Here is a 72,089-nt window from a genome sequence, read left to right as displayed (position 1 = left end):
GCAAAACACAAAGGGTTGATGTGATCTCCATCAGTGGCCTACAGGCAACGGCTGCCATTCTGGTACCACTGCGTGTGAAGCTTCCATCGGAGTACAGTACACTGCTCCACTGTACTGTAGAATCAATATGCACATTCACAGACAGAAGCACACACACACACACATGCCATTTGCTTTCACTGAATAGCCTCATTGAGACATTCAGATGTTGACAATGTGAACTTTGAGGTTGGCTGGGTATTCTGATTTCATATTTTAAATGAAAGCTCTTGAGCTTGATGACATAATAGTATGTGTTTCTCTATTTCCGTCCATGCCTGCAAATCTGTTCTTTTTACACTGGTATCAAGTTTTGTTCCTCTTCCCTTCGGAATGTGGAAAAATTCAAGAGGAATCGTAATCCGCACTTGCTCGGTTTATATCCGCAAATTATTATCTTCAATAGCGTTCTTTATTGTCATGGACTGCTGGTGTTTGAATAATCTTGCTTGTTTTTAAATTATTCGCTAGAACACAATTCATTATTAAGGAAGAACTCGCCAGTTTCATTAGCTGGTGAATTTCATTTCCTGGAAGTGCTTGTACCTACTGCGCGTTAGTGATTTTATAAAAAATTGATGGAGTTTGTTTATGAAATGTGCTCATAATGACACACAGCAGACTGCCTGGGGAAAAATAGAGAACTGCTTATGTCATGTTCCCAAGACACCAGGTGGGGGATGAATAAGCTCACAGATACATTTCTTTCTATTTCCACCCCTGTCTGACTCATTTGTTCAAATTGAGCAGTGTTTGTCACAAACTATTGGACATAGATATTTCTGTAATAGAGATTTAATGCAGTGCTGAAGAAAACACTGTGGAGATTATCAAACCAGTTTGCCTTGGTGATACCGAAAATATTTGCAGCATGCTGGTGGTTGAGATCTCCTATCTGCAAAGTTGACATCTGACAAAATATTTCAGTTCTTTCATTACAAACAGTTTTGTTAAAGATGTTTTGAACAGCTGGAGTATTTCCAGAGACTGGTGTGACAACACCTTAAAGAGGTCAACGTGTTTACACACTTGACAGTCCATATATCTATCTTACATCTTTGAAGCCCTTTCTCTTTTTTTTGCCATGAGGAAAAGGTTTTGAATTATTATTTTGAGATAAAGTGCTACGGAAAGATCTGAAGGAATCAAAAAAAATTCTTTTCACTGTGCATGTCAACTTGATTTTTCACCCTCTCGGCTATTTCACGCCATCGTGTTTGTGTTTATTCTCCAGCAATGGCCTTACTCCTCTACAGTTTGTTCCTTTATCCGTCGACAGTACCTGAGATTACAGACCTCGGCACTCCCTCCTAAGTCCCTCACGAGAACCAGTGAGCACAGCAACTTAATGCATTTAATTAATGTCACTGCATTAATACAAGTAGGTCACTCGCCTCGACTCACAATAAATTCATCAAGCAGACAGAAGAAGTGAGCTTCACTACTGGAGCAAAAGGCGCTCTATTTTTTTTTTTTTTTAAAGTACATGTCCCTGTTTTTTACCCTCTACCTCTCCTAAGGCTGCCCATGTGACACTGAGGATTCTTACCGTGTATTGACAGTAGAGGTGTGAAAAAAAAAAAGCTATCGCTGCATTTATTTGAGACTTTGATTTGTGTTATTGCATTCATAAGTGTTTGCTTCTTATTCAGTTACACGTGGTATATTCTTAACATGAACAACCATTAAAGCCTAAAGATCTAGACCATAGAACTCACTGATTGCTAACTGAAGAGTGTCACTGAATTATTTATGAAATAAGTATTACATTCAGTGACCACATCATATTCAGGTTTGAATGATGCTGGTGATGCGCAACATTGCATGCACTGGCCTTCAATAGTCGTATCTACTAACACTGTACCTGCCTCAGGATATGTCTGTATCACAGGGCCTCGTGAGTAAAGTTAGATTTGCTGATACCACGTGTTACCATGACAGTGTTTTGGCAAAGGCACATTTGTCATTTGCAAATACCAAAATGCACATTTTTAACTGCAGGACTCCTCAGGTGTTTTTTTTCTCCTGTAGAAATCAAAGGTTGACCTGTTCACCACACACAGGGAACTGATGCTATATTGTACTCAGTCAGAGACGTTGGCCGCTGTCTATAAATCCTTGTGCTAACATCATCTGCCCTCATAATATCCAGTGTGTACTCAGAGGCTCACTGATAGATTTCTGAAGTGATTTGGCTCCTTTTTATAATGTAAGGTGGTGTATGGTAGACTCCACTGGGCTTTTCATGTTTCCACTAGCCCTCGCATTCACCCTTATAGCCCAGCTAACGAACACTAGAGCCTTTGTCCGGTCTCATACACACTCTGTCTGAGAGAGGAACATACACTTGAGGCCTATGCTGGTACTGTAAACAGACCTAAATTAAATGCACGTTCACATACACACGCGTGCGTGCGTACACACAAACACACACACATACACACACACACACACACACACACGTGCATGCACCCAAACACACACGTAAACATGTGCACACAGACACATACACACTCAAACACACACACACACACACACACACACACACACACACACAAATTCAAAGAGATAAAAGGTGGAGAGAAAAACAAATGCGGCAGCGCAATAAACCTGTGCTGTTTATGACCGAGCAGTATCTCATGATATCCGTAATACTGTTTGTATAACAGATAACCTATCTAATTAGCCTTTTCTGTGTTAATTTATTGCATGGCTTAGGCTTCATAACCTCCGGTTTCTATAGTGTCCTGTGCCGATGCCACGGAAAGAGGCCATAATGGTGCAGCAAACATATGACGTGTTGACAGATGTCTTCTAGAAATGGTCTAGCAATAATAGATTTCTTTTCATTTTCTCATGAATTCGCATATTGCATGTATTTGGCAACAAGAAAACATATTTATTACTGTCGGAACAAATGTTTGTTTGGAAAATGTATATTTCTGCCTACTTTTCTTTAAGGTATGTTCACTGAAGTGGCTGAAAGCTGACCTAGCATCTAGCTTGCATATACATTTGTGGTTTCCATGGACTGGAATTCATAGTTTCTGCAGGTATTTTGGCTTGAGCCTGGACTCTTTCTTAGAGTCAAACCACACCCTGGCTCTATTTCACTTTGTGGAAATTCCATGTAATAGGAGAAAGGGTGAGAGACAGAATGAAGATCAGAAAGTGCTGTGTTTTTAATTCTCCTGAGGCCTGCTCTCATTCTAAATGTGAGGTTCAACAGTATAGAACACTGACAGCTCATGACTATTCCACAGAGTTTTCTCAAACTTTTACCCAATCAAGGTGTCTGCCTTCGATATTAAGCATATAAATGTATGCTGTATTAAGATTGTGGTGTCATACCAAAATGTACACAAAGGGCTGTATATATTCATTAAGATGAAATGGTGTCTCATTTTCAGATGAACAGAGGTGAACTGAGGCCCTGATATTCTCACTGGTACGACGCCATGCTAGAGGAGTCAGGGCTTTGCTGTTTATTCATTAAAACACAAAAGCAAAACCAGTTAAACCTCTGAGACTGCTCTGTGACTGTTTTTACTATTAAACTGCCCTGAACATTTATTCTGTCACAAATAACTAAGAGAGCAATCACTGCCTGTCATCTACATAAAGAAACGCAGTTTTGTCTTGCCAAATGAATATGCAAGTTTTTGTTGATTATGTGAATTGACTCATTCAAATGACATTCATTTCTGCTACAAGGCTCTATTGCATCACCCAGTGCTTACAGATAATACTGGTTATAGAGTCAGTGGTGCTCATTATTAAAAATGTTGAATAGTAAAACCTTCAATGCTATCTTTGTTAGAAAAGAAACAAAACAATTCTATTATCCGTAAACCTTCGACCTTATTCTTTGATAATGGTTAATTACTGTGTCTTATGGTACGATGAGGTCAGCTCTATTCAGTTCTGTTGATCTAGCATAAGTGTGTCAGAGCAATGTACTAACCATTATTGGTGTTTCTTGTGTTTCTTGATTTTCTGATAAACCATCTGAGTCCTGTTTCTGTCATTCATCGCCCATTCTGATGTGCACTAAGTGTTTTCTGTGCTGCCTTGGTTGGCTCTTACATTAGCCAACAGCCTCAGTGAGTATGAAAAAAAAAGAAAGCCATGCAAACAGACAGCATGAACATATACAGTGAATGAATAAAAACTGAGCCTTATGTCCATTGTCTATGTGAAAGCCCTCTGCAGTACTACAGAGCTACACTGGTGAAAGGTTCTCTTTGTCTCAGTGGCTTCACATCACAGGAGCAACTGCATTGTTTGTTGAAATTATCAAAGACTAAAGGTTAACAAATGCACACACAAAAAAAAGTGCTACGACTGTTTATGCACTCTTAAAAGGTTCTCTCTTTTTTTCAGTTGCTATTTATGCAAAACACTTGTGTCCTTCCTGCCTATAGAGAGAGGCTGAAAGAATAGCAACCTCCTCGGCATTGTGGTTCTGACCCTATAGAGTGTTGACAATTACAGTGACATCAAGTATGACCAGGCTGGAAGAGGAGATGAAATGTGTATCCTTAATGGAATAACAACATATTCTTGGAACTGTACCTTTATTAAAACTAAAAATATCCCACTTGAATCTGAGTGGACAAGTGGTTCAGTGTTGTGCAGATGATGCGTGTTTTGTGCATGTCATAAATGAAACATGAGTTTGGGAAGGGAAGCTTAACATCTGCAGCATCTCTTTTCTCTTCTTTAGCCTTTATTTCTTTATTTGTTTCTTGAAGCAGAGATAGGAGATGCTGAGTGTATCGGAGAATGGCATACAGAAATTCTGCTGTTCCACAGACGCCGTGAGGAGCTCTACAGAGGTTGGCTGATTAGCAGTGACAGGCACTTGTGTGCAGTCTGCAGTTTTAAAACAAATTACATTTACACCTCCACAGGATGTGTAATATGTAAGGAAGATAGTGCTGGAACAGAGAGACAGAGAGAGGGAGAAAGGGAGAGAGAGAGAGAGAGAGAGAGAGAGAGGGGAGTCCCCAAATGAAGCCATAGTGAAATTGAGTATGATAGCTAGTGTTACATACTGACATTGTGATTTCTGAGAAAAGGGAAGTGTAATTCAGAACTTGAGATTATTTCTGTAAGGGAACCAGTGATTGATCTATGACTTGTATCACTTTCAGATTTTATCATGCATGTTAACTTATAGACCACAGTGTTGGTCACTGTCTCTTAGGGTGCTGTGGCTGGGGAAATCCCTCTAAATATTCAGGAAGAAAAAGGATTCCTTTCCTTCTGAAAACTGACACGTATAAAATGAATGGTCACATAACTATGCCCAACTCTATACATAACTCTGCATATCTGCAGAAAATCTGTGAGTATTGTATCAAGAAAAATATGGACTCCACAAGTGATGAACTCCACAGAGAGGATGTGAGTCTTAAGTGGATTCTGTTCTACCTCAGTGTCTGGAGATGAGTTTTTTATTTTTTTGGGAGGGGACGGGGGGACGGGGGGGGTCCTCATTCACAGACCAGAGTCTCTTGGGGGGAAAAGTATCCCACTCTATTTTCAGCTGTGGAGCAAGAACAGTAGGGATGTCATGTGTCATATGAATCCCTAGAATATGCAGGCTAATCCAGGTCCGACATGTTCCTGGAAAGACGAGTAAAGGCCATAGCTTCTCCCAGTGGATTCCCATGGGTCTGGTCAAAAGCAGTAGACTCCAGAGCCTGCCTGACTGGCCGTGGGCCCCTGGACACTGGGACACTGGAAATTTGAGAGTACCTTAACTGCAGGAGAGAAATGCATAGTGAACAAATGGTGTCGTTCTGTAGACACCTTCTCTTGGCTTGGTGGAGGGGGGTCATACACTGTACAGACCTGTGGTTAGACCAAGGCTGGGCTCACTGCGTGTCCTGCCCTTTACACTGGTAAAATATGAATCTCTAATAATTATGAACATTCTCTCTCCACATGCAAAGTGTGCCGACAGCAAGTACTTCCACACAGGCACGGTCCCTGAATTACTTAAACGGTTAACATCCTGTTAAGTTTGGGACCGTGTATAAAATTGCTCCAGTTGAATAGTCTTGTTGCATGGACCAAGACTGATCTGTTATTACTGCTTCACAGCACCATCTACTGGTGGGAGAGTACTGGTGTCATGCAAGTTCTGTCTGGCTGATATTACGAGAAATACTGTGGGAAAATGATTTATTAAAGTGTTGAAATAAATTTAAATGAAATGAAACCTCTGGCTTCCCATGACATAACGCAATAAAGTGATTAGATTTTTGTCTGTAACAAAATATTTATGCTAGGGAAATTTGTTTCCTTGTGATGGAAAAAAAACACAAAGTTGAAATCAAATTCATGTGTAAACGAAAGATCATATGAATGCTAACTTAATCAGTGTCCGCACTAAGTCTGTGGTGTTTTATGTATTATTTGAGAAGATGACACATATTCTCTGTGACTTAACAAGATTATAGAAACCTCAGGATCATAAATCCCACCAGATGGACTTTCTTTATGCACGGAGTGAGAAAGCACAGCACAGCCTCTTCCCTCATAATCACCCAGAATCACTTTTAATTCCTGCCTCCACACGCCTCTTCACTGAGGGAAGGGATCTGTTACCATTAGCCATCGACAGCACTCAGAAGAGATCACTAATCATGCCCAGCAAACATCTCCCCTTGTTATCTATAATGACAGCCCTCCTCAGTATGAAGCACACGGTCAGGCAGTTACGAAGGACTTGGTTTAGAGAAGATATTTTGGGGTTAACCGGTAAGACCTACAGTATATACAATCTAAATCTGTGCAGTTGGCTCCTGTTGAATCTCGGTGAACATCTCAGTGGTCAGAGAGTCAGGCTGAGAGTGGGCAGAGCTGGTTGGTGTGTGTGTGTGTATGCGTGTTTTCACACAGGCCGTGGTTTGCACTCAGACTTCACACTCCAGCAGGAGCACATGCACTTGCAGTTGGGTTCGCTAATTACAAGGCACAGCAGTTGGTCACCTGTTTATTGACCTGAAAACTGACACCTGTGATAGCGTCCGGAGCACATTGTGTTCTGCGTCTGACTGTAACAGAGCTTAATTTTCGTCAGTCTCTTCACTCCACACTGTTAGGTGCTCTTCAGCTCTTCAGCTCCATGAAGAGAGATTCAACAGCGCTGGGTGGAGAGCTGAATGATCTGAGTCTTGACTGAGCTGTTTTCAGCTGGATAAGCCAGAATGCAGCTGTTAGAGGGATCGGTGTAACAGTAGAGTTAAATGTTATGATTTATTAGGTTCAGTACAGTGTTGTATGAGAACATCATATACAGTGAAAAACTTGATCAGACACATGACTCTGTGAGAAGTAAGAAACAGTGTTTAACTGAACTATTGTTTGTCATTTCAGGATCGACAAGACTTTCTCCAGAACTAGAAGCATATGGTAAGTACTTTTTTCTCAAGCTATTCTATAAGGTGCTAAACTGTGTGTGGAGGCAATATGATGTCTCACACTTTGTTTCTTTCCAGCAGTAACACTTTTTACTGAGTAAGTTATATACTGACTAGCAGCTCTCAGTGTAACAAGTATAATACTTTTATCGGACATGTAAAGTGCATACATGTATTCATATGGACCATATGGAGGGAGAGAGAGAGAGAGAGAGAGAGAGAGAGAGAGAGAATTGAAGAGAGAGATGTCCAGAGCAGAAAGAACACATCGCAGCCACCAGTGGGTGCCACTTGGTTGCCACAGTAACGGCAGACAGTTCTGCAGTGTTGGCAAGATTGAGTAGCGAGAGTGGTAGCGGGTAAAGCTATCTGCTGTACACGGGCATGCGGCGGCCTTCTCGCCTCCAGGGTGCGACATGACACTAACAGATGGACAGAGGCTGCTCTTAACCGTTAAAGTTAGCCTGTCGGACCCCTCCAGATAATCCAGCATTCAGCACCAGTGTTGATTTTACCGGCCCCCCCCCCCCCCCCCCCGGAGCAAGGTAGGACCAGCCTGCAGCAGACTCCACCAGCTGAGCCTGCGTGTCCTGGGTGAAGGACTCCGCTTTATCCACTCTGGCTTCTCTTTATCTGTCTATCTGAGATATGTTTCTGGAAAAAAAGAAGAGAAAGATGCCAAATAAATTAACGGAACTTACTTTCAAGAGAGGTGCTAGAGTGTGTGTGACACACTGATTCTGGCTGATTTATTGCTGCTGTGGTGTTTTGTCAATATTTTTTACCACCTGAATGCGTTGCTTAGCAGTTTTGTGCTGCATGACGACTGTGTGCTGGTGTTCAATGTATAACTCCAGGGAAAGAACCTAGTTACTGGACTGGAGCAAACACAGGGTGAGACTGCAGAAACACTGCAGAAACCGTGCAGCCGAACCCGATTTGAACAATTGAGACCAAGTAAGGATGCAGTGGCAAACTGATGAAATTGAGGACAACACGTGGGCTTATTTGTGAGACACAAATATGGGAGTTAATAACATCAGTCAAGCTTAATTTTCCAGACATACAGTAATTGCTCACGTCTGGTACTGCTTGTAGAGGGAAAAGGTAGTTACTGACTCTTGCCATTCCAAATCAACCCACAACACTGTTCTGCTCCGTGGTTTAGTGGAAGGCCACAGCTAAAGTCTTTCCCACTGAGTGTAGTTCATAGGGCCTGCTTACCTTTAACTGTAGTAAAAGTGAACTTTTTATCAACCTGGACATAGCAACAACAACAGCAGAGCTTTGGCAACTTGGGAACAAAGAATCCAAAATGCCTTGTTCGCCTTTTCGAATCGGGAAACCGAGGAGATTCTGGTGAGTTTGCATACTGACCTGCCTGTGTGTAAATGAAGCTTCATTTGAATTTGAATGAAATGTAAATTTTTTGCTCACCTGTGAATATTTTTCATGTGGCGCGTTTGTTTGCCGTTCAGTACATATGAATTGTACTCACGGACTCAGCACACATTAACATGATACGAATCGGTCCGTGCGGCTGCTGCGAGGAAGGGACTGTGCTGAACATTACAATGCAGGTGGGGTGGGGCGGGGTGGGGGGCAGTGACACAATGGTGAAGTTTTACAGTTTGAGATAAAGAATGCTGCTAGGTTTGCTCTTAATGCGAGGGAGTCAGGAGTGTTTTGTTGGTTGATATGTCTCCTTTACTTTTCTCTTCCTCTTTGTGACCATCCTCCTCATTTTTTTCTCTCCTCCCTTTAAGTAATATAGGTCACTGCCATCACCTGCATATATTAGCATTTTAGTCAGGCGAGGCAGTGTGTGCACTGCATTAAATATACCCACATTACCATGTACTACATAATGAGGAAAGACTCGATTTCACAGTTACTATGTCTGTTATCTGTTTCTAGTCTCAATCAGTTTTTCCGTGCTAGTTTTCATTATAGAATCTTTTTTTCCTTATGCTCTGCAAAGGTGTGGATGCTGATCTAATATTTTGTTTGAACTTTATAGTTATGACCTATGTGTGTGTTTAATAAACTCTTCTAATTTATGGAGTCGGTATGCAACACTGAGATAATGTACTCCGTTAATCTCAGCCCACACACTTCATGAAACTTCCGCACTGATTCAGTTTAGATTTAAGCGTGACTCTCAGAGCTGTCCTCTAATATCAGCTATGATGAACAAACAAAGAATATAATTACCCACCATACAGAGAATCGTTATTCATAATACCATAAGCAAAATTGCAAATAAGTAATTATTAATGTTAATTATTATTAATAAGTAATCTTAGAGTACTTGAACGTTATTATATGAGAGATAGTGCTTTTCATAAAATGCTCAGGAATTGTTTGGGTGTTTTTTTTTTTTTTACTGTTTTATATTTTACTGATGTTAATGATTTCATTAGTTCTGTTAATTTGAACACCTGTGCCTGTGTGTTAGTTCCCTGGTGGAAAATGCTGGTCTCTTAAGCAGTATATCTCCTTGGGCCCAGTGGAGTGAAAGACGGTCCTGTGCCTCATAGATGGTCATTAGGTCAAAGTCATTAGTGTCTGTACAACAGGGGTTGACCTTGGTAGAATCCATCATCACCTCTCTCTCTCTCCCCCCTCTCTGTCTCCCTCTCTCTCCTGCCCCTTTACTCTCAGTCCTTCCCTGGAGCATCTGGACGTATGTGCCATCCTCCAGTTGTGTAACGCCCCTTCTATTAAGATGAATACTTATCCTTGCCACAGCCCATGGCATCTTGGACTAATGCCGTGCTATCACTAAATCCAGAAGCACTTAGTGGTCGGAGCAGCAGGCAGATTACAGGCTGCCGGCACCATGCTCTGTCTAACTTCATTTCATCCAGGGTCCACCACTCTTAAGGAGTAATGCACATGATATTCTTCCGGAGAGCATGTACAGTCTCTTTCTCTCTCTCTCTTTCTGTCTTTCTGTCTGTCTCCCTCTCCCTGTCACACACACAGGCACAGTACAGCACAGATATACATAGCATTTTTCCATTTGCTTCATAGACTTTTGTGTGCTTGCTTTAATCTTTGAACTAACCTTTGGCAATGGGAAGATGGCCATGACATTCTGAAGTGGTATTTTAAAGCAATCAGACCTCTCCCACTACTTTATTACCATCCCAACATCAAAGAAACATTTTCTGCTTTGATACTGTGTCTTTGTCTGTCACCCATGCTCTGCTTTGACTTTTGGGACACTGGTAGTTCATTACTGTTTTAAGAAGTACACTGTGCATCAGAAAAAAGCAAATTCCATGTTTATGTTAGAGAAGCACGGTTCCTTATCAAGTAGAAGACACATACAAGAACACTTTGGGATAATGAATAAAAAAAACCATTTTGTGTGGCTTTGGGAATGGAGCTTTTTGAGGTGAATGATTAATTACAGCTGCAATTCTCTGCTGAGTTGAAAGGGTAAAGAGGATCACATTCCATATCCATATTTTTCTCCAGCAGATAGAAATAAGATCTGACACAGAGCATTTGCATAAATGTAATTATGATATGGCATATCATTGTACGCTTATCATCACATCATTTCTAGCAGGAAATGGAGAACCCCAAGTTTTAATTTTAGATTTTTGATTTGGCCTTCTTTTTTAGTCACGCTTTTTAATGCATGTTTATACTCTTTTGTATCACGTCATGAAGTTCATTAATTTTAAGTTTTGGAAACACCCGAATTAGGTCAGAATTATATACATAATCTTTGTAACCTGAACACTAACAGAGAATATTTCAATCCCCATCCTCACCTCCACACCGACACACACCAACACACACACAAACACACACACACACACACACACACACAGAAGAACAAGCTGAAGTTGCAGAGTGAACATTCTGTGCCATTAAACAAGGCGGGGCTCAGTAGAGACTTCTGTAAATGACACAAAGTGAAGCATTAAGCAGAATGTGTGTATTGTCTCAGGTGACTGGTTGTCAGTTTGACAGGCCTGTCTACATTCAGATGTGCACATGCAAAAACAAGCTCTTCTGTGGTCAGAGTGCGACAGGGCCTTCTGCAGTTCAAACCTGACCCACATACAGTCCAGTTATAAGACCATATGGGTTTGGTATTTGGAGACTGCTTTTGGAAATGTAAAGATATATGCAAGCTGCATGGAACAGATGGGTTGAATGAATTTTTAAAACGTGTATCGAGCTGAAATAGTCATCGCTGGAGGTTCCATGCCCTCTAGTGGTTTTAGTGCTTTTTCTATCTGTAGATACGTGTCCCCAAAAAGCTTATTATATCACATTTGCATCCAAGATCTGAGGGAAAAACAGTGGCTAGTATCAGTGGATTTCCCTGAAATCAGTACTATCTGCATGCTTTTGATATTTTTTTATGAAATGTCTGCCTTTTACTTTGGAGCTGTTGGAGAGCTCATTAGTGGTCCGGTATGAGATTTTGGACTGGCTGAGCAGAACACTCACCCCTGAGTCTTGTCAGGTGGTGCTGCTGTGTGACCTGACTGAAGCATGCTGATCCTCAGAGATTACAGCCGCACACAGCCGTGAGAATTGTGCTACTGAGGAGGAATTATTAGAGCCTTGATACAGTGTGTGTGTGTGTGTGTGTGTGTGTGTGTGTGTGTGTGTGTGTGTGTGTGTGTGCATGTGTGTGCGTGTGTGCGCATGTGTGTGTGTGTGCGCATGTGTGTGTGTGTGCGCATGTGTGTGTGTGTGTGTGTGTGTGTATGTGTGTGTGTGTGTGTATCTTCTTGTTGCTTACTGAGCAGTCATAAACAGAAAGTGTCTCCTTGATCCTTCTTGATGTTTTTGAGCAAACACTGCTACGTCTTTTTTGTGTTTCTGGGTGACTGGATATATATGTATTTGCGTGCATTAGAGAAGTCACGTGAATCGCTTGTCTCACAAGGTGATGGATATCTAAAAAAGTTGACCTAGTTTCAAATTTCAAGTTTATGCTTTGTCATGCCTTGCAGCATAACAAAAAGCCTTGTGTAAACATTGTGAATGTTCCTGAACATTTAAAAACTTTTTAAACAAAGATATGCCTGATTTTGAATCTGAAGAAAAATGTTTCATTATTAAAATGGACAAAATGTTTCTTGGTTATGGTTTGAGTTAGAGTTAGATATGAAACCTCCAGTTGCAATAATTTGGACATCAGTGGAAAGCCCCTTTTAATACAGAAGGACAAGATTGTGTGTGTGTGTGTGTGCGTGCGCCTGCGCTTGCGCGCGCGTGTGTGTGTGCGTGTGTGCGTGTGCATGTGTGCGCTCGTGTACACTTAGAGGAATACATTCAGTGGAGGGAGGAGAAACCTGTCATAGTTAATCAGCCAAGACTGTCTGTGTGCGTCTCCTACATGCCACTGTCTGTCTAAATATAGCCCTCTAGTGACGAACAAACCTCTGATTCTTTAAGACCACATATCCAAATACGGATTCCTCTAAATCACACACTGCCATAAGCACATGTTCACAACAACAGAGCAATGATTTACCATCATCACTCACACTCAAACCAGGGGTTTCAAAGTTTCACACCTAAACCCTTCAAGTATCAGATAGTATCTATCTGTTAGCTTTGAGTCTACTAAAACAGAGAAAGGAACCAGTTTTCATTCATAAAAAAAATCATAATCTATTTTTAATGGTCACATTTCCATGGGGTGCGAAAATCCGCTTGTGACGGGATTACATTGAGTGCGTACTAAATGTCCCTGAATTATGAGGGCTGAGGGATTTTATCTGAGTTGTTGAGATTGCTATCTGATCCATAGAAAAGGATAAAGTGGTGGAGACAGAAAGAGAATAAAAGTCAGCAGCAGATATCAGAAAAGTCATCAGACAGTGTCTGACCTGACTCATTCAACCTCTCTTCCCTCCCGTTACTAAACAGGTATGACAGCCTGCATTGGCATGAGATCTCCCCAGGGGACACAGTCACACAGGAACATTGAATATGTTATACAAAAAAAAAATCAAGTCTAGAGAGCAGCGGTAGACAGTCGAAACTAGCAACAGAATGATAGAAACAAGAGACGGAACTAGAGACAGAAAGTGATTTATTTAGGAACATTTGCATTTTTTTAAAAATGAATACCAGCTATCATAGTTGGTGTGGTGAACAACAGCAGCAGTGGTCAGAGGAGATAACTGCAGTCACTGAGGGATTTAACACACTGTTTAGAGTGCTGTCACAAGCCATCAAAATGCAAGGGTGAAATAAGAGGATCCTCACTGTTATTGAATTGAAAGTTTACGGCAATGTTATTGTTTCACTGATATGACAATTTTACTTTATGAGGACAATAAAAGATGTTGTGGAGGAATATAAAAGAAGACAATGAAGGTTTATGATGGAGTAAAATTTGGCAGAAAGTTTTTAATATGAGTTAATGAGTCTTCCTAAGGAGTAGAAGGGAACGTCTGTGGTTTCACATAGATGTGTCTGAGGAACTAAAGTAAGACTGGAAAAGTTCTTCAAACTATTTTATTTCTGTCAGCATTTCTGGCTCTTTTTTGTTGTTGAGAAATCTCAAGGTACATTTTGTTGTGAAGGATAGTTTGTAGAGAGCCTGTTTGTTTTTTTTTGTCAGTGAAAAAATGCTGCAAATGATTCCCTATGGGCCTGATTTGGAGCATTCATCTTTTCTGCCCTTGGGGTGATACATGTCACAAAGACTCACAATGACTTAATGTGTGTGTGTGTGTGTGTGTGTGTGTGTGTGTGTGTGTGTGTGTGTGTGTGTGTGTGTGTGTGCGTGTGTGTGTGTGTGTGTGTGTGTGTGTTGTTCCTCCATATTTAAAACTCATGCAGAACAGTGCAGAACAAACCAACTCATGCTGTGAAGTCTTCGAACATGAGCGTTAACACTACATGGGATCAGGAAACTAATGATTGAAAAACAAATGATCTTTCATGATAGCCTATAGGGGCAAAAAAACAGCAAGAGATTTAACATAGACATCACACACACATACAGAACAATGAATCTGCCTTCATCGCTCTGGCCTCTAATCATTTGGACTATCAGTCTTTCCTAACTGAAAAAAACTCAGTTAGCTCTGTTCCAACACAGCGCCTCCAGGCTAATAGTCATTTTGGGGTTGCATTGGGGCTGAGGAGATTTGGTTGGTTTTAGACTGTTTTTAGACTTATGGAGTACTGCATTGTGTCTGCATCACACATCACACATATTTGAGCACGTCTGTTCTGATCAGAGTTGAAATTGCTTCTTCTTCTTCTTCTTCTTCTTCTTCTTCTTCTTCTTCTTTTTTTTTAATTTGAGAACTTTTGCACCCCTGTATCTTTATTTCATCCACACATTACCTCTCTCACTCTTCTCTGTATCAATCTCTCTTTTTTTTATCACTCACAGATGCTGAGTTAAGCTCGTTATATCTTAAAGAGGCACTGCTTAGTGATCTTATAGAGATCAAGTGTTTTGTTGGAATGAGCAGTCCAGCCGACATCCATTGTCGCTGTGTCTCTGTTGCCGCGGGTGATACACCTCGAGTGGATTGACACGTTTTTGGCCTGCTGCTGAGGGAAAATCAATTGTTGGAAGTAATTAACTGTTTGAGCAGACTGAGTCTACCTGGTCTGCTGGCAAGGGGAGCTGAATGCAGGTAGACGGCCCATTTTGCCGTAGAGTCAAACGCAACGGAAAGGTCATTAAGATGCAGCTAGAGGTCAAACCCAGGTCATCCACGCTCAAATGCCATTTGATTATGGGTAGTGCTTTTCACATAAAACACAACATGAGTGATGGCATGTTAAATGGAACACTTTTCACTCTCTTTTGTTATGGGATCAATGTTGTTTACAGAGGAAATCATTCAGAATTGATGTTTACGATGTGGTTATTTGTCAAGCTAATCCCTACAGGAGATTATGTCAGTGTCGAGCGGACAATATAGGGTTGTGATCCTGTTGTATAAAAGTTTTAAATATGACTAAGTCTGGCTGTGAAGAGGCTCGTGCTAATCTGAGAGATGCCATGTCTGCAGAGTGTGAGGGACTGTAGGAGGCAAAGCAGCTCATGACAAGGCAAAAAACAGAGAGCAGCAGGGGGCTGCTGGCTGGGAGGCAGATGACTCTGACCTGGGATGTAGGAATATGAACATGTTTTGCCACTGTGTCAGGATTTAATATTAAACGCTTAAAGGAGGACAGGGAACAGAGAGAGAGAGAGAGAGAAAGAAAGAGACGAGAGAGATTAAGGATCAGTCAATCAGCTACTATAAAACTAACTGTTTTCTCCACCAAAGTTGTTACTCAACTTTTAGCTTGTCGCATTTTTATTCATATATTCTAAGCTAGTCAGGGATATAATTAGAATACTTAAATCTGAACTAGGACTCACATGGGGGATCAAGCATTCATTTCATCTTCATTTTTTTTTTTAGCACTGTGAAAAAAATAGCCAAGTTCAGTGGCCATGTAAACAGTCTACCATGGACGAGTGGTTTGTTAATCAAAGCTGTACCATCAAGACAAGATTTTCCTGTTTCCGACCAAAGCCCTAACCACCTTCCGTATTATTGTACGACCAGAGGCTTCAATTCAAACAACTGACTTCCCAGAGAAAACACATCTGAGCATCTCAGCAACTCTTGACCTGAAACAAACAAGAGGTAATTGGTAAGAAGAAGCTACTCTAAACCTCTTAGATCCATTCAACAGGAAAATCTAGATGAATTAAATAAGACACCAGAGAAAGCAATCAAGAGATCCGAGTGTCTTTTTGCATTCTTGCATGAAGCTCTTTGAATCTGTTGCTGGTGTTTGGTCATCCTGTCTAAAACAGGTAGGCAATGAGCCTATTTTATGTCTGCTCAGAGAAGAGGGGAAAAAAAGCAGTGTCTTTCCAAGGAGCTGTCCTGCATAACATTCTGCCATTCTGAGCTTCTCTGCTCACCTTGAGCATTACATGGTCTCCATCTCTGGCTGTCTGGAGAGTGTTGACAGGGATACCAGAGACCTGCAAGGTAGAGCAGCCATCATCAGAGCAGAACTGTGTTATAACAAAGGGCAGGGGGGGATTAAGTACACCAGCAATATGCTGCCTTTTAGCTTCAGGTTGTTTTTGTGAGAGGACAGTAAGCTGTGGGTTTACTGTAGTTAATGGATACAGACTGAGGTGAAGCGTCATACTCTAGGCGATGAGAGGGTTTGGGCTCAGGCGCTGTACTTTGTTTAGGCTGGTGCATTGTTTGCTAAAGATTGTAATGAGGAATGCTTTTACTCCAGTGTCACCAGACAGTACAATACAGTGTACAAAGAGCAATTCCTGTTTTGCAAGGCCTGTTGTTTGAAGCTTTGTCTTCTCTGTTAAATAATGAATAGTATTGTGGATTAACACTCACTGTTGACGTGAAGCTTTTGTCACAAATAGTAAACACATTAAGTAAATCTCCTGTGTACTGCCACATCTTATAAGCCTTTCAGAGAAAGACAGCTGGTCAAGAAAAAATGCCATGATTTCATGTTAGAAGTTTATTTTTATTTTTTTTTTAAGCTACCAGTTGGACCTATTGAGAAGACGTCTTGTTGGTTTGCTGTTCTGATATTGTTTCTTACTATAAATGTACAATTCACTAACTACCTACACTTCCCAACATTAGCCATTCAACATTCGTATATATTTTTTTTCTCAATGAAGGCACAACTGGTTGTGGGACTTAGTTCTCAGGCTTTTGGTCAACTGAGGATTATACTGAGTGATTACCACAGTGCATGTCTCTCAGAGGGCTCCAAGGATTGCTTTGTAATCCTATGTTCTCGCTCAGAGAACAGCGCAAACAGCACTATCTTAGTCCTAGAGGTGTGTTTAATGCAGCCAGGCTAATGTTCTAATGAAAAAGCCCAAGAAGGTAGGGCTCTTCCACCTGTGGCATTGTTCACAGTGTTGTTTTGCTCTATTTCGAAAGCTGCAGGTGCCCAATGTGGGAGAAGGATCATCATTTGCAAGACAAAAAAACACTTTGCCTTGCATCCCGGACTCATAAGGACATCTGTAATTTCTTTACGGTGCTATTGAATTTAAAGGGGAGGTGTTTTGCAATATTAAGATGTTCTGTTCTGTGTGGGAAGGATTTAGATATACCATAGTTATATGACCCACTTTATGTTACAGCTTTGATTTCTGACAGCGCACTCAGTCATTTACATATAACCTCCATTTTGTTATAAAGGCCTTTTATTTCATATGGGTTAATGTATTCTAAATATAGGAAATGACTGTTCCCATGGTTTCCCAGACATTTGGTCCATGTTAATCACTTGCATTTATGTGTTCATCTTGTTACTGCAACTCTCCTACTGATGAGGGCCAACCTGTGGGCAAGAGTAGCTCTTACTCAACAGATGGTCACTTTTGTTTGTGTGTGTGTGTGTGTGTGTGTGTGTTACAAGTTAGAGAGAAGGGGAGCGAGAGAGAGAGGGGGAGGTAGAGAGAGAGAGAGAGAGAGAGAGAGAGAGAGAGAGAGAGAGAGAGGAAGTGCAGGGGTGGGTTTGTTTATGGATTTTAGGAGGAGGGTGCGGTAGGGTGTCACTTTCATTTGTTAGTGATTTGGTTGCCTAAGCAACATCCCTGGATAGAAAAGCATGTTGTTTAATTAAGGCAAGGCATAATGAATGCAAAACGCAGCTCCATCAAACAGCTCAGATGGGCAGCTTTCAGTCTCTCACTGGCTGACTAGATGGGGGAGGGGCAGCCTGTCAGAAAGAGAGAGAGAAAGACAGAGGGAGAGCGTCAGAGAGAGAGAGAGAGCAAGACTGAGTGAGTGAGCCAGAGAAATCCAGAGAGCAAGAGAGGCTGAAAGAAGGAGGATTGTGAACAGAGGATCAGCACAGCTCACAGGTGTATGACACGAGTTCAGACCTACAGTGTTGAGACAGAAGTAAGAGGAAAGCTGAGCCGTCTTCATCTGATTTCCTCTTCCTCGCTAAGCTTAAGGCATACACAGCTGCTCTGTGACAACTGAGTGAGTAACTTTGAGACATCTGTTTATTTGTAGGATCTCTTGTGTTTGAGTGAATTTGCCAGCGCATTGCTGGGTGTTATTATTCAGTCCTGTGCATAGCGCAGTGTGGGTAAACTGTGTCGGGTAAACTGTGACATGTGGTGTGACTTGGGGAAGAGGATCAGTCAGGTGCACAGCACATGAAGTGTGTCATGTAGAATATGCTGTTGAGTGTTGAACAGATTGGCTGAAAGGCTGTTGTTATGTTGTGGGCTCAGTTTTCTTGTCATGCTCCAGACAGCTTCAGTGGGCTTATACAGATGATGTTCAGATCAGCACTGGCACACATATACACACCCATGTAAACACACACTCACACTCACACACACACACACACATACACACACACGCGTGCGCGCGCACACACACACACACACACACACACACACACACACACACACACACACACACACACACAGACAGATACACGCGCGCACACACAAACATACACATGCAGATAAACACACACACGCACGCATACACACACACACACACACACACACAGAGGCATATATATATAGCCTGTGTTTCCATTTAAGGAGGTTGGTAGATTTTCACCAGTCTCCACCGGCAGTACCGAATAGGGATGGACTGTGAAGGTTCTCTTCACGGTTCAGTGTGTGTAATTAAGTGCAGGAATAATGACTTGAAATTCCTTTCGGCATCTCTCCGAGCTGCAGTGCTATTGGGCTTCAGTGCTCTGGGGCATGGGGAAATGTCTCACTAAATTCCTTATTATTAATATTCTTCATTTTTATTTTAGTTCTCAGTTTATCACATTTGCTAAGCCTGTGCTACCTTGGCCAATTTCACTGATATCAATTTCTGTTCATTTCTCTCTCATATCGTCACTCGTTCATCTTTTCCATACCGGCTGCACTAGGCGCTAAAATTCTCAGGACGGAGGGAGATGCAGTATTTTTAACAGAGTAATAAAAAAAGCTTTTAGGGAAGAAACATCCGCTGGGCTGCCAGGTGTATGTCATTCCAAATATGACTCACTGCTTCATTCTTATTCTGGTGTAGTGGGCTTTCATCGTGTGCTTTACTCTGTAGTACTCTGCTCAGTAAACCCACTGACATTTCTGTGCCAAGAGAGTGCGAATTTTCATTAGAGTCCTCAGACACGCCAGAGCAGAGAATAACACTCTCACCAACTCTTTAATCTAAGTAAGTAGCTCATTGGTATGCGTTCACTCAGTGTTTAACTGGAAATTGATTAGAGATTAAGAGCAAAGTGATTTGGATTCATTAGTCTTGCTATCATATTAGAGGACTTTTGGACGATATCTGAATGTTTAGCGGTTCCCTCGGCAAGTTGGTTATTGTCTGTGAGGGGAGGTGCACACTATGATTGACAGCTGTGTCAATTTTTGGCTTGTCATGGGAAAATTTGGTCAGTCGTCTGTCTCTTATCTTACACCTCTTTATATACTTCATGTATATTTACAGAATGTGATATTTTTAGTCTCTCTAATAACCATGTCTTCTGTGTCATAAATATTGTCGGGCTGTCAAACTGTACTCTTCTCGTATTCTCACAGATTAACACACTGACATTTTGTGTACATATTGTAAACATGTCAGTACAATAAAATGTTAGCTCTTTCATAAGATCTCATGACATTGTATAACATGTAATCAAAAATGAGATCAAGTAGATAAGAGGAACGATGAGCTGATGCAAAATTTATGAAATGCGCTCTTAGGGAACAGGTGATCATGTACCTGTGTCTTGTCTAATTCTTGTCTATGTCAGAGGTAGATCTAAAATGAAAGCCATCTTAGAGCTCCGTATTTCGCCCTACCATCCCCATACACTACAATTAGAATTGCTCATTTATACATGTCGTGTTTTAGGTAAATGATGCTTAACTAATGGGAATGGCTATGTATTTAACTCTAATTAATTCAGAGTGCTTTATACCATTAGATTTGCTTTGAGATGGGTCGTTTTATTCCACTGATTATACAGTTATGCACTGTGGGTGGCCCTCACTGTCTGTTATACCTTTCATGGTGATTTTTCATTAACAAACTTCTCACAGATCTGTTGGATGCTAATTGTGTATGTGCTGGGTGACTTTACCACAGCCCATTCTACATTAGCCTGCACTTACTTCATATACTTGTAACAATTACACAAGAGCTTTTATTTTTTATTTTTTTTGAGTGAACGGAGCATATGCATGTTTTACAGTGCTTGCCAGAGCTGTCTGAGAATACCATTCTGCTATCTGTGACATATACCAGAGAGGCTATCAGGTAGCCTTCACACAACATGAAAAAAAGTATATTGTAATTCAAAGTACTGGGAGGCGAGGATATTTGGGCAATAGACCCTGAATGAGAAGTGTTCCAATGATGTGTTGTTCTTACATAGCCTGGGGGTTCTGTACTACACTTGTGACACTTTCCTGGTACTTGTCGACGTGTTTACCAGATCTTTAAGGTTCTGCTGTCTGAGTTCAGCTTGCATTGCAGAAAGGTTGCTGCAGAGTCCAGAAGAAAAAATCACTGATGTTTTTTTTGCCTATGTGTAGGAGGACGGATGAATTAAGAGGTTCTATAATCTTTCAGGGCTTATAGACCCTTGTGTTGGCAGAACGTTTGGGAAAAGTGTTCTCAGATAGAGCTCATTTTTGTTGCATTTAGATCCCTAGCCGCCCACATACACACACACACACACACACACAAATATTGTTTGCAATCAAGATTGCTGCTGTTAGATATTTAATGTTCACTGTCCAGGCAATTTCTCGAGGTTATTAAATTATCCCTGAGCCGTTAAATCATATGGACTCTATATGGCAAAGTTCTTTTTGCCTTGATTAGAAACTGCACACCATAAGTAAATGTAAATGAAGATGGTACATTTGGCAGGCACCACTGTTTGTTTAAAAATATCGGCTTACTTTAGAGGAGTGCTGAGATCCAGACCTTATTGTCAGTGATACAGAAGATGTAGCGAGCTTTTGTCTCAGAGTTTGTTTTGGCTCTTAAGTGAGGTTCACTCAAAGTACACCTCTTTTCATCGTTGCTTCGACTCTTTCCCAGAACTTATCCCAATCTACCTCCATTGCGACCTCTGGACCATCTTACCGGTTCACAACACGTCTCTATAAGGTTTTTACAAACAATATCAGAGGACAACTTGAGGCACAGTAGACATTCTCAGACCTGTCTCTCAGTAGATTATGGGGGTAGTGAAGGTTAATGAAACAAGAGTGTATGCTGCTTGGCATTTCAAACAAGTCATACGAGATTGCAATTTAATATAATGCATTCACGAGGCTAAAAGCCAAATGGGCATATCTGGGGAACAATCACATTGTGCTTTAAAGTGGCTGTCCGTGTTGATGGATAATGTTTGTGGGAAAGTGCTTAGCAGAGGGAGTCTAATGAAGCAGGTGAAACCAGGGGGACCTTCTGCAGTGGGGCTTTTTCTTGCAGGATGATGCAGAGACATTAACACAGTAATGAGAAGCCCAGTCAGGCACGGGGCCCATATTGAACAATGTGAGCTCCACACTAACGTGTCTGTCTGTGGGGTTGTGCCTGCTCCCCTTCCAAGACGAGACAAACGAGGAGAGCGGAAGAGTGACATGTTCAGTGGATTATGATGTCACCCTTCTGTTTTTAGCTTATGCCTTTTATACCCCCCCCCCCCCCCCCCCGTTTCTTTCTCAGTGGGAATATAAAGCACTACTTCATACTTGAGTAGATATCTTCTCGCTGGAGTTTGCTACAGTTCATGGTCACAGGCTTAAACCTCTTGTTGATCCACACTGGTTGAGATTTCCCGTCGCTTGAGCCGATGTATTGTGGATTTATTACTCTTGGTTTGTCTTTTTCTGGATGACCGAGGCCAAGTTTTTTTCCTCCATTGTGATGGGTTTGCGCAGTGCTTCATAATTTTTGTCCTGTGGCTGTTTTATTTTAGTTGAATACTTGCCAGAATGTTCTTTGTAATGCACTTTTATAATTATAAACTGCAGCTGTACAGATTCACAAATTGTTTTATCATGGAAAATTGAAGGTCGTTCTTTAGCTTACCCACATAGCCCCAAACTCTATTTAGCCTGTAATTTAATACTGTCTGTTTTTCCTCTGCCATACAACAATGGGAAATCTAATAATACCCTCTTGTCAAAATAAGAGGAATTTGAAATTGGAGAATAGAACTGAACCATTCACTCTATCTACATGCTGCACATCACCTCTTTGTTCTTATAGAATCATGCAAAGCTATCTATATGCTTAGAGCTAATCAAAGCTCATAGCCTGTTGTGAGGCCATCTCTTTACAGCTGTGTGGAGTGATAGAAATATCAGCCCCCTAAGTCGCTCTATTGATAGTGTCTCCTCTCCTTTGTCCTCAGTGTGTGCGCGTCTATGTGTGTGTGTGTGTGTGTGTGTGTGTGTGTGTGTGTGTATGTGTGCGTGTGCATGCGTGTGTGTGTGTGTGTGTGTGTGTGTGTGTGTGTGTGCACCAGTACTCATCCAGCACTGTATTTTGCCTCTCCCCCAACAGGAAACAGGATGGAGCAGATCCTCGCATCTCTAACACACTAGAACCGTCACTGTTCCAGCCATCTACTCCGTACACCACACCCCCGTTCCTCAAGGTACTGTTTATGGGGTTAACCTCCAAGTCCCTGCTGAACTCTTCCTACTTACCGGCATCCTTAGCCTCCAGCAGCCCCGGCCACTCACAATGCTCTGCCGTCTGCCGCGTCTGGATGACTGAGCTGATGCCGCGTAACTAACCCCTGAGGTAGCAAAGAGTCAAGAGAGGATTATAATTTCAGTGACAAGATGAATCTCGGAATGATAATCACCGTTTTTGTTCATTTGTTTGGTAGAATCGGTCTGTATGATTGACACCTCATATAATTAGGACAGAGTGACTTATTTAAATACTAACTGTTTTTAATTAACATTGGCCAACCCTGGTCCCTTATCGTTAATACTCTTTCTCAATCACTCTTTCCATTCCTGTAATAAAATTACATTTTATCAGAGGAATGATCTTTGTAAAGGTTATGCATCTAGTGCCTGCTAGCCAGTTACTCATTTCTTAAGGAGTGACAATGCCTTCTCTTGAACCACTCTTAAAAGGGCCATGACAGTCAGTGAAGATGATCATCACTTAATTTAACGCATGATACTGACTGGATACAAGCTCTTGGCCCACTGTGATACAGCAACAAACCAAGTCTCTTTGGTGTATGTGAAAATGGAGAGACCGATTTATCAATTATTTGTCTGTTCATCTTTGCATTGGCTTATGTTAACACTCATATTGCTGAATACCGATCACAAACCCCTGGTAGCATACCAACAAGGCTTGAGTTTGCACTGGTACATGAACTTAATTGGTATGTTTTTACACAAAAGAGATGTGTTTGGACAAATATTTCAGTGTCAACTCTTTGCCTGGACCCAAGCGGGCCAGCTCATAAAGAGCATAACCCTCAAACAGAGCTTGATTTCTTCTCAACCTGCAGTCCATTTCTTTCCCTCTCTTGAGCAGGAATGCTTTCCTTAAAATACGTGACAAAAAACACAGAGGCACATTTTGAATGACTCATTTGAAACCCATTTGAAAAGGGAGTTCAGCTACATCATCTGAAAGTGTTCAGTATCCTGATGTTTTATTCTCAGATGGCACTGAAAATGATGGCTAACTGAAAGGGATTTAGAGGTACAATATTGAGACCATAAGGTTGTGACTGAATTACATGGCGGGGAGATATTAAATTGAGGGAATTTAGACTGAAGATGAACAAGATATAATCTAGGTGATATCATCGGGTTTTAATGGACTCTACAGCACAACAGCAGTATATGTGAAATAATCTGGCTTCCATGACAGTTGAATGGAGTAAAAGATAGGAGTGGATAAAGACTGGACAACATGTCTGCTGCACATGGTTGATTAACAGTGTTTTACCATCTGGACATTACTCTGAAAATAGCACCATCTTTGTTTTTTACCACTTGAGCAAACACCCATCTGTTTTTGTTACATACAAATCAGTTCCACGTCATTCTCGTATGGAAAGCTGCCAGAGCTCCAGAGTCGACAATGTTTAAAATGCCAGCGATTTTAGAGGGCTTTACAGTCTCGTACCTGATGTAAGATGTAAGCATGTTTTCCCCTTTGCTGAGGGGTAACCTGTTTATATCTTAAATGCCTCTCTCTCTCTCTCTCTCTCTCTCTCTCTCTCTCTCTCTCTCTCTCTCTCTCTTTCTCTCTCTCTATCTATCTATCTAGCTATCTCTCATTTTGTGCTGGTATTGTTAGAAGCAAGACTGAAACAACTGTCTTTCTGTGTCATTGCTGCTGTCAGAGGCCTGAAGAAAATATCTTACTTTTCCTTCTGATTTGCTCTTGAAGAATGACAGAAAATGTCTGAAGAGCAGAAACCGGAGTAGTCTGCCCTGGGCGTGTATAGTCTTTATGAGACAGACTATAGACAGGGACCAGCTGAGGCTTACTGAATCAAGATTGGTCAGACAAAGCAGCTGTCCTGGTATCAGACACTTGACAGTTATACTTACCAAATGATACAGGGAGTTAATAAATGCCCTGATCATAGACAAATGTTGCTAGATTGTGCTCAGCTGTTCACAGATGCTTGCTTCTCAGGACCGATCCTCATTTTGAACCCTGACTCAGCTGTATGGTGGGCGGGGCCTGAAACTCTGGCAAGATACTCAGATTCTGCCGTGGAGAGGGGATCTTCGAAACATGCACACACACTACTGTCAGTCCATCCAGAGAGCAGGCTCTTCTAAAGTTAGATTTGATTTAATTAGCGCAGGGTTAAGCTTGAACATGGACAGCGTCAGCAATGGGCAGAGAGAGAGAGAGAGAGAGAGTGAGGAAGGGAGGGAGTAGGGGAAGAGAGAGAAAGGAGTGATTGAGCAATGAGAGAGAAACTGATGAGCTTATTGAAGTGATGTACAAGGGATGATAGAACCATAATCTCCTCTGTGAAATCAGGTCAATCCTTAATTAATGACCCTGTGTATCTGACTTGGGACTGTCTCTCTCTCACTCTCTCTCTCTCTCTCTCTCTCTCTCACTCTCTCTCTCTCTCTCTCTCTCTCTCTCTCTTCCTCTGTGTGTTTCCACAGAATTCTGTTTGTCTTTTAAATATAAGGAAATGAACAGAGACTAGAATGTTTCTTTGAATGGAATGAGATTTTTTTCCATACTAAGATTTTTTTGGATTAGCACATATGCTACCTGCTTCTTCTTCCTAATGGTCTCTCATGCTGGAAACAGAGGGGATTTATAGCCACGAAACATTTTTTTTCTTGACACTGGAGAATTATGAATATGGAAGAGCTAGGAGCACTGTTTTGTGCATGTACCAGTGCTAGAAAGTTAGAGTGTCTTTTTTAAAAGAGTTAAACTGATTTTTCTCTTTTACGCAGTGCCAAGAGGACATGGTGTTTTTCACTACATGTGGAGATTTTCAGCTCTATGTAGCTGGCTGCTCTAACTCTGTCTCCACTGATTCAAATGAATCACAGAGGGATGAATTTTTTGTTAATAGGTTCATAAGATAAAAAGAAAACGAACTTTGATAACTTTAGCTTGATATACTATGTAACTTCTTCCCTCAAACTTGTCTAGCTCAATTATAAAACACATCATTAAAAACATGTTCAAAAAAATAGCGCCAATCTCATTCATTATTCTTAGGAACATGAAACTGTTGTACCATTCAATGTGTATTGCCTGTTGTGAATCAAGGTTATTTATTTTCCCCAAACTGTAAACAATAACAATCCATCATTCATTGTAACATTTGTGCAGTACTGCCGTTAATCACGTGACAATTTCTTTTTTCTTGTTTTCCTTGCCACGTTTTTGATTTCAAACATTGATTGTTGTTTCACTTATTGTGACTAAGGTCTTATTTGGCTAGTTCAAAGACATTTTTGCTCTTTACTTCATTTATAGAGCCATTTTCTGATTATGTGTGTGTTATCTATCAGCTCTGACAGATATACTGCACAGTTCTGTTTGATGATTCCACAACAGTCAGTGCAAAGGATCTAAATGAGTGTTTTAAAGTCCTGAGGTGTTCTTTTAATTCGACTCAAAGCAGAGCTGTCCTGAGGTGACAACATGAGGTTTGTCCATGTAGACTACTTGACCTCATCTACAGGACAGGACAGTCTCTCCCTCCCTCTGCCAACCTTTAACAACTCAATTATAGTTCCCAGTTTTCTCAGTTTGGACTGTGTAATCCTTCTACATTATGTTTATCCTAATTATATCAGCAAAAACTGCATAATCAAACATTTCAAGCATGTTGAAAAACACTTATTTCTCTGATCCATTGTAGAGGATCAGTTAAGAAAAAGATAAATATTAATGCAGAAGAGAGAGAGAGGGAGGGAGGGAGAGAGGGAGGGAGGGAGGGAGGGAGGGAGAGAGAGAGAGAAAGACAGAGAGAGAGGGAGAGACATCCCTCTGTATATACACATTGTCTTCAGTTTTCACATACCAAAATGAGCTCAAACTAATTAAAGAGCCAAACACATTGTGTGCTGGACCCAGCTGTGATGAAAAGAAAGAATTACAATGTTAATCTTTTGTTACAGCTGACACATCTGCTCCAGTCTGAAGCTATTAGTCTAATAACACCCACCTCTCATTCTAATGACAGGCCTATTAACTGGCATAATGAGCAGTCTGTGGACTTTACCTACTGCAACAATCTCTATCTCAGACTCCTTAACAATACCTCTTTCATCTCTCTCTTGCTCTCTCTCTCTCTCTCTCTCTCTCTCTCTCTCACTGTCCCACACATCTACCCTCCATCTCTCTCTTTGCTCATTTTGGTTTTAGTTGAGTTTATTGGAAAAAGCTGGCACTATGAAGTGGTCCTGTGGCATAGCAGTGAGAGCTGTTGCAGTCAGCCTGTGGAGCTGATGTAAAACCATTGTCTCTGTGTTGTCAGTGTGGTACGGTGACGGTGTATTTTAGTGTGCAAGCCTTCAGAGGGTGGCTGCTGCCCAGACTTGTTTGACAGAGGAAGAGCATTGGCCGAGGAGTCAACCACAGCTCCACCTCCGCGGCCTCTGCCAGGGAGAGAGAGGTGGAGGAAAAGGAGGGGACACAGGAGAGCGCTCACTGCTTGACTGGAATGTAGAACCTCCCTCTCTCCTTCCCTCATTATCAACTCAGAGAGAGGGAAACACAATGATACAGTTGGGAGTTTGGAGTCGGAGGATATTAATGCTTAGACACACATATAAGTGCCAGTTGAAAGATTCTTTTCTGGAACATTCTCACTGTGCTGTAATGGGAAGAACAACAGGACATTTCTGCCCCCTTTCGTGGAGAGATACAGGTGTCCCTGTAGGTCTGTGCAGTGACGTGCAGTCTCAGGGCTGTTCTGTCTATTAACCAGGACTTTTTAACCCCCTCGTGTTGCATTATTTTTTTTTCTCCAAGGCTTTTTAAAATTATTCTTAATCATGGCTAAATGTCAAAATGCTTATCAGAGTCCATCTCATGTGACAGTGCGACATTGGAGAAAGCCTGGGAAAGTAAGTAGTCCGTTATACAGATGCAGTTGGTTGACTGGTCAAATGTCATAAATGAACTTAATGTTAAAGTGTGGCAGGGCCTCACTTGAGCCTCTTAGATTCCTAGGCATCTGTTGGTAGTTTTTACTGTGTTTGCAAGCTTCTCTAATCTGAGCAAAATGATTTCAAAGATTGGAAGATTCTGTTATGGTTTGTTTCGCAGCTGATGGGCACAGTCAGCATACATCAATCAGTGTTTTGTCATTGCTTATCAGTGTTTTATCAGTTCAAAGTCATTTCAGTTGAGTGGAATGTTTTCTTTAGACTTAGTTATTTGGTATTTATTTGATGTCTGCAATTTATTATCAAAGGAATGAGATGGACATTCAGCCCCTTTAACAGAGGTCATTCATATATTTAGAGATGCACCTCACTGGAACATTTATGCCAAAACTGGTATTTGGTTTATCTTTCATCATTTTTTTTGATAAAAACTGGGAGAAGAAAGGTCAGGAGAGCAAAAGAAGAGTCGTCTCAAAAACTGTCAACTGTACTGAATGCTCTCCACACCAGCTGAAATTCTCGTGTGGAACAGATGTTGCAAATCGTCGTTAAAGGTTTTTTCACAGTGACTTCTGAACTTTTGAAAGTCTTAAATAGCGTGTGCAAAAAAAAAACAACTGTGCAAGCTGACATATCCCATATTTTACTGATAAAAATCCTCACAGGCTCAACGTGATATTTAAATTAATCGGTACATGCGTCTCCCATTCAAGCCACAATCTCAAAATGTGCATCACCAGGTTTAACTCTCTCATAACCGGCTGTATTTGCAGCACTTCAGTTAAGTTACAATGAAGTTACAAAAAAAAGAGGGGCAGGTTTTTTTTTCCTCTCCAGACTGAAATAGTAAACTGAAGGCATGAGATGAATTCAACATATGTTTGTCATGTTGTAATGAGTGAGTTTTCCTATTTGCTTTCCACATGCACAGGATTAAGCGTAAAGATTACACAGGCTCATGCAGAGGGTTTGTCATAGATGTACTGTTTGTTTAGGGAGGTAACCTTTTGTGTGCCACAGGGATAAGAGTCCATTGTAAAGCAGCTGTATTGTACTGTAGTATTGTAGACAGTCTGACAGTCAGCAATTGTCCATAAGTTCTATGAGAATGGGTATCATATGATGGCATTTGCCTCGCACTTAAGTTTCTTAACTTATGTTTTTACATTGGCATTTTGGGCAGCATAGTTGAATTTCTGTGAAATGTGTTCTCAGGGCAGCAGTATGTGTGTTTGCACATGGCGGAGGTCTCAGAATGTTCTTGAACAATGTGGGGCAGTACACAAAATATTTGTTCGTGGATGCCATGTGGGAGAAATTTATTTTACATTGTTAAACAATTACATGTAGTGTTTCCGTTTTCATGCTGTTTTTGTACTTCTTGCAAAAGCTGTATGGAAAAGTTGTAGGGATATTTTAATTACCACAGGGAGTTGATCCTGCTAAAAGTGAGTTTTACAGAAAAGTTGTAGAGATATTTCAATTACTAGACTAAAATGATGATGTTAAGAGTTGTGTGAAAAAGAATTACCTTGCACTCTATATGAAGATATGCTCTTTTTGGTCCCATTAAGAATGACAACACAGTACATGTCACGTCTACATAGAACCTATATTAGCAGCTGCACTGCAGGAAGCATTTACAAATGTTGACTGTTGCCTGTTGTAAATCATGTATGTTTGAACATGTGTCACATAGATAAAGATACATTTTTAATTATGGGTTATTTCATGGTTTATATTCCCAATAAAGATACATTTACTGGGAACACTGTACAGTATCTTTGAAGTTAGTGTATTGTAATTGACACACTGAAGTGTCTTAACCGGGTGACCATGCCCATGAAGAAAATGATCCTTTGCAACCAGCCTCTGTTTGGTGTGGTTATCAGCAAAGACTGCTTGCTGCCACTAATATAAGAAATGTGTGCTTGCCACTATTAATATTGTACTCAGACTGACTAAATGCACTCACTGGCACCAGGTTTTCATTCAAAATGTCAGTTGTTCACCTACCTTGCAATAGTTGCGTGTTCACATGATATTTATCAATGAAGAAACTCATGGGGTTTTTTTCTTCCTCTTCATATAAGTAGATGATGTTGTATTGCCAGGTTGTAAGTATTTTTTTTTTTTTTGACAGACTTGTGTACTGATGAATTTCAGAGCAGTGAGGATGAATAAGGTTTTTTTTTTTCAGTAATCCCATGTTTGTGCTCTGTGATTAAGTGTACCAAATTAACATTCTGGTGGCATTCTCTGGCATGCCCCACTTAGATCATGGGAACATAAATCCACCGTTCAACACGAAATTTCATTTATTCATCCCCTCATCTCATCTCCCCTTTTTCCAGACCACTGATTTATTTGAAATGATTGAGAGAATGCAGGTAATGTATTTCTTTTTACGTTTACTTTTATTTTTCCTCCTGCTCGTTTCTGAGTCTAGGAGCTCACACTAACTGAACTAGCTCTCAGCATTAGCTTTCCTTCCTCGTCAGTCTTTGTTTGTTGCATTTGCTTGTCATTTGCTTTCTACTGAAGGTCAACTTTGCAGATAAGGGGATAACATTGTGTCATGAATCCAGTTTTATGATTTCAGAATGTACACTATGCTTGTTCAGAATGTACTATAGGTCACCCTAGACTTCATATGATTACTTCAGAGAACTTCGAGTTATAAAGGATCTCTACCATCCTTGTCCTGCTTGCCGTGCGAGATGTGATCAATAAATAGGGTTAGAACATGTCGAATCGATCACATTCTCTACTGTCATCCATAATATCCAAAATGAACACTTCAAAATGTCCCCAAATATTATCGATATCTTGTACCCAGATATTATTGATATTGCCTCACATTTCACAGCATACTTCATCTAAGAACAAAATGAAAACGATCTTCTGCTTGATTATGTTACCGAGTGTTACGTGACTCTTGGTTAGATTTTCGTGAAAGAAAAGTAAATGCCAGAAGGTATGTTTCACTTATCCCAGCAGTGGAAAGATTTACTTAGTCACTTCTTTAAGAAGAGGCGTTGTTTGAGTCTGTCATCAAATAGCCAAGCAATTCCACTGACCTGATATCACATCCCATCATTTCTAACATTAAGTGACAGCTGTGAGAGGCACCAAAAGACATGATCTCACATGGCCTCTGTCGCGGTCAGTTACAGCCTGTGGGCTGTTCTGACTAAACTTAACCTGAATAACACTCAAAGTCTCCATCAGACGAACTGGCAAAAAGAGTTCTGTTTTCTCAAACACTTCAAGACCCTTTAGGAAGATGAAATTAGATTTGGTGATTCTGCCATTTGAACCAAATTTGGTACTTAAATCTCGTAATAGTCATGGCATTTCCAAGCCATTTTAGGAGACAACCATGATGAGTTGTCTTACTTATTTCCAGCGGTCTTAAATGTATTTGGTCAGCTTCATGAACCTTCCTTTCTCTAGATCACATGGTGAGTGGGTATGTTTTCATAAAGGACGCTATGTTTTGTTTACTTTTTCCAAAGCCAAACAATACATGTACAGCTCTAACTTGATGTGAAATTCTTTTAAGTAGCACCCTCATAACCATCCCCTTTGTGGCATGTTGATGACTTTATCTACTACTCTGTACATACTCTTTCATTTCATCTTTTCTCTTTTTTCCACTTTTCTTTCACTGTGTCAGTGTCGAATAATTTCCTTATTTTTTTTAACAATAAGTGCTGGATCTTTTTCATCTTTTTGTTACTGCACTCTCTTTATTCTCTAATTCCACTGAATAATGTTTTTGAATATTATTAGATGAAGAGTCTGGTTTCTCTAATTTGTCAGTGGATTCATATGTTTATATTAATATGCTACATCACTTTGTGTCATCTCTAGTAATAAAGCATATATCATTTTTCATTGTTTTGCAGGAAAAGTATGGGTGTACTAGCTTATTTTATCTTAAGAGTATTGCCGATATATCACCTTTTATTTATTTAGGCCATCAGAACTAAGGGCTCTGATGACAAGCGTGTGACTCTATTCTGTTTGTCTTTCAGAGCAACAGAATGGATGAGCAGCGGTGCCCTCTTCCTCCTCCTCTCAAAGTATGTTCATCCCTACATCTCTCCTCCACACAAAGCCCTTATTGTCTCTTCTACAGGAGAGCCTGTCCTTTTCAGCACACAGACTGCTTCGCATAGAGCGGGCAGTTATCATCTTCTCTGCCGAGTTCAGAGATCAAAGCTACCAGTAACACTCCCCAACACCAACCCCCACACACATACACGCGCACACACACACACACACACACACACACACACAATTAACAGAGGTGGAAAAACATGAAGCTTAATTGTTATAGAGCAATAATCTCTTGCCCTGAGCCATGTGTTTTTAATGAACAGAACTGATATGCACAGCAGCCTAGTTTCTTTGCAATGGTAAGTGTAGCAAAATTGTTATCTTTCCTGCTCAATTAAACAAGGAGGTTTTCCAGCAGTTTGCCTGTTCCCTTGGTTCCTCAACCTCTCTAACCTTCACATTTTGGTTTTTAGAGTTTTTCTAACAAATTTAACTCACCATATACAGATGCCTCAGTTTTAAAACCCAGAGATATACACATATATGTACTGTGCTTAGCATAGACCTCCAAACTATTTGAAATAGTTGCACATAAATAGATTCAGGCTCTTCCTGTGCTTTATTAGGAGATCAGACTCTCACATATAAGTGACATATTCTTCTTTCTCCTCCCAGACTGAGGAGGACTACATCCCGTACCCCAGTGTCCATGAGGTAAATGTCTTTTCAGAATGTCTTTTCAGCCAGTACAGTTATTTACAGTGATTGCTCTCTAAGGTAGTTGGTTGTCTCTAATATTTCTACCTGGATATTTCTCAGGTTCTTGGCAGAAAAAGCCCATTTCCCCTGATTCTGCTACCCCAGTTTGGAGGTTACTGGATTGAAGGGACCAATCACGAGCTGAGCAATGGGAATGATGTGGAGCAGCTCCTCTCTCCCACCGCCCGTATCAAACTGGAATGCAACACAACCGCAAAGATCTATAGGAAGCATTTTCTGGGCAAGGTGAGCATGAGCCTGACTCACCACAACGTATCACTGTTACCGACAGCCAGGCAGGACTCACTATACCAGCCAAACTCACTGTACAAACATACGCTGAAGATGATTCTGGATATTACTGATCTTCAAGAATTTGCCATACTCACATCACCTGAATGTGCAACTTTTGTTTATTCAGTGAGCAGTGTGAATGGAAGAAAGTCGAGACATGGACAGCCTTCATTTACCCTACGTTCAAAGCACTTTTGCATAGCAGAGATAGGGACACTTTTACTGTGATTGCTCTTTAGAACCATCTGATATAAGAGCTACGGTCTTAAGAGACCGTAACAAAAGATCACAAAGAGCCAGGAGTATTACATTAACAGAGACTGAATAATTTCCCGAAATGTTTTAATGACCATTTGACTCAATTTTATCAAATGAATGCAAAGAGTTTAAAATGGATCACTAACACGTACCTGGCACCTTTGAGACTCACTTTAATGAAGACGCATTAGACTTTGTTTGAAATAAGCCTAATGTGTTCAAATCTAATATCGGTAATGGAGGAGACCCGTGTAGAGCGGAGGCGGTTTGTTAGCCTGTGGAGTACAGTGTAAATGCAGTCATGGTCTGTGTGGGTGTGTGTCTGGGATCATAAACATCCATTAGCTCTGTCCTTCTCTGCTGTGTCATTAGGAACACTTTAATTACTACACAGTGGACAGCACCCTAGGCCACCTGGTCTTCTCAGTGAAATATGACGTGATTGGGGACCAGGAGCACCTCCGTCTGCTTCTTAGGTACTGTGCTCAAACCCTACCCATCCATCCCGTTCCCTTCTTTCTGTCCAACCCCAACCCCAACCCAGTCCCGGCTAAGAGTCGATAGAATAGAATAAAGAAGAGAATAAAGTGAAGAGCTTAGTAAAGAACCACACAAGCTTTTATTCTTTTGTTTTTAACAATTGTGACTTTTAGATGACAGTTGGATATGATACGGAACATTACAATATCCGTTTGCGGCGAGTCGTGAATCTTTTCCTAAGACGAGAATAGCGCCCTCAGTCAAACACTTCTCACATATGGGTAAATCCACTGAATTTATCCTCCAACCTCATTTCCACATTAAACACCAGATGGACAATATAGGCCAGTGTGTGGGCGGAAAAGGCAACGGAACAGTGTTCCTTACATAAAACCCATGTGACTGATTTAGAAGTGTCATGTCAACAAAAAAAAAACACTGTGGTTTTGTTTTGTGTTATAGAACTACTCAGAAAAAAAGTTATTGTTCCATAGGTGATAAAGGGAAAGTGCATGTTAAAAGAGGAAGCTGATACATTTGGTTTGCTTTGGCGTCTGATGCTTTGCTTGTTTCTCCTCTTCTCCAGGACCAAATTGAAAACGTATCATGACGTGATTCCAATATCCTGTCTTACTGAGTTCCCCAACGTTGTCCAAATGGCCAAGGTGAGAGAGAGAGAGAGAGAGAGAGGGCGAGAGAGAGAGAGAGAGAGGGTTAAAGGGTCAAAACTATTGTTTTGGATCACCCTCGTTTATCATGGTTCTCTGTGAGTGACTTGACTGATAGCCTCCATCCCTTTGTGGCTTCTTTCGCCCTACCCTAAAAAAAAGATGGGGAGAGAGAGAGAGAGAGAGAATGAAAGCAGTGCATTGTCACTGTTACTATAGAAAATGGGCACCAGGCAAAAAAATCAATGTGTGTTTACTCCTTTTGTTATTCCAAGCTCGTCTGTGAAGAGGTGAATGTGGATCGTTTTTACCCAGTACTTTACCCAAAGGTATGTTAGATGGCTCTGCATGCTTTTTGCATATAAATGTGATCTTGCCACATCAAAATTACATACAAAATACACAAATGACTAATCTAGGCCGTAATTATAATTTGCCCTTATTAATTGAACTGTGACTTAGTCTTCACTTGGGGGTATACCAGGGGATTTGATTGTCTTTTCTCAGCAGTTGGAAAATATTACATAGAATCATGAAATGGAATGGACTGTTTCTTGATCTCATCTTCTGTAATCTCCCCAGGCCTCAAGACTCATTGTCACTTTTGATGAACATGTTATCAGCAACAACTTCAAGTTTGGAGTCATTTATCAGAGGTTTGGACAGGTACGTCCCTTAAGAGTTTTCATGCCCTATAGAGAATTCATTGTCCAGCTCCTGTCCAGATCCTGTCGAGCATGCAATAGTTCAAATATACTAATGCAGTCTGAATTTAAGATGTTGAGTCAAGGTAATCTTGTTATATATATATATATATATATATATATATATATATATATATATATATATAAAACAAAACATATTAAACACCTCAAAATAAGCTTCATAGCTTGTTTATGTAGCCGTCATCAGTCTTCTCTCGAGTTCTTCATTTAAATTTGAACCTTTGGCTCCAGCAGTGTGTTCATTACATCCATTCATTTCATATTAAAATCATAAAGCTGTTGATTACTGAGGACTGGGAAGAAAGGTTGGATCACGGAGAGCCATACCCTTGACCTTCAAACCTAAAGAGGGGTTGCTGTGCTCTGGATGTGAGCGGCAACATGAGAGGTGCCTGAAGAACTCTAGCTAGCGGCACCTACGGCACATTAGCATAGCTGAGAAGCAGAGCAGATGAGTGTGGAGTGGCAGACACATGAAGTGCCAAAGGCTGAAAAAAGCTTTTTTTCTCTCTCAAATCGACGCATCTACGCTCAGCCTCTCTCCGTTCCAAATACAAAGAGCGCAACATTTTTTTCCCAAGGGTTATGTTTCCCCAAAACCTGTAAATATGCTAACAAGTGCATCTGACCCCCAACTTATGATGTGTGGAGTGTGTGTGGGGTGCAGACAGAACCCTCTTGCCTGACACCCCAACCTTTCTCGGCATATTAGAGAATATGTTTATTCAGGAAAGCCATTAGCATTTTCATCAGGCTAATTGGTCCCCTAGGACCTTGAATGAAAGACCCCTTTTTGATTTGCTAATTTTAGAGTGGGCCCTGTTTCCTTTGTGAAGATGTTAGTTCGTGCTCGTGTGCAGGTTCACTTCGTTTAACATTTATTAAACATTTTGCTTTATGCTTGCTAAAAAAAGTAGTATCATCACTCTCTCTTGTCATTATAATCATCCATTGTTAAAGCTGTGCTGTTGCTGGGTCTATGGAAAGTATGTGAATGAATGAAGCCTGAGTTCATTAGGTGATCTGCGGTACCCGTTTATACCAATGTGCCTCAAGGTTAATCAAGTAGGCGTATGAATTGATATGCTTTTAGAATATATATATTCATAGTACATATATTTTATCTCTATAGACTTCAGAGGAAGAACTCTTTGGAAACAATGAAGAAAGCCCAGCTTTTGTGGAGTTCTTGGAGTTTCTTGGTCAGAAAATTGAACTTCATGATTTCAAAGGGTAATGCCCATATTCACAAATACACACACACATTGCCACTCCCAAACATTAAGCATGATTTGTGAAACTCTCCGTACAAAGGTGGAAACAAGCATGTGAATACTGCAGTAGTGCTGTGGTAATGGCATTTGAGAGAGTGATTAGAGTTATCTTATTATGCAGTGGTATTATGGTCCATTACAGCTCTCTTATTCATATTTTTTGCTTGATAAGCCTGCAGGGTGCTTTGAGTTTCTGTGACTTTTTCTACTCCCCCCTCCAGTTTCCGGGGTGGGCTGGATGTGACGCACGGACAGACCGGCACAGAGTCCGTCTATCACAACTTCCACAATAAGGAGATCATGTTCCACGTCTCCACAAAGCTGCCTTACACTGAAGGAGACACACAGCAGGTATCCTTGCCCTCTGCCCACATGTGGTGAAAAGCCAGTGGCCTAATTAATGGAACACCTGCACCTTCAATCCCATTTTCTATCTCACCAGAAGACTCCTTCATAATTATAACTGCTTTTTTTTTTTTTTTTACCAGCAGTCAGTTTCGCTGTACCTCAGTATAAAAAATGTAGGAGCTAGACAATCAATTTTCAGTGATCTTCAGACTCTGAAGCACTAGAAGTAATTTATTTTCAAAGTGTAATCATGGCATAATCTGTTAGATAGAATGTCTTACAGGACAAGGGAAGAAAGATTGTCTATCATGCCCTGGCAAATATTTTCTTTTCACTAGCCACATGCTACAGCGCCCTTGGCATATCATTGTTGACTTGGTTCACAAAGTGACCTTTATACTCTACTCCTTCACACTGAGCACAAACAGTCTCTCAGAAGAGGGTTGTTTTTAGTGCATACTCCTCAGGGAATCATCCGCATTTAGAACACACACACACACTCTCACACACACACACACACTCATACACACATGCACACATACACACATACACACATACACACACACTTTGGAACAGCAACTGAAAGTTGACAGAGACAGTGGGGTCTCGTGTGGACTGGCTGGGTGATTGAACTTTAGGCCAAGTAGTTATGGCCAGCAGCCTTGCTCCCACTCCCCTTGTCTAAACAGGATCCTGGCTCATCTACGGTCCCACCTGCCATCTGTTAGGGCATGCTGAGAGAAACAACATCTGCCAGCCTTAGGCTGTATTGCCACACACACACACTGAGAGAGAGAGAGAAAGAGAGAGAGATGGCAAACGAGTGTGAGAAAGGGCATCCTCACTCACACATATAGCAATAAAATATTCATCAAAAAAGTCTTGTTTTGGAGCTGAAAGACAAACAGTAATAAATTATGAAAAATGAGAAAAAACTTATTCATGTGTGAAACTCTTTACCAACATAATTAACTGTCTCACCTTTGCTCATTTTTTCAAACTGAGAGATTCACCGTTATGTATTTTCGTACTGGACTTAATTCAAAGACCCCAAAAAGTTCTTTTTTGTATCAAGCATTACAATCTATAAATATTACCATATTTACTACTTAAATTCTGTTTGGAGCATGCAAATTACTGAATTTGAATTTTTTGGGATTTGAGTCACAGTGTGAGCACAACCTGTTGAGGCTGGACATAGATTATTTGTTTATTTATTTATTTATTTATCAGTATGGCTCAGATCATCAGCATTGAAGGCTTCACTGTTCACTTCTCTGACTGTCTGCTGTCTCTTTGTGTATCGTTTTTTTTTGTTCCAGCTGCAGAGAAAGAGACACATAGGAAACGACATTGTGGCTATCGTGTTTCAGGATGAAAACACTCCCTTTGTGCCAGATATGATTGCGTCCAACTTCCTGCATGCCTATGTCGTGGTGCAAGTAGAGAATGCTTGTTCTGACAATGTCTTGTACAAGGTAGAGCATCCTAAAGGTACAGCAGCAGTGTTTAGCACTCTGACTGTAATATGGGGTTGCAGTATGAAATGGGTTTTGTGTTACTGTGTAGGTGTCAGTGACAGCTCGAGATGATGTCCCCTTTTTTGGACCAGCCCTGCCAGACCCTGCTGTTTTTAGAAAAGTAAGTCAGCCAAAATCTTTTGCCAAATGTTAAAATGTGTGTGTGTGTGTCTGTGTGTGTGTGTGTGTGTCTGTGTCTGTGTCTGTGTGCATGTGTGTGTGCTGACTTAAAATGGAAGTGAGTTGCTCACAGATGAATGTGCTCTGTATCTGCATTTTTTCCATGTTTTTTTTTTTTCGCTCAGTTACATTCTAAGATCTAGAGGTCATTCCCTTCTCACCTCTCTCTCCTCTCCCACTCTTCCCTCCACACACACAGGGACCAGAGTTTCATGAGTTTCTGCTCACTAAACTCATCAATGCAGAGTATGCCTGCTACAAAGCTGAGAAGTTTGCTAAACTAGAGGTGAGTTACCCAGATGTCAAGATAGAAATATCAGCACATCAAAATTGTTGTACCATTTTCAGTATCCTCATAGCCCAGCTTGTCTTATGCATTTGCATATTGCCTGGTGGCACACACAAGACAGAAAAAAACTCCTTCTCCTTCATTTTCTTTTTCACTGAAGAGGGTAAACTTTATCTACACTTAATCTTAATACCAATGATTGGGTGTATGTCTCTCACTCACTCTCACTGTGTGTGTGTGTGTGTGTGTGTGTGTGTGTGTGTGTGTGTCATCAGGAGCGCACACGGACCGCTCTGCTGGAGACGCTGTACGAGGAGCTGCACATTAACAGCCAGGCTATGATGGGCCTCGGAGGCGATGAAGACAAGTTGGAGAATGGGAGTGGAGGAGGAGGGGGCTTCTTTGAGTCTTTCAAGGTAACTCAGCATGATCAAGGGCAAGGCCAAGGCTGCTTCACAATGGGCTTTTACTGCTCTAACAATGACAGCACAACTGGGGACCCTAACGGTGCTTTTATGGAGCTCAGGCTGTTTACCAGATTGAATTAGGTTGGATGCACTATGGTCGATGCTCAACAGCAGTTAGCAAGTGCTGTTGTTTCTTCTCAGCTCCTCCACAGTCTAGCTTTTTCCCTATGAATGACGAAAGTCCGCACTGGGAATTTTTTATTACCCCTTTTTTTTTTTTTTCATTTTCTCCAACAAAACTCAAAGCATTATTTTTGTGCTCAGACGGATGTTTCTTCCCTTAGAGTCAAGCTGTCGATTCAGCCTCCTCGTTAAACCAGCTGTTGAAGTAGTGCTTTAACAGCCAACAGATTTCCAAACCATAATGATATCATTTATTACATTAATTAGAATTAATTACTTGTGTTCACACAATGATAGACGCAGTGGTTCTCGGGGCAATTAGCTGCTGATTATGACTCCGTTTGCTTTTTTTCCTTTAATGACATGATAGCATGCGTATAAGCAGTGCATATTTGCAGAGTTGAAATTCTACACTCTTTGATAAATGAACAGAGCAATCCATGTATCTGTCAAATGAAAACTGCAGCACATGTCTTCTTTTTAAGAAGCCTCGTTTTCCGTCAGTTTGTTCAATGTTCTCATATACGTGGATCTAGGACACAGGAAACTTATTACACAGTTCATTTTCTTGCGTATATAAATTTTCACTACCAATCACACCCCGAAAGCACAGGCTGTTTGTACACACCAGATGAGCTGTGTAACCAGGGTGATTCAATTTTCTGCATCAATTTACCCGCTACCCAAACACAGCGAGATCGATCTCACCTTATCTCATAAATCACAGTTTCATCACCGCCCATTATCTTGTCATAGGCGCTGCTGTAACTGTTTCTACACATGAGCCCCTGGGCTTAGACTCTGAACCAGGTCACTGGGAATGAAGGTTGTTCCCTTTTCTGGCATTTACATCATTTTTTTTGTGAGAGTGTTGAAGTACGGGGATTCTGGGATCTGAGATTATGTCCTTGGAAGCAGGCAGGACTTCGGAGTGAAATGCTTAATCAATATCCATTAGGAGATCTGGAAAGCAGCCCTCCCTATGGTGCTCTGTCCTGGGAGCAGGAGTAAGTGGTGCCAACTCTGGAATGATCTCTTCTGGGCAAACAAATCTGGCTGCATGCTTCTTTTGTGCCTTCATGCTCCCTCTTTCTTCTCTGTACTTTCTCAGAGACTTTCCATACCTATCCTCTCATTCAACACCTCACTATATGCATCTTCTTCAGTCTCAGTGCTTAACGGGCATTCTGATCGCATCGAGGTCTCATATCCACACATTCCGATTGGTTCCATGTCTCTCGTGCTACATTCTGATTGGTTTAGGGTCTGTCAATCAAGCAATCAGTTCTGATTACCTCAGGGTGTGTCTTCTCAGCATTAGCTCAGAGGCTGTCGTAGCTCAGCACCTCCCGTTCACTCTTCCGTTATGGCCCCTCTCTCTCCACCCACAGCTGCTGAGCTCACCATCTCTCCTCATCTCTCTCTGTAGCGGGTGATCCGTAGCAGAAGCCAGTCTATGGATGCCATGGGCCTCCTTAGCAAGAAGCCAATCACAGTCTCCACTAGTCACAGCGGCAGCTTTACCCACAACCACAATCCACCAGAGACCCCCAAACTCCCTGGGCTAGTAAGTAATCCCTTATGACCTCAGAAGAGACAAGTGACCCTCTCCCCCTCCCCGGTTAAAAACCCAGCCCCCCCCCGCCCACCCTTACACTACCGTTACCTCACTAACCCCATCTTCACAGCCTGTCACAGCATACTCCAGATCACAAAACACTACAAAGAGACTCTACTGCAGTGTGTGCCTGTAGAAACAAGCAACAGATAAACGCAGAGTAAAAAAAAAAATGAAATAAAATAAAAAATGGATCATCAAAAAATTAATCAAAGTGAGTCATCAAATGAAATATGCCATGCTAGTCATCACATACAGTGACCTAAACAGCATCAATACATCATCATTGTTGTGTTTTGTCTTCTTCATGTCCATAATTACTGATATTTTCATTCTGTCCACAGTTACATACTGCTCTTTGAAGTATGTCTTGAGAGACACTGACCACTGTGCACTTTTCTGGCTTTTGCCATTTCTTCTGTAACAATGTTCATCAACCATAAAAAAAAAAAAAACCCCAAAAAAACAACACTTTTCAGCCCTTGGATGAACCGCTGTGTCTCAGCCTTTTTAAAAGTGTGTTCAGGCAGAGCTGTTGAAAGACTCAGTGTGATGTTTGTAGTGTGTTCTGAGAGGTGCATGCAGTCCACAGGGGTAAGCACGGAAACTCCCCAAAGACCTGCATGTTGTGATGTGACTCAAAATATTGAATGTGGCTCCTCTCCTCTCACCAAATCCTAGCCAGACCACCACCACCAGGAGTCTGACATATGAATGTAAATGGAAAAAAAAAAGACAAACGTTTAGGGGTGTTTGTAAAATGATGTGTTTTCAAAGCATTTTTAAGTTGAGTAGAGGTATTTTTTAGGATGTTGTAAGGTCCACACTACGGTCTAGAAGGTCAGTTATGGATAAAAATGAATGTGAATGAATGTGAGTTCTCTACTCACTCTGTCTGCATTAGAGCCTACAGTACTGTAAATGTGAATAAGTGTGTGTGTGTGAGTGTGTGTGTGAGTGTGTGCGTGTGTATGCTCTGCCTACGCTGGTGTTTTATTTACAGGTCTGTTGGTATGCTGGTCAGGGTTTATCCATCCCTCACGGTGAGTGTGGTCGGGTGATTAGGCGGCACACACATAGCCTCCTCCCAATTTGGTTTGTCTACACTGAATCTCCTGCTCCTCACAGATTGTTCGGGCAACCAAACATCTCAAATGCAAACATGGAGTTAGCATATTACAGTGATATGAACATATGAGTTAATAAGGGATGGTTCGTTATTGATGATGACATCATGTTCTCTAATTCATGCTGTTTGCCATTGGTATGGCAGCTTTGACCTTGACATGCAATGTGTTTTTAGATGGAAAACTTGGAAACCTCTCATTTACTGTGCCCTGTACTTGCTGTGGTCATCTTTAACATTCATCACTGTCAAGTATAGCGGCTAGCAAAGTCCATGCAATCTGACAGCGTATCTGATTTTCACACACTATTATAAATCATACTGCTATAGTACTCTCATGATAGCCCAGACTCTGGGGACAAAGGAAGGATGCCATGAAGGCGAGGAATGGAAAAACACCAATCCTTTTCAGGCTCTCTCTATATATAACACAGTGGTGTAACTCTCTCAATTTTTCTGCTCTAACCTGTACTAGTGAGCCTAACAGGTTTATGACTAAACTGCTTTTGTCTCTAATGTTGTGCTTTGTTGTCCTCCTCTCCCGACTGTGTGTCTGTTCTCTTAGGCCTGCAGTGGCTGTCAGAGCGGGCCCAGCCCTGTCCTGCTCTGGCCCCTTCCCTCATTATTGCTGCCTGTGCTGTGTTCATGATGGCCTCTGTTTAAAACTGTGCTTCTTATCCAACTCTACAGCTGTGATTTGTAGTGAATTTGTGTTTTTGTAACATAACCTGCTGCATGTGATCTCATGGTGTGTTTCTCTCTCTCTCTCTCTCTCTCTCTCTCTCTCTCTCTCTCTCTCGCTTTCTCTCTCTCTCTTTTCTCTCTCTCTCTCACTGTTTCTTTGTGCAATCTCTGTGCAGTCATTGCTTGTCCCAGGGAAAAGTCCCAGTAAATACGGACGTCGCGGCAGTGCCATAGGGATAGGAACGATAGAAGAGGTTCATGTTTGACTCTAAATCTTCCCACACTCTCTGCATCTCTCTGCATCACTCGTTCTCACAGCATGACTGCATCCATAAGAGTATACCAACTCTTCCACACTGTCCTAATGCTCTTAGCTTACTTTACTTAGACCTCAGGAGTTTGATGTTTTTCAAGTACATTTATCTGCTCCCCACAATACCTTCCTCTTTAAGACCTGGAACCAATAACTGGGGCATTTCTTGTGTTTCATGTTACTGTATCTGTTGAAAAAAATTCTTTGTGTAAGTGCATAGGATAAAATTAATAGCAGCCCACCGTTCTTGTGCATGGCACCTGTGCCCTTTATCAGTCACATGTCATATCCATATTGTTCATGGGCGATATGTATTTTCCATCCTTCATCCGACAGTGTTGTATGTGCTCTCACAAGCTCTCCACTTCTCAGAAATTCTATCACATCAATATTAGCTGGTCTTCATAAATGCATATTGTACATTTATGTATGTGACAAGAGTCTTTTTCCATCCCATTGAATCATATGTCGCTCCTCATAGCATCAGCAGTCCAGTGTCTTTGACCCCATTCTATCTTTCCAAATGTATTTTTATTGTCCTATCACATATTTAACGCAGCTCTACTTGTTTGCAGTTATGCCTTGTGCTCTGTGTTTCTCTCTTTTTCTGTTAATTGTACACTCATTTAATGTTGATAGCACTGAAACATGAAGAAAAAAAATTCTATTCTGTCTGAAGTCTTTGAAGGCATTTCAGATAAAAGCATTTTTTCAAGTCCTATTTTTGAAGCTTTTAAAAAAAGGCAGAAGGAAACCCCACAGCTCAGTTCACTCAGACAGAGAACAAAGCCCTCATAGTGAACACGCAGCTCAGTAAGCCACTGTCCCGCACCTTTCATCTCTCACATCACCACTGGCACTGGAGTTTCTGTCTGAAGCCCCTAAGTGCACACACTCTTTACTCCTTCTGTAGAAAGAGAGGCAGTGACACACAGCTGGCTTTTTGGACACTCTAGTTTGCAGATCAATGATCCCTGTTCCCCATAAAGTTTCAGATCACGTCACAGAATGCTAAAGTACTTATTTCAGAGGTAAAAATCGATGCTAAAAAATACAAACAAAACTAGCAAGCAATTGGGGGAGTTGTCCTAACTTAGACTCCCTACCTAACACCAAACTAATCTCTAACATAAACTCTTATGGTGACAACACTGGAACGTGACAGTCATGGTTTGAGAGGAGAGTGTGTGAAAGGAATTGGCGGTGAGAAACCTTATCAGAGTTTTGGAGGTAATTCACTCATTCTATCTCTCTTTGTTACAGTCTTTAATCATCCCCGGGAAGAGCCCAACTCGGAAGAAGTCTGGTCCGTTCAGCTCCAGACGTAGCAGTGCCATCGGCATTGAGAATATCCAAGAGGTTCAGGAGAAGAGGTGAGGATTGAACAAGATTTATGTTCCTGGCAGGGAGGTTCCTGAAGTACAAAGACGGTGAAGGTCAACGAAGGTCACAAGCTTACTGCGAGCGCCAGCAGCTCACATAGCTTTTATACAATGTGGATTTGGTCTTTCGTTTGCTCAGGCTAGATCCAGTATTGACTTTCTTTTTGTGTGAATGTGAATGTTTGTGCACAGTATGTCCACAATATGTGTCCTGATGGGAACTAGAGCTAGACCTCTTACTGTGTGTCTTGTGTGTGTGTGTGTGTGTACCTGGTTGGGTGTGTGTGTGTGTGTGTGTTTGGTGTGGGGAAAGGATTGATGCTCTTTTGTCCGAGGACAGAACAGTACTCTGTGTGTCTCTGCCCAGCGTCAGTCTCAAGAGTGGGAGGCTCAGCGTGGACTCCTCCAAGTATACATGTCACTTCCTGTGTAGAATGCCTGTAGAGTAGAATTCTCCTGTCCTTAACCTTAGAGTAGTATTTGCTTTCTACAGAAACAACTGACCTATATCCTATGCACTAGAGAGGCTTTCTTTTTACCGCAGTAGTCTTGTCTCCCAGGTTTTTACCACTGTCTGCCTGTCTCAGCGTGTGTGGTAGATTGCTGTGGCATGCGTATGACCAGACTGAAATTACTCAGACTAATCTACAATAGTTCGAGGTTTTAGCTTTGTCTTCATCTAGCCTGATTCTAGGTGAGACTCACTGGTTTGTCTCATTGGTGCCCCCTAATGGAACATCTGTGTCCTTGCAGCAGCAGGGAATGTTCCCCCAGCACACAAAAGACACCAGACAGTGGGCATGCCTCCCAGGATCCCAAGTCTGAAAATTCATCCAATCAGAGCTCACCTGAGGTTCTCATCACAAAAAACAGGTTTGCAAAAAGTGTATTACTGTTGATGTACTATATTTATTCACAGAAATCTCTTATGTCTGATTTGAGTCTTCAGTGTTAAGAAATGGATCAGTACAGTAGATTAGCACCATATTGCTATCTGTTGTAGCGATACTATAGACTGTGTGTGTGTGTGTGTGTGTGTGTGTGTGTGTGTGTAGTTCGGCTATGTGTTGCAGGGCTCCTTCCATTCCAGAAGCTCATGACTTGTCCCGCTCCTCCTCCAACGCCAGTAGCTTTGCCAGTGTGGTGGAGGAAAATGAGACAGAGGCTACTGAAGATTATGACACTGGCATGGTTAGACACTGTTGTCTGTAGGAATCTTGTGGTGTCTGTAGTTTTCACATTAGCCACTTTAATTTTCCCGTATGTCAGTCTGTCACAGAACTTGTTAAGCTAATAGTAAGTGAGGATGGGTACGTGAGTCTGACTAGTCCAGTCTATTTCTGTACAGGAGAGTCTATCGTCTGCTGGGACGCCACACAAGCGGGACTCGTTTACCTATAGTACGTGGCTGGAAGACAGCATGAGCAGTGTAAGCACGGCCAGCAGGGGGAGCTCTCCAGGTAAAAACGTACACAGGACAGGTTATTGTATCGCCTAGGCTTTCATCACCATGCACTTAGGGTGCAGTTCACCCAAGAGTCTTGTGTTTCGGCTTTGTCACACAGACATTATAAGTAGTGTAGAGTTTTACGCATACATTCTTATCATTGCCACATTTATCGGAGCTGAAGAGCCCCGCACACACAATGTCCACTGTAATATCAGGTAAAGCAGTTTTGTTGCTTTGCCTGTATGAAATGATGTACTGTTCCCTCTATAGCTCCAGGCAGAAACCTGCAAACTGATGGCGGAAAAGGACACGATCAAAGCCGCACAGATATACGCATCAAACTGGAGCGGCCGCATGATCACAAATCGTCATCGGTGAGTAAACCTTCAGTGAGATTACTGTCTGTGCTTCATGGCCTTAAAAGACCAGCTTTTGCCTGGTCAGACATACTTTATCTGACTGTAAAGGTTTATATACCACTTGTTCTTTTTCTGAATCAGTAGGTATGCAGTAGGTATACCATGTGTTGTTAGTGGTGTTAATGGTTGTTTTGTATTGTAGTGTGTTTTGCATGGATTTCGTATGAGAGTATACAGTATTATGTGAAAAGCACGTTTCCTAAGCTTGGAAAACCCAGGTCCAGAAATTATATTTTGTAGCCCATTGTAGCAGTTTTTTTTTGTTTTTTTTTTTCATTTCTGAGTCACGTAATATCCATTTAACTTTATACATGGCAAGGACAAACAGATACTTTTTTGACCACTCATGCATAATGAGAATCTCTATTGTCTAGTTCCAGTAATATATGGCATACAGATAAAGCACACAACACACACGCTTGCACACACACACACACACACACACACACAAACGCGCACGCGCACCTGCACGCACACACACTCACTATGACACATACATGCCCTCAGTGGCTCCTGCGTTGAAAAGTGCACATCATGCTGTGAGAGTGAGTTTGTGTGCTGCTGGTGTTTCTGCCTGTGTGTTCCCGTGGTAACCCCACTGCTGTCTGTGCGTCTGTGTGCTCCGTGCAGAACTGCTAGCCTCTCCGGCCTGATTGCTTCATGGATGTCCATCAACAGGTCAGCCCCCTTCTCCCAGCTGTCACTGGGCCTCCAAAAGGCTGCTGCCCTCTCCTACAGTTTTCACTGTGGTCCACTTGAGAAGTGGTCTCTGTGTATTCTTCTGGTTTATTCAGGCGTGCACTCATCTTGGGAAATGTTTCTTCCAGATGAATGGAAACACGTTGCTTGGAGCTTCTGATGAATGTCTGATGTAACTATTTGCAACTTTATTATGAGGGGTGTAGGAATCACTGACACACCGAATGAGCCAGGCTATGGAAAATTTGTTTTCACCTGTCCGAGCATATGCTTCTATTTATATATATGTTCCAATTAAGTTAAAGTGTTTCAGCTTTTATAGTAAGCTATTGTATGATGAGCCTGGACTCAGAGATTTGTGGCAGATGTTACAAGATGGTAGGTACTTGTTAGTGACAACTGTCTCGTGCACTAAATATTTATTATTGTGAATTTTAAAATCTTGTGTCGATTTCTAAATGGGTTTTCATATGGACTAGTGATTTATGGCACACTTATATCAAATATCTTTAGCAAATTTGAAATTTTAATCACACTTAAAATTTTAGGTTAGTCATTCCAGCTGTTTCAGAAGGAGTGCTAGAACAGAGTACTAAAGCTGAGTACTAAAACCTTATTTTCAAGGCCACTATAAAGATTCCAAATCTTTTGCTTAAAGGGCAGAACTGTGTCCTGTTTGGGTGTTGCATTCTATACAAAGCACAGTCCTGTGCAAATGCCTGTTTTTCATCTCATTTTCCGCATGGCTTGTGCCCACTCCGGCAGCATTCCCATAAGAAACACCCCCTCAGAGAGATGAGGCGAGCCCGGGTTTTTGCTGTGACCACTGACGATGATGAGGATGACTCCAGTCAGACCCCAGAGTGAGACCAACTCACCACCTAGCACCATGTAACCCTGCTCTCAAGATACCCCCCACCCACCCCATGAAGACCCTACCCCCTCCAGCTCCTGTTCTGCCAGCAGGCCAGGCTCAGTAGCAGGAAATGGAGATATGAGACAATAGAGAGACCTCACATGCACTGTGTCTTTTTTCCCCTTATTTTCTACACTCTTTTCCTCATACTTGCTTCATCTCAGTATTTGAGTACTGTTGGGTCTTTGTATTTGATCTCTCTTACATGTACTTTTAGTCCATACTGTGAGTCTGTGAGGGTTCCGTACTCTTTATCAGAGATGCTGTCTGTCTGTTATCTTTTTGAACAGGCATATGTTTGGACAGCACAGGGTTATAATACAGTGCCATTAAACTCCTTTGAGTTTCTGTAAATGAACTTTTAAAGGCTAGGTTTAGTAAATACAGTCTCAACAGTGACACGGGAACCAAGCCTGAGTGTTTGGAATCCGTCTCCAAAATAACTGACGTGATGTCCATTAACTTGAAGTTCAGACATCAGATGCCGTATGGAAATCTCTGCCTTTGTGTTGTTTATGTTCTCTCAGTTGCTCCAATTACAGCTCCCAGTTTTCCATGTTTAACAAGCTGAAGTAATAGGCGTCTTTTCAGTTAAGAGCAGTATGCTCTCTGTTTGGGCAAATCGAAAATTTCACCTATCAGAGTGGGACCCTTCCTTCACTTATTAGCCCCTCAGCCAACACCTCACATATTTCAATAGATTTTCAGCAGCGTCATTTTTGTTATGATATGAATGAATACCTTTTCACAGAATCACACAATAGTACATTATTCACTTAATGGATGCCTTACCTTAACCCTCAGAAAGATATATATCCAGTCATACCTCTAATGCCAGCAGCTTAACACATGCCTGGCTAACACAGAGCAGCAAGTGATGCTTTTAAGGATTTAACTAAAAGCTTTTCGTGATGTTATGCCCTTTGCTCAGAAGTTCAAATTAGGCTAATATTTTAGCCAATTTTGTAGCTTGTCCTTAAAGGTCCATGGTGTTTATTTAAGTCATTTGTGACTGTCTTTCTCTGTATGCATTTCCTTTTTCAAGTGTGCAGATGTGCCTAGACAACACTACAGGTATAATCACTTAGTATAAACTGTGACCACAAAAAAAATCAGCTCGTTTACACAGTTAGAACTTTTAAGTCTTGTGTACTCTCCTTTCGGTGTTGCATCATGTTACACATCCTTTGTGAAGGAAAGAAATATCAATATGTAATTCACCATATGATTTTATATTTGGATGTAAGGATCATGCATTCTATAAATATGTCAAGCTCCACTGTCATAATTTAAAGAAAATATTGAAAATCATTTGCGTGTGCCTAATCCGAGCTTAGCTTTCATCGTGAACATAAACTAAGATGAAAAAAAATAATCACTTGTATCTTTTTTGCTTTTTCACATCACAGCCAGGCAGATCTCAGACTTTTGTGGGTTCAGTGCTTTCAGTGATGCTAAAATCCTGATTTGTCCTGCTTTCTGTCTTTACTGTCGAAGAGGTGTGTAAAGATCTGTGCAAGCAACACTAAAATGTTTTGTGAGACATAAAATGAAGAATGATACACTGAAGGGATATGCCTTATGATAGGGAAAAATATTGATAATCAGATAGGTTGTCACATGTAATTGTCAGAGCAGAGACCATAAGATTGAATGTTGATGTTTATAGAGTAAATGTATTTATTTATAACAAATGATTGATTGGCCTTTTTTGGCTTACATTTAACTGCCTTCATGCTGATTTTCTTCAGTCATTTCCATGCTATAAAATGCATATGTTTCCAATATTCCCTATGATCCCTTTTATTTTCATAAGGGGATCAGTGGAGATGGATGATTTAGCATGGCATGTCAAAAGATATTTTTAAAGCATTTCGTATTTGTAGCACTCTGACAGCTTTCTAGTCTACCCTGCAAAATACTTCTTTTCCATGTGACTTGTTCACTAAAGCAAAACTGCAGAGAGATGAATCTGAAATAACATCATACGTTCACTTTAAATTTCTGTGTGGGTCTTATTCATCAATAATGAAACAGCTGCGATGCATTTAAGCCAGAGCTCAAAGGTACACTGCCACACAATTCATTTTTAACAGTGCTGGTTAAAGAAAGTCAGACTGTAGTCGGGTTTCACCAGTATGCTTTAGAATAATAGGCTGAAAAGTTAATGGATTATAATAAAAATGACCCATAAAATGTCATAAAAATCATGCTCAATTGAGGCTTTTAAACCTATAGGTAAACAGGCCGTGTCAATGTTGTGTCTGCATAAGGGTTTTGTGCCCTCTAGTGGTGATTACATTTTTTAAAAATGTATCTTTAATTTTCCTGTCTGTATTACAGTGCCAGTGCAAATGTCTTCTTGGAGACAAAAGAATAAAGCACAAAATCCATGCAGCTTAAAACAGGGTATCGGTGTGTAAATCCACAAGTCACATATGAACATTACTGTTTGTTCCTCTGAAATGATTGCATCTCTGGCTTAACCATACTGTCAATGGAACATTTACTGTAAATAATGCTATTTTGTACATAGAAAAAAAAGTGAAATAAAAAACTTGAGTGTGATAGTTCTATTATGTCTGCAACCTTTTTTTAATAAAAAAAATCTTTGAATGATGTATAAGCATAAAATATCTTAATAAAGTTGGTAAAGTTCAGCCACTATTCACTACAGTCAAGGAATTCCTTACCTCATCTTAATCATGTGCTAACTTTGCATATACACTTGATTTAGCTTGTCAAGGCCTTGCTGACTGCTACAATTTAGAGTGTGAAATTGCTGGGTTGAAACAAAAATATGCTGTCCATTGGGTACTGCTGATACTGAAGTAGATAAACACACTGGAATACATGTTATGAGCCTTCTTCTCCAACTCTTTTTTTCCCCACTGAATGTCAACATAAACATATTAGATATAAATAAATCAGATAAAGGTTGGGGAGGGCATCTCTTCTCATCTCTTTTTGGATAGAGTTTGTGTCTAGTTCCCCACCGTTATATGATCCTCAGAGTATAAATCCAAATTTTTGTATGAGTCCAAATTTTTGATGTTATAAGCAAATTAGATTTGATCATAACTGTCAAGGGCTTTGACTGGTACTCTCATGAAGTTTCCAGGTCTGTCTAATGTAGTGTTCACAAGTTCTACCATCCCTCTGTTAGACAATCTAGGTTTGGTTCATTTACGCTTATTTAAAACTATCGTATATATGAAACATATACAGATAGATAGATAGATAGATAGATAGATAGATAGATAGATAGATAGATAGATAGATAGATAGATAGATAGATAGATAGAGTTCTCAAAGTGTAATACAATGTAATACAATATATTACAAGAATTAAAACCACAATGTGTATGAAATGTAAATCGTATATTAAAAACCAATATGTTATTCAGTACAATATTTACTGATTTATATTATAAATCAATTTTTTATCCTCAGAATGAAATCTCAGTGAGTATATAAAAACATGTTCATTTTTGATAACTAAACTCATATGTCTGAGAGACCACTAGGTGTCCACCATGCTCCTTTATGAAGACTAGGGCAGCTACGTCAAAGGCATTCCACACTGTGGTGATGGAGCCCTTTCTGTGCATTTCAGTCATCATACAGTGACCAATGTCTTTAGGGAGTTCAGCAAAAGGCCACCTAACCATGGCTTCACTTAATCACTGTGGTCATATTTAAAGTACAAAACATAATCTCTAAAGGTGGAGAACATGTAACTGAAGTAGCTCACCGGTTGCACTGTAGAGGCTTTCAAAGCTGATATTTCAGGAGACAAGTATGAGCCTGTCTGTTTGCTTTCATTAAGCATGGCTGAATAATTACTAAACCACCACAACACAACTTAAGACATAATGTTACATTTTTTACCTCCAAAAGAATGTGTAATCCTGACCCAATGTCCAGTTCTGCAAAACAAAGAAAACCTTAATCATAGAAGTTTTGTTGTCTCTCAACTAGTAACAGACAGTCTTACCCGTGCCTCTGTTGGGCTTTATCTGGAGTCATCTGTGGAGACTGAAACTGAGGGTGTATGTGAGGTAAGGAGAGCTCAGCTGGCCAGGTGTGACTGTGGCTGTGAATCACAGTTTGCAGAGGGATTTACAGCTCCTCTCCTCACAGCCTCTCTTTGACAAAACTGATGCCCAGTAGCGAGACACAATCACAATGTCAGCCGGTCCACAACGTTAACTCACAAAAGCTCTAAACTGAAGAGGCCTATCTTTTTTCATTTACACTTCTGGACATTATTTTCTTTAAAAACGCTAAGCATACAGCATACTTACTCAGCATCTTTACAGAAACAAGTTACTTAGCCCCAAATTAAGTTGCTACTATGGCTGGAACAGAAGTGAACCAAAGGAATGAAATGATAATTCAGACATCCAGAGTTGACAAAAGTACACTTGTAAACTCGTCAGCTCCCCATACGACACATCACAGGACTAACATTCTGTACATTCTACTGTTATGTAACATCCAGTGTATTGTGTGCAGGGAGCCAAGCGCCATTGTACAGCTACATTAGATGTTCCTAGAGTCATTGATGAGTGTAGCATGCTGCTCTGATCTTGTTTCACCGTACATGTGGAAATAATAAGCATTTGACAGCAGTTCTCCTCTTGAGTCCCCTGTCTTAAGGGCGTCCTGTGGCTCCACCAAGACACTCAGACATTGTAAAATGATTCACAGACAGCCTTTTCCTAGATATTAAACTCTGTCTGAAGAGTGATTAATATCTAAGGTTTGAAGTCTATTTTTTTGAGAAGACGACAGAGAGAGAGAGAGAGAGAGGGAGAGAGAGAGAGAGAGAGAGAAATCAGTTATGCTGTTAAGTGTGTGCAGCTGCAGATGACTGGAAGGGGAGTCTCTCTCTCTCTCTCTCTCTCTCTCTCAGACAGGGCTGATGATTTCACACTGTATCCAAAGATGTTATGAATAATTCACAAGCTTCTCATCAGCTCCTGCTTATCAGCTCATTTGTACTCTCACACCCTCCTTAAATACTCTCTACTGCAGCACCCATTTAAGTGGTTTCACAGCTTTAGTTTGAATTGTGTACACTCTATGACTCAGTGCTGCTCATTACCACAGAAAGTTTGTGTTTTACCTAAAGTCTTTCATTTATTTCCTCTGTGCAGATGAGAAAGCTATATGACTATGTTAATGTATTGAATGAGACAATGAGTTATGATGTGAGGCAATGCAGTGGGACTGTGACATTTCTTCCCGGAGTGCTGAGGGGCCATGCCATGATGTAGTCATAGATACGGTCGGGAACTGGATTATGGAAATATGGTCATCGCCCTTGAAAAGGAAGAGATTACCTAAGCTCCATCACATGCCACTGAAAGCCCTCATGTTATTCAGAATGTTTCCTCCCTCGACCGACGCATGCTGGAAACTTCTGTCTTTCCCAGAGCAACAAGCATACTTATCAGGCCTCTCAACAGTCAACAAGGCAGTGCTGGTGGTGACATTCTCAATTAATGCTTGCTTGTGTGCTATTTCCAAACGTTGTGTGCTTTGAGACTTTTCCACATTGTGTACTTGTGTACTAGTTCTCCGAATGGCATAAAATAATCTGAAATTAGACTAAAATGACATGATGTTCTGTTGCATAGCATTGCATTTATAGCTCAATTTAGACGTTACTCTAAAAGCTAAATGGATTTGTGCAGAAAAAAGTATTGTTTTTAAACAGGCTTATTTTCACTTAAAATTGTTCTCAGCCAACTAATGTGCAGAACTGCAGTACACATTCCTACAGAGAAATGGCTCATTACGATGAAACACTTTACTGTAATAATGTCTTTGATACTTAACACGGCCTCTACACGACCCTCATGTGCTGGGTTCAATGCTAGACAAGAGGTCCCAAATCACTTGCATATTCAGCATCTCCCAGTGTCATCAGCAGTGAGAGGGTGTAAAGGGAACAATCACAGAGGCCATTCTTTCTGTAAATCCACACAGAAAAAGATTTCACTCATCAACAAAGAATATTGTAAGCATCTTTGAAAGATATTAGTTCTAACTCATAACTAAACATGAACCTGTTTCTGGACTGGGTATCCAGACTGGTTCTCTTTTCCATCCTGAAAAATGTCATATGCAGACACTCCTGTGAGCGCCAGCAGATTGGGCGCAGCCTGTCGGCCAAAACAAACATTAAATCAGCGCATTATTAACTCTCTCTAATATCTGGCCACCAAGTCTCTCACAAAAGCAACTTTTATGGCAGCTGGCTGAGCTTTTTCCTTGTTTTCTTCATTTGGGCGGCAGTGAGCAATGTCTGCCTTGGTTTTAGTGAAGGAGTGATTTTCCTGCTTTGACACATGTTCTCATTGGAGAGTGTCTAGACAGCATCCATGCTACAGCAATGACAGGCAGGAAAAGCGTGCCGCTTTACAGGGCCCGGCTAAGTGATGCAGTCTGGGAGAAAATACATGGTTTATGTGTCACTGTGGGCACCGTTAGAGTCTGGCCGGTGACAGGGGATTACACAAGGCCTTTCTCATCCACCAAAGTCTGTCGGCTGACCTGACCACACACTCAGCTTACGCTTGTACCTGGACACCCAGGTCACTGTACTGTTTTCAGATTAATGGAGCCTGGGACCTTGTCATGCACTGTTCTTTGACCTCAATACTTTGCTCTGAGACAATATCTGGTTCAGAAATAAGGACTTCGAGAGTGAAATATGAAATATACTCCTTGGAGACGCACTAAGACTACGCATTTTAGGTTATTGGCTACCACAGGCAAACCCAGCTTGAGAAGACAAGGACTCAGTAATCAGTGAATAAGTGAAATCAGTTGTGGTCCTGCTGGGCAGAAGCAAGAATGCGTGTTGTCCAATGGGACCCAAGACTGGAGCTGGGAAGCACTGCCCTAGAACATCGTATATGAAGTATGCAGACTAGACTCCCTGCCAAAGTCCTGACCCCCGACAGGAAAATACATCATATTTTTACAGCAGTTGAGGTCTCTTTGAAGTAAATGAACCTTAAATTACTGAGGAGGGAGGGAAGGTTTCAGTCTTGTTAAACCTGCATATGTGCCATAAAGCCGTACAGAAAGGCATAGTATTTTAGTCCTACAGCCTCTCCTGGTTCAACCCAACAGGTTTGAGTGAGCACAGTCTCAAGAATTCACATAAAACAGTGTTTAATTCAGTCAGTTCTCAACCAGGTCATCCAAGATATCAGGATTTGGGAAGTAGAAATCATAGAATGTAGAATTGACGTATACAAGTCCTCGCACAGGATGAAAAGAAATACACAAAACGGCACACCCAACAATCAAAAAGGAAATAAAATATGTGTGATTCTCACCTCTAAGTCAGGTACAGAGGACACACTTAGGACACTTTTTTTTTTTAAATAAGAGAACACCGTACTATATAATTAAAGTGGAAATATATACTGAAATAAGGACATACGGCCAAATCTGTTATTTCAGCCAGATCTGTTATTTAGTACCATTAGTATGGTACCAAAGTATGTTTAGATTACAGAGATGATTTATTCATAGATGGAATAGATTTCCAAGTCGTAAATTCATGGCTTTAGGTGAGAGACTTCTTTCAACCCCATCTAATCTACTCTTGAATATAAGTGAAGGTCTACACCTGATTTATCAGACAAAATTCCTGACCCTCTGCGCCAAATTCCAAAGCCAGCTTTTGGCTAGTAACATGTCCAGCATAGCCCCTACGGGGAGCAGAGAGCTTGCAGAAAACTTATGATTTTCATATGAGTTTCTGGAATATAAACCCAGTTAATGTCAAGTAGGCAAACATTATTAAGTGTGAGTTGAAAAGAAAATTCATCTGATGTGTACAACTTGAACTTAATTTGATAAAAGGAAAACACTCCTTTAAAAACAGCATTATCCAGGTTCTTCCAAATTCCTTTTTGTTTGGAACGGTTTGAGGCATAGTCTCATTTCCAATTCTCACAACCCCTTCTCACAACAACTTTCAGACAAGGGTACAGACTTACAGGAACAGATTGTCAGAACAAAAGAAATGAAAAGGAGGGGGAGAGAGAGAGAGAGAGAGAGGCAGAAAGGAGAGAGAGACAGAGAGAAAGAGAGAGAATGAGAGAAAGAGAGAGAATGAGAGAGAGAGAGAGAGAGAGAGAGAGAGAGAGAGAGAGTAACATGAAGCACTTGAGAGAAAAATAGGAAACGTCTGTGGTCCTCTGTGAAACACCAGTGAGTGAACTGTGTCTGCACGCTCCAACTATTAGATCATGAGAACCTGGAGCACATGGGCTGCCTCATTACAGAGAGAGAAAACAAAAGCCAACAGCTGCAGACTCACTGAGATCCTGTCGTTCTGCTAGCGGGTGCCTCTGGCCAGGGAAACCAGGGGATTTCTTGCCTCTAATCACCTCCCTGTTCAGGGATCATGACCCTGCGTCCTGGTGTACTTTGGATGGACTCTGATCCACTGTTTCTCCTACCAGACTGGACCTCTGCCCATCAGACAGCCCGTTACTTTGGTATGAAGCAGAGGCTATGCTTGGGTGTCCAAATTGTGAGAAAAGAGCTTGAAAAGCATTTCATTTTCATAGCAGTACTGCAGAGCCTTGGTTCAGCGAGAAAAAGAAAAATAGAACCTTTAAACTATTTACATCAGACATGTTTATGACCTGATTATACTGTCTGTGTTGTGATTACCCAGAAATAACCATGATCTCATGCACATGTGGTCCTTTTTTGGTGGAACTACTCTGCTGGCTTACCAATGCTGACATCACACCAATCAGCTGATCAGACTTCCCATCCGAATGACGCACCAGTCACTTGAACTCTGACAGTTCGCTTTGATGTGAATGTATGACATGTTGCAATCTGTCATTGGAAGACAGGAGTGGTAAGAGTTTAATGTTCTCCTTTCTCCACCCCTCTTGTAAGTCCATGTCTTAATTTATGGCTGAAAAACACATGCTGCCATAATGACCCAGCAGCAGCATTGCAAGGCTGTGTCGACACCAGCGTGCTTTCACACACCATTACCCCTCAAACTGACAAGCTGTCTACTTAGCATGAGGACTGTAGAGACAAACTGGGGAAATATGGAATGTTTCAATATAATCTTTCTCTTTCAAATAACGCCTTTGCACACAACATCCACAGCCATCTGCCTATCCTCCACTGTTCTCAGATCAGCATATGTGGAATCCGACTCAGTGATTACAAGAAAGAGTAATTTCAATGCTTAGAAAAATTATTACACGTACACAAACACAAACACACACACACACACACAGAGCTGATATGGATAGTTACCTTATTTTGTGATATCATCTTTTTCACTACCATTATGTTTTTTTTCCTAGGGTTTTTGCTGAATTATTAAAGGCTGCCAGGATACTCAGCTTTAAAGTGACACAGAGTTACTCTCCCAGAAAAATGTGTGGAGAGCGATGGGACTGAAAGTGGATGAGTAACACTGAGTTCTTTCGTCCACTTTTTGGAGTGTCCCAGACAGTTTCCAAAGTGTCATAATCCCTCACATATAACAGGGCTGCTGTTTTATAGTAATGGCATTATTTATTGATTCAGGAATGTAGCCCTGACCGTTTGGTGTGTGACGCTGATCGCTATGGCAACGCTGGGGGGACAGTCAAACAGTGAGAGGAGCTCCAGCCTTTTGGAGACAGGGATCTCACCACCTGCTTGTTAAAACACGACCAGTTTGACAGCCCTCTGGAGTTTGCTTTACGGCCAGACAAATGATCCCAGATATTACTTGAGCATGGCATGAAAAACTAACCACAGACCAAAGAAAGGAAAGATTAAAACACGTAACACCACCAGACCCGGATACCTAACCTGAACAATGCCCTTTGCCAAAAACACTGTGTGTACACCCTTTCAAGCTATTCCAGAGGTCTCAGTAACTCTGATTTTAAGCTTCTAATATTTAAATGACAGAAATGTAATACTGCTGTCATGAGAGGTATCAAATGAAAGAAATTTTGCTTACAAACTTTGAGAACAGAAATCTTCCCTATCACAGTGGTAAAAAAAAAAAAAAGCTGTGTTTGATGAGTTCCATTAATTAATGTAGAATGCTGTACATTAACTTACAGTCCCTTTGGTTTTGTTGTGTTGGTAGTATATTTTAGTGCATTTTTTTCAGTCATTTTATTGAGACAGATAAATCTTACATGCATGTGCAATACGGAGAGAATCCAGTGCAGGAGGATAGTACAGCTGTTTCTCATAGCCAACCCCCAACCCACTTCAGGTTCTCAGAGGAACAATACTTCCTGAAAAAAACCCCAGTCTTCTCATTCTTTATAATCATGCCCAAACCACAGAATTTCTTCAGCAGAAGTCGCATGTGCAACATTTTGAGTCTGGATGCGTCACGAGGCCGTTAAATTAAGACACGGTATTTAATGTATTCGTTAAGCATGTAGCGTTTGAGCACAAGAACTGCTACATAAGCTTGTAAAGACATATAAAATGAATAAAATGGACTATAATAAAAATGAGAGAATAGACAAGGACAAAAGGCTACTTCTTCAGTTCACTGTTAGAATATGTTTTTAACAACTGAGACTGTAAGACCAACTCTCCAGAGATCAGCGAATGAGCTTTTTTTTTTTCTTTTCTTTTTTCTTTATTTGATGCTTTTTACAGTGCATTGAATCAGTATTGCACAGTGTTCAAAGCAGTAATGGATCCCACCTGCTCCCTGATGATGGTAAAATGACAGAGCCCCCTTCATTGTTTGGTTGTTATGATGGTCTGAAAGAGTTTTCAAAGTTCAAAAGTCTAGCGTGCAAGGGTCAGAGCTGCCTTTTTCTTTCTTTCTTTTCTTTTCCTTTTTTACCGTATTCCATAACTGGAATCACATTCCTAACCATGAAACAGGTGTGGGCACTCATTCGCAATCAGAGATCTGTCGCGCTTCACAGAAATGAAAACTGGTAAGACTTCTGCATTTAAAGAGTCATCTTAGCAGTGCGTTTTTAATAGAGGCTGTGACTCCAGCTGGATAGTGGTTTTGACATTAACGCTCTAGTAATCCTGACACATTAGTTATCACAAGAGTCAGAATCCAAATGCAAATCTAGCTCTTCAGTTAAATAAACAAGAGGAGAGATGCAGAAATCATCAAGCAAAGGGGATTGCATTCACTCCTCATGACTTGTGAATTTTACATATAAATTTAGAGTACTGTTGATGCTGATTTAATATCAACCATAATGTGGGCTCTACCCCCACTGGCTCAGTTTAGGTTCTGCTTTTTGACCATAGCTTCTCATCCACTCATGTGCTCTGATGACTAGTGTAAGAGTACAGTATGGATAACACAATAAGACTAATGTGTGCAGTTTCAAAATGGGTTGCACAGGGTCGAGCAACACGATACAGCAGCATGAAAGAAGCTCCAGGCAGCAAGATTTCATTTGAATTCCCTATTTGTTTGTTTGTTTGTTTCACCTCTAACCCATTTAAGGATGTTTTTTGTTTTCAGATCATTTTTGTACTTGGAACATTTGGATGTTTTTGCATTTTAAGAAGTTTGTCAGTACAGTGACTCAGTAGCCTAAATAGGAACTGTCCAATCTCGTTAATTTGTTAATCAAACATGAAAGGAATATTATGCACACTACTCCCACTGGGAAACAAATATCTTCACAATATCTAAGGTTATATCAACTGAAATGTATTTAAGAAGTCTTCCCCTAATCATTAAACCTGAACTGTATCTTTTTTCTTCTTCAGAAAACATGATCACATTGTGCCAATTTAAGTATTTATGAACCCATGTCACGATGACCCTTATACACAAATGTTTTGGCTTATCCTGTAAATGACTTGCTGAGCCATACAATTTCAACTTACTGAACAAAAGAGTAATTGTCCATCTTGTGAATGAATGAATGAATGAACTTGTGGCCCTCCAAACAGATTAATGTGGTGACATCCACAGACAAACACTTGTTGTATTTGATCCCAGGAAAGAAAATGCAGCATACATACACACACATGCGTGCGCACATGCACCCACACACACACACACACACACACACACACACACACGCACACACACACACACACACACACACACACACACACACACACACACACACTGTTTACTGTCTTTGTTAGCATGCTAGATTAAAACAAACGGTCCAGTGTTTCACTCTGCTCATTATCATAAAGAATTTTTGTTGTGTATCTTATGTGAGAAGGCAGTTTCTCCATAGTTGCCCCCTCCCTCTGGAACTCCCTCCCCAAACATATCCAAGACTGCACCAATCTGTCCATGTTTAAACCAAATCTCAAAACTGACCACTTCAGAATTGTTTTAATGTGTGATCAATGTTATGTGTTATGTGTTTCTTTATTCTAATGTTTTTTATGATTATTTTTATGTAAGTATAGCGTCTTTGAGCGTCTTTGAGCACCTTTAAAAGCGCTCAATAAATATTATTATTATTATTATTATTATTATTATTATTATTATTATTATTATTATTATTATTATTATTATTAAGAAAACACTCCACACACACAAATAGACACAGGCATAGACACACAATCACACAATGTGTGTGTGTGTGTGGGTGTGGGTGTGGGTGTGTGTGTGTGTGACATTTTCGCTCCTGGGATGTCCCACTCTCATAAGCTACACACAACAAAGATTCTGTATGGTAAGCTGTGAGCAGAGACTCTGAACAGAACATGTCCAGTCTCCCCGGGCGTTTAATACTTGTTTTTATTCTGCGTGTCTGAAAGTAATCAGGCGTCTGTTCCTACCCTCCACTAATACCTAGTGATTGAGTTAACTTGTTTACTATATAGTGCAGCTAAAACTAAACAGGGGAAGTCATTGGAAACTCCCTTGTCATGTGGTTATTGCTGTGTGGATAATTTGTTTACTGTCCCTGCTGGCATGGTAAATTAGCGCAGACGTTCCAATGTCCCCTCTTGCTCATAGCACATCATACACTTCTCAGCCATATGATAGGCCTGTTTGGAGGTAAATAGGTCAGAAGGAGAGGAACACTGATTGGGGGGTGATAAATTTTAGCAGATAAAGGTTAATGCACCGTAACCGTTGAAATGTACTTCAGGGCATTCTGTGGAAAGCCTAGAGTTTGAAAACAAATCAGGGGTTCATAATAGTATGATTCAAAGCAACAAATATGTATGATAGTATGATAATAGTATAGATAATAGTATGTAAACAAAGCAACAGAGAGAAGTATGGCTGTACATTCTGCAGTAAAGTTTCACATTACAACTTACATGCTATTAGTGATTTTTACTGGTAAGTAAGGTTTCATTAATGTACTGCACGTCAGAAGGAACTTCCCTGAAACTATGCAAATTTAGGATTTTAGAGAAAGTAGATGTATTTCACAGCACAGTTAAGAGTGAGGGAAGTAGATGAGTGGTACCATGCTGCTTAGGTCTGGCACTGGTTCATTATGTAGTCACTTAGGTCTGGCACTGGTTCATTATGTAGTCACTGTTTGGAGCCAAAATTAGGGCTAAAGAAACCATGTATGGGAACACAGCCTTATTAAGGGACAAAAACAGTATCATAGTTGGGTATATTGATGCAAATAACAATCATATGAGTTTTACTGAGAAAGACAAGTAAAAATTCATCAGAAGAAGAGCTGTGTATTTTAAGAGATCCAATTTAACGATTGTAGGAAAATCATTTCGAAGTGATTTTCATCCTCTTGTCACTCGTTATACCTTTTCTTCATTTTGTGACCACGTAAGCCAGACATCATGTAAGAGCTAAAAGTCAGCAAATAGTTTTGCCCCTGAAGTCCCAATTAGATTTTGGTTTTGCTGCATTGTTTACTGTGAACCAGGGGTTCACTAAGGACAGTCATGCACAGAGCAGGCAAAACAGCTATCAGGAAATAAACAAATTTCCCAGAAGCTTATGTGGCTGGCCTGATGTTTCTTACAACAGTCTTAATTGGTTTTGGTGATACATATTATCTTAATCCAATTTTACAGCATTGCATAAGTCTTGTTTTTAGTTGTTTATTCCTTGCTTTGATCACAGTGCTCTGGGTTTTATGGCACTGTACTATAATATCTGCCTCGATATTCAAAAACAAAAAGTATTTGAAGAGGTAGGGTAATGTAAGTTCATTTCCATGAAAATGAAGAGGGCCTTATTCCATGAAGAGGCTGTTTCTTTTACATAAGCATCCTTTTCAAAATAGAGCATGACCAATGCCAAACCCATGTATGAGCTGACTCAAAACAGTCCAGACCACACCATTTCCATGTATTTCCCTGCACATGATATGAGAGACAGAGAGAGGGCGAGAGAGGGGGGGGGTGTGACTGACTTCTTGGCCCGGACTCAAAACTATCCACAGACAATGCGCCTGTGCAGTGGTTTTAAACCCCCCCCCCCCCCCCTTATTTCAGACAAGAAGCTTTGTCATTATAACCATCACCAGCCTATTGTATGTGACATGACCTTTTGCAACACAGAGAGAGAAAAAACATTTGAAATGACAGGTCTAAACATTGCATCCCAACGCAATAAAACTATAGTAGAATAGTCATGAATATGTCAATATTACCTGCTTCCTGAAACAAAATTTGAATAATGTGTGTCCAGCTTTAATCATATTACAACTTGTCAATATGTCCCAGTGCATGAGATAGTCAGGAAAAAATTGTATTGTCATAAAGATATTTTGTTAAATGTGAGCTTATTTCATAGGATATTTCAAGACATGCAGCAATGTGACATCATAGCCAACACATTTCATGGTTAACCAGTTTACAGTGTAATGGCATACTCCTCTGTTTGACCAATAAAAACAATATTATGGGGTTAGTTAATGATTGAAAACACTGGACTGATGTTTTGTCTGTTCTGAAATTGCCCTGACATGGTGTTTATAGAGAGTGATGCTGAAATCATATTCCCTTACCTGTCAAAAACAACACAATTCATTTTTTCAAATTCAATAAAAAATAAAAATATAAAAATTCCTCAAACATCTTGATGACCCACCGCACCCAAGCCATGAAATTCTAAGTGTTCTCATATAATGTGAGTTACATTTTTATTTTGTCTTAGTGTGATAAGTTTACGTCTGTTGTTAATGATGGGCGTCTTCAACTTTGAGTTGACACAGGTTCAATGCACTATAGTAATCTAGAGTGCAAAGGAGTCTCAAAGGTGTGTCACTCATAGTGTGTGCTTTAATGATGTCATGGCAATGAATATATTGGGACTGTAGACTTGTTAGTATTTTCTGAGGAGATGAAGAAAAAATGAATTATTTAGAATAAAATAACCCTTTACTCTATGCAGTCATTACAGATTGATTAAATGCCTCATGTTTAATGTCAATACTGTCAACAGGAAAATATGAATGTTCTCAGGATGTGCTGATAGTTTCAGTTCCCATACTCATTAGTCTCCCTGTCGCCATCACAACCTTTGTACACACAAGAAGTGTTTATAAACCTTTTTTGTTTTGTTTTGTGAAGCTAGAGAGAACCTATGAACAATTCATGGTGACCGGGTGGTTTTCAGTCTCTCTCTGTGAGTTAAAGCCTTAGCTTCACTTCAGTGTAGGAAATGATACTATGACCTCCAGGACTGGACCCTTTATCCTCTTCACATGTTGTGAAGTTTCATTTCATAGCAACCCAATCAATACATTTTTTTTAAACCACCTGCTTCTAAAACAACTCGTGTTATGTGGGACTTGGCTGAGATTCATCAAACAGAACCATATGGATCACCATACATCTGACTTGAATGAAGATGTATGTATATGAAAGGCATTTTGGATTACTCTTGCCTAAGGAAAGTTTTGACTAGCATACCCTGTAACATGTTAACAGAGGCTAAGCAGCGGTCAGCTAAGCACCACAGAATATCTGACAGATCTCTAAAGCTCTCAGCAACACTGACCTGCTCTTCTCCTCGCTTGTCACGATTACCATGAGCAACCATCGCTCCTTTTTTTACATCTGTAAATAGCCCCTTCTTAACATCTCTTTTGTCAGCTACAAAATTATTTCTAAACATAAACATCCTGAGTAGACACAAATGCCACATAACAATCTTTTCTTTTTTTTTCTCTGGTTTTTTTTTTGGGTGCATTGCTGACTATCAGGATGAAAGATGTGGTATGAAAGAAACCAGATTTACCATGGCTGGTCCAGAAGGAACCTTTTACTGTGAAGATTACAACACACAAATAAAAGTTTGGAGGTGAGATGATCTGTGTAGTCTCATATGACCAAGTTCTTACCATGAAACTGCTTAACCCATTATTATGGCTTCTTTGGAAATGACCACCTGCATGCATATCATATTACTCATGAATCACTCCCATCCTCGAGGGTCAATCGAGAACATATAAACACTGAACCAACTCCCTCACTCTGTGATAAGTGCCTCTTTTTGACATTACTCAGCAGTGAAACATGACGTAGATGAATTAAACTCATTCAGTTGTTGGGATGACTGAACGTAAAATAATCAAAAAAACAACAATTTAAAACGAAACCACAGTGGCTTAGTTTCACCAACACGAATTGCTCTAAGGTAGAAACCAGGAGATTGCTTTAAACTGTCTTTGTTGCATTATACAGGTTAGAGTGGGTGTGACTACAATATAATCATTCAGTTGTATACAGGCCACGCTGGCAAACTGAGGTATTTGGCAATGTGAATGACAAATCCTCTGCGCTTGGCCGTGATTTTTCACTAACGTCAGGAAAAGATTTATTTATGATTTGAGGGATTCTAGCAATCACAGATTGACAGGTTATTTCACTCTCATCATGCAATCCCAATATCACACCAGCAACAACTGGGCAGTCCAGTACACTAAAACTAGACAGAGCCCAGTATTCTAAAGTGATCTTTGGCTCTGAGACAGGCCAGAAAAAAACTCCTATCCTGACAATGTTTACTCTGTGAGGGCAGCGGCAGGCGACACGGCCTGCCTGTTCACCATTTCTCAATAAGAGCTGATTAATTCGACTAAAATACAGTATGCGGTCGACGCAATGAAAATAGCAGAAAAACATCGTGTTGTGGTGTCTGGCTGGGACTTGTGATGTCTAGCCAAGGGGGAGAGTTGTGAACCACAGAGAGCTGTGAATAATTTCTCCACAGGAAGCAGGCCTGTTCACATTGGCCTTGAGCTCCTCTTCTGCCTCGTATGCCGGGTATGATTTTAATCGCTACTCACAAAAAGAGAAGGAAAAGACAACTAGGAGCCACTTCTGATGTGCATTTCCAGTGGAATATATTCCGCCATACCAAAAAGGATTGTTCACAAAGTCACACACAGTCAAAAATTTGAGCGAGCATGTTGTCTATCTCGTTTTTGTTTTTAATGTTTATGGAGGAGTATCTGGTTATTTCTGGATTTCATGGATTTCCTGTCAGTCTTGTTCATTAAGTAATTTTATTTGTTTTATTTCTAGTGTCTTTTTGGTGTTGACAAGTCAAGTCAGTTGCTGTTACAATCAAGATGTAAGTTTCATTTTTTTCACATACAGTCGAACATAAATTATCAGAATTGTTTGCTATTTATAGCATGTTCCAGGAACTTTGGTAACTTCTTTTTCCTAATAGAGAGCAGTGACTCATAAGTGAATCTTTGTACAGATGCATGGGTGCAGTCATAAGACTATGAGGTGTCCTTAACAAACTGACCAAGAAAGCCTGACTCCATTTTATAAACATGACAACAAATTCACACATTTATTCCTCATGTTGTCTCTTCATGTAAACGCATGCCTTGGAGGCTGTATAACAGAAATGAAGTGGTTAAAACTATTATCATAGTCACATTTGTACACACCCACACGTCACAGTTTTTCAGATAGCAGCGTTGCATGAGTCGGAGCTGATGACAAGCTATTCAGTATCTGAAGTTTACTGTAGCTCATTCGTCAGACTGTCTCAGATCTTTGATGAGTCATGAATAAAACATCATGGGGGAGTTTCTCTTGTCTGGACCACAACCTCACCACCTGCTCAAACCGAAACTCAACCACATCCCCCCCTCCCCTCCCCCCCACGTGCCATCCCTCTGACAGCTTCCCTCCTCCTTGCTTGATGGAAGAGTGGAGTAATTACTGTTGCAAACTATGATAAATTGCCTGCCTAATTAAACAGGACACTTAAACAAACTGCCTCTTCATTAATCAGTCTTGTTCGCCTTTTCCACTTTCAAGTGGTCTCTGGCAGCTATTTGTGGCAATTACACTCTTTCCATGACCAAGCTTGGCCACTTAGTGCTCAGAAGTGCAAAGGCATGGGACACCCTCCCCCCTCCTCCCCACGTGCCCTCTTTCTCTCCTTCCCTTCTCCTGGGTGGTGCAGCAGAGTTACCCTAGAGTTGGGCATGAACACATGGGCAAAATTAGCCCACGCATTTCAGCATGCCGTTAAAGGGCTAAATTGTGCACAGAAACCCCCCTAGAAGAGGAAAATTAATAAGTGCCCCGACTAGCATGGAAGTAATTACGTTTACTGCACATTCAAAGGGAAGGAAAATTATGGAGCCGCTACTAGAGATTTCGAAGGGTTTTTTCTTTGTTTATTTGTTTCTAATGTGAGCTAAATTACTGATGGTCAAATGGATAGTGTAATGCTTCCATCAGAACATACATTCAAATGGATATAAGTTCTGCCTATATGTTCAAATAAAATTATTGTCTATAAACACTGTTGTTTTCCATAGTGTACAATACCTCTGCTTTGTCCCTAACTGCAAACTGAAAATTAAACAATAAGATTTACACAGTTCCAAGCAGTACATAAAATAGATGTAATATGCTAAAGGGATCATTTTATAGTTAGTGCCTCTACTGGTCTAATATAAATGAGCTGTGTATCAACCATTGGTGATGTCACAAGCATTCATCCGCTCTATAAATCTTAGCCCTACCACTGCCAGTTCTGGTCATGTGTTATAAAGCAGGTGGCTAAGCTCCTGATACATTTGCTGCTAGGAAACTGACAACAGACAAACCATGTTTTACTACCATACTCAGAAATACACACGTTAATAAATGGAAAATTAATGGAAACATTTACAGCTCTATTGTTTTACAACATCTAAATTGCAGTCTGGGTTTAATTCTTACTGTGTGTGTGTGTGTGTGTTATATAGAGGCTTGTTCTTGATGCTAAGGACAAATTTGACCATGTGTTTTCTACACACCTTGAGAAAACGTTGTGACTAATGTTACAGTCAGAGACATGTCTCATGAGATGGAGTCCAAAAGAGAGTTAGTCTGCTCTGGTCACAGGTTCAGTGGAGCTAATTTCCCCTTGACTCCTGGCACTCTCTGTGCCAGAGTGGGTGAGTGAGTGGGAGAGAGAGAGAGAGAGAGAGAGAGAGAGAGAGAGAGAGAGAACAGATGGTGTGGAGGCCTCTCTGACGTGAGAGCTTGGTCATGCTCCTTTCCTGGCACCAGGCATTGCAGGTCTGTAAGGAGCGTACAGTACAGTTGTCCAGCTCAATGGAGCCACCCACCAAGGCACACTCTGCTCAACTACTCAACAGTCATCCAACCCTTTCACCCTTCAGTTTGAACATCTGCTAGTTTCCCTGCAGAACAAAAAAGATATGGTACAATGAAAACCATGAAAAGACTGGTGTTTTGGGGTGGGGTTGGGTTGTGGGCAAATTACAAATCTTGCATTTTAGCGGTTCATGTTTTAAGACACAGACCAACTTTACAATACAATCTCCTGGGGTTTTTTTTTCATTTGCTTGTTTGTTTGTTTCTCACTTTCTTCACCACTCAAATCATACTGTACTTCACATAAAAATGATCATCATTTATCGAATGTGAGAGCAACCCCAATCATGTACAACAGTGTGCACAATAGTACAACAATAGCATAACCGTCTAACTGAAATGAGAGCAACACTGCTAACAACCAATTTCAGTTGGCATCTTCTTGTAAGGGTGCGGCCAAACAGATGTCATAATAATCTCCCGATGAGTTATATTTTTCTTCTAAGAGGTGCTCACTGAATAGCAGCGCTGGGGCATTGTTTGAGACTTGTTCTGTCTCGCACCCTCCTGCTTTAATCAAAAGGAAGATAAAAATCAGTTTCAGTTCTGGAGTGATTCACAGGAAAATCAGATGATTAGTTTGTTTCATGTGCTACCATGACCAAAGAAAAAAAAAAAAAAGACATTTTCAAAACCAAGAAGAGAAATACCTTCTATCGTCTCTAGTCATAAGAAAAATAACCATAAAACCCCTAGAGAATGATTTATCAGTCTGGGGCAAACCGTATGGTGTTCTGAAATACTGGATACAGTAATCTATTTTCTGTCCAGAGTTTTTCAGACAAAACCTGACCTGAAGGTAGTGTCTAGACATAAGTGAAAGCAGGCGATTATCTGACCAAATACAGGCAGTGTCTGTTGGGGATGAGTGTAAGCCAGCCCTCCTCTGGCCCAACAGTGCTAATAATAAATCCTTAAGGTGAGCTGACTGGCTTCCCCCATTTTCCAGAGTGAGTGTTTCATCTCTCTCTCTTAGCTTACACTTTGTGGTTAAGAGAACATCTCTGTAGCGAGGAGCAGTATTTGTCAGAAATGCTTTTGGGGGGGTGGGGGGGGGTTCAAACACAGTCATTGGAGAGACCAAATCCATCTTTTTTTTTTTTAGGAAACAACTAATATCATCTTTAAAACACATTAAGTGTTTCATGACACTATTTTTTGAGAATGATTCAACACTGCATGCTTATTAATAATAATTTGTGTGCTAGCTTGTTAGGGATTTGGATTGTAGGAAAGCAGTGAGTGATCAATTTATGCAAACAACACATAATGACATTAGGCAGAGTATCCAGCTGGCACGGAGAGTGGATGTGGAGTTGTTTTTGGGGGGCCTGGGCCCTGTGAGGGTTATCCCTGTTTCGGAGGCAAAGACCCTCTGAGGCACCCCTTGGCACAGGACTCGATTCAAACGTGCCAAGATACCAGCTTGAGCCTAAAGCCCTTCCCAGTCTCCATGACGACTCATTCTCCCATAAAGCATCGGGCACTGGCAGCAGACACGGCGTACTTGGCAGGTGTCTGGGACATGGATGGCGTGCTTGGCAGAATAGACAGAGATATGCATTCTTTGGCTTAATACTGGGACACTGAGTTAATGCCTTACTTATCCTAAGTCTCTTCTGAAACAGTGCACAGTTCTTACTGTGAGTATTTCCACAGAGTTTAACGAAACTCAATAGTGATCCACTGACCTGTGCATCTGTCACAAGAGGAAATGACATAAATTTGATAACCATAAGAAAATGGACTGTTTATAGAGAGCATTAACAGGGGTAAATCTTCGCAAAACTCACTGAGCCATAGGCAAAGTCCTCAGACACTATATCTGACCACCAAGCTGCTCTATTCTGGCAAATGTGCAGAGTTACGTACAGCATATGTGTCACATCTGAAAAATATTTATGATGCAGGACATATATGAGCTACTTTCACGGCAGTACAGTCTTTAAATCCAGCCAATGAAATGTCTGGGTGAAATTCAAAGACCGCATTGGGCGCCAGGTCATTCGAGGGTGATGACCCTCACATGTTGCCCTGTGGACCACTGTAGGAAGGCCAAACGGAGCCATGTCCTGGTTGACTTATGACCATTTGACCACGTTCTGCATTCCCCGCCGGTATTCACAAGCCAGCTATGCCATTGTGTCTGCAGCTGGGTCACTCATCCCCCTCAAACTCTCTCTTTTACTTTCTCTTTCTTTCTCTCTCATCCCGTTACTCTTTGTTCAGTGTACTCTCAGCTTCTTTGTCACTGTTTAATGAGTTTTTTTTCCCACTTGTGTAGGAAAAGTATGGCATAATTACCTGAAAATAAACTGGAGAGTTGCGCAGGAGACAATTTTTCTTTTTATAACTTGTTTAATGTTTCTCAGTACTACAAGTGGTTAATAGCTGGGTTTCTTTCTTGTTTTCCACTGCCTCCCACTTCACCTTTTAAAGCATTCACATGGTAATGATTTTCAGTGTCTGGTTTGATCTGGTATCCTTCAGCCCCAGCTGGAATTCTCCTAGTCTAAACTGAACATTTTTCTTCTGATTAAATGCTCTCACTACCAAATGTTATGTTTAACTCTAATAAATGGTGTGTCTACATTCCTTTAGTGTCCTACACATTCTTGTACCGATGAAAGTGTTAAAGAAAAATGTCCAGATTGAGAGAGTGAACGTTTTCCTGGGGGTTGTTTTGTTTTGCTTTGACACGTGGTTTAGAACATGCTTTTTTGTTTAATTTTTTACACTTTCTAAGGAGTCTGCTGACATTCTGTAGGGCAATCACATTTACTCATGTGATGATGTGACCAGCCAGGTTAGTGTGAGATTACACCCCTGAAGCACAACATATTCTGTCACACTTTCATGAGAAGTCAGGCATTCTAAAATTAGGAAACTTGCAAGTAGAGTTCACTTTAACAGTATCCCGACTGATCTCATTTGCCGAAACTGACTTGTTGACGTAATGACAAAAGCTCCTGAAGATTTCACACAGAGACTGAAAGACTGATCTCTTTGTGTATGCGTGTATCCTCAGGTAATACAGGAAAACCACTGCTTGCAAGAAGTTTGCTGAATAACCTATATAGCTGTGCAAATAAAGATGCATTATACCTATGAAACTGTGGTCCTCTTAATCTCATAATATGATAAGTAGGATCTTGCAGTGTCCTTGTACAATAGAGAGATTTATCATGGGCATCTATTCACATCTACATCCGATCCTTTTACTGCAAGAGCAAGCTATTGCACTGAAAGGAAATATAACTGTGTAAAGTCTGCAACAAAACCACAGTCATAACTGGATATGACCTATCGAAAGGCGATGGCTACACGGAAACTTTTTTTGGGGGGGGTAAATAAACTCGAGCTACCTACACAATGTAACAGCTGCCTACTGTCTGTCAGATTTCATCTCATTTATATGCATCGTCCCAGACTGGTACACATTTCTCTATGACCCATAATCATATCGCCATCATTTATCTGTATTTAGCCTCCTGCTAGTCTAAAAACAATGCCTCAAATATCACAAAGTCACTACTGAATATCCAGTGTCAGTGGATAAGGCCACGAGTCTTTGTGTGAGACAGGCTAGCTGACTACCAGGAGACTAGGAGAAGGGTACAGGCCAGCTGATCCACAGAGAGGGGAAACTTTGAGCTTTCTCTTTCTCTCTGAGTGTGTAGAAGGCAGTTATGTAACAGCATAAGAGGCCCTGGACTGAGAGAGCTAAAACAGGAATAAGGACTCTCACTAAACGAAAGTCGGCAGAGCTATCCGGCCCCTCGCACTCTGCGTCACAGGCCAAGATATCCAAAGGAAAGTATAATAGAGAGGATCATTTGGCAAGCATCGGACAAGACCATAAATAGCAAAACGTGTCCCATCAGACGCGCAGAGAGCAGTGCCTACGGCAGGTAGCTCTGTGTTCCCGAATAACTATTCTGCGAATAACGAGCCACACTAAACTGAAAACGGCAAACATTAACTCTGTAGCATATTTGCCCTACATGTTTAGGTCAAGTGTATTTCATAATCAAAATAAGGCTTTACATTCCCCCCCACCCCCCGCCCTCCCTCCAACTATGAGGACTTTGGCCTTGTTTACCTCTTTGTCTGTTCGATGTGACTTTTTAAAAAAAAAAAAAAAAAAGTCACACCCCTTTAACTGAACCCAACTGACTAAGACAACCTGGCAAATTGAAACCATTTGTCTCATGAAAGTGAACTCTGAAATTGGAGCCATCCAAATTTTGAAGCAATACTGCGGGCAGGAATGCGCTGTTCCAGACA

General features: G+C 40.8%; 1 protein-coding gene across 1 annotated transcript; it reads left to right on the top strand.

Moving 5' to 3' along the window:
- The first annotated feature begins 30,491 nt into the window (after positions 1–30,491).
- rap1gapa (RAP1 GTPase activating protein a) lies at positions 30,492–48,767 on the top strand. The gene is made up of 24 exons (XM_030767732.1): positions 30,492–30,524; positions 32,175–32,222; positions 32,875–32,913; positions 33,019–33,204; positions 33,883–33,986; positions 34,577–34,655; positions 34,934–34,987; positions 35,241–35,324; positions 36,516–36,616; positions 36,879–37,008; positions 38,328–38,483; positions 38,575–38,646; positions 38,905–38,991; positions 39,270–39,410; positions 41,014–41,151; positions 43,189–43,266; positions 44,589–44,698; positions 45,021–45,116; positions 45,461–45,580; positions 45,763–45,898; positions 46,056–46,167; positions 46,434–46,531; positions 48,041–48,138; positions 48,719–48,767. Exons 1-24 carry the CDS (start codon positions 30,507–30,509, stop codon positions 48,765–48,767), a joined length of 2,334 nt encoding a protein of 777 aa, XP_030623592.1. The 5' UTR covers positions 30,492–30,506.
- Positions 48,768–72,089: the final 23,322 nt, after the last annotated feature.

This window comes from Chanos chanos, chromosome 3 (genome assembly GCF_902362185.1).
Source record: "Chanos chanos chromosome 3, fChaCha1.1, whole genome shotgun sequence".
Classification (NCBI taxonomy): Eukaryota; Metazoa; Chordata; class Actinopteri; order Gonorynchiformes; family Chanidae; genus Chanos; species Chanos chanos.
The sequence above is the reverse complement of the archived record's forward strand: the minus strand, read 5'-3'. Positions and strand labels throughout refer to the sequence as shown.

What these genes read in the sequence shown, in the direction of transcription:
- rap1gapa (XM_030767732.1), top strand. An exon ending in CTCTTCCTCCTCCTCTCAAA is followed by an intron (nt 32,223 to 32,874) that starts GTATGTTCATCC and finishes TTCTCCTCCCAG; the next exon opens with ACTGAGGAGGACTACATCCC. An exon ending in ACGTTGTCCAAATGGCCAAG is followed by an intron (nt 34,656 to 34,933) that starts GTGAGAGAGAGA and finishes TGTTATTCCAAG; the next exon opens with CTCGTCTGTGAAGAGGTGAA.